The sequence below is a fragment of the Tasmannia lanceolata genome, unplaced genomic scaffold (assembly GCF_043159265.1).
Source record: "Tasmannia lanceolata isolate RefF3 unplaced genomic scaffold, GAP_Taslan_0.1 ptg000008l, whole genome shotgun sequence".
Classification (NCBI taxonomy): Eukaryota; Viridiplantae; Streptophyta; class Magnoliopsida; order Canellales; family Winteraceae; genus Tasmannia; species Tasmannia lanceolata.
In genome coordinates this window covers 25,625,857-25,697,704 of record NW_027518685.1, presented here as the reverse complement: position 1 = coordinate 25,697,704, position 71,848 = coordinate 25,625,857, and the positions used below count along the sequence as shown (strand labels likewise).

At 39.0% G+C, this 71,848-nt stretch overlaps 4 protein-coding genes, 1 long non-coding RNA gene, 3 other non-coding genes and 1 pseudogene across 10 annotated transcripts in view; 4 read left to right on the top strand and 5 right to left on the bottom strand.

Annotated features, from left to right (window-relative positions):
- LOC143884966 (ATP-dependent 6-phosphofructokinase 4, chloroplastic-like) overlaps window positions 1-10,645 on the top strand; it is a 13,656-nt gene extending 3,011 nt beyond the window's left edge. The window contains exons 2-14 of one of the 3 annotated variants that reach the window (XM_077388860.1): window positions 606-652; window positions 770-809; window positions 925-987; window positions 1,075-1,212; window positions 1,793-1,951; window positions 2,030-2,083; window positions 2,173-2,241; window positions 3,143-3,272; window positions 3,474-3,514; window positions 4,117-4,341; window positions 5,212-5,260; window positions 5,624-5,778; window positions 10,261-10,645. In XM_077388860.1, coding sequence (XP_077244975.1) covers window positions 606-652; window positions 770-809; window positions 925-987; window positions 1,075-1,212; window positions 1,793-1,951; window positions 2,030-2,083; window positions 2,173-2,241; window positions 3,143-3,272; window positions 3,474-3,514; window positions 4,117-4,341; window positions 5,212-5,260; window positions 5,624-5,778; window positions 10,261-10,431 — 1,341 coding nt within the window. In that variant the 3' untranslated portion in view covers window positions 10,432-10,645. Of the gene's footprint in view, window positions 1-605; window positions 653-769; window positions 810-924; window positions 988-1,074; window positions 1,213-1,792; window positions 1,952-2,029; window positions 2,084-2,172; window positions 2,242-3,142; window positions 3,278-3,473; window positions 3,515-4,116; window positions 4,342-5,211; window positions 5,261-5,623; window positions 5,779-10,260 lie in introns of all 3 variants that reach the window. The other 2 variants (XM_077388862.1, XM_077388861.1) reach the window with 2 other exon arrangements.
- Window positions 10,646-12,987: 2,342 nt separating this feature from the next.
- LOC143884964 (3-isopropylmalate dehydratase small subunit 1-like) lies at window positions 12,988-14,484 on the top strand. Its single transcript, XM_077388858.1, has 2 exons — window positions 12,988-13,756; window positions 14,041-14,484. Exons 1-2 carry the CDS (start codon window positions 13,164-13,166, stop codon window positions 14,231-14,233), a joined length of 786 nt encoding a protein of 261 aa, XP_077244973.1. The 5' UTR covers window positions 12,988-13,163; the 3' UTR covers window positions 14,234-14,484.
- A 1,505-nt stretch (window positions 14,485-15,989) lies between these two features.
- Window positions 15,990-18,095, bottom strand: LOC143884965 (uncharacterized). Its single transcript, XR_013253102.1, has 2 exons — window positions 17,789-18,095; window positions 15,990-16,322 (listed from the first exon to the last, which is right to left on the bottom strand). It is a non-coding gene; the product is annotated as an uncharacterized LOC143884965 (long non-coding RNA).
- LOC143885697 (small nucleolar RNA snoR99) lies at window positions 16,906-17,009 on the bottom strand. The gene has a single exon (XR_013253561.1). It is a non-coding gene; the product is annotated as a small nucleolar RNA snoR99 (small nucleolar RNA).
- Window positions 17,216-17,337, bottom strand: LOC143885637 (small nucleolar RNA SNORD14). The gene has a single exon (XR_013253518.1). It is a non-coding gene; the product is annotated as a small nucleolar RNA SNORD14 (small nucleolar RNA).
- On the bottom strand, window positions 17,436-17,556 carry LOC143885638 (small nucleolar RNA SNORD14). The gene has a single exon (XR_013253519.1). It is a non-coding gene; the product is annotated as a small nucleolar RNA SNORD14 (small nucleolar RNA).
- A 10,647-nt stretch (window positions 18,096-28,742) lies between the features above and the next one.
- On the bottom strand, window positions 28,743-30,025 carry LOC143883490 (ethylene-responsive transcription factor 5-like). Its single transcript, XM_077386837.1, has one exon. It carries the CDS (start codon window positions 29,871-29,873, stop codon window positions 29,121-29,123), a length of 753 nt encoding a protein of 250 aa, XP_077242952.1. The 5' UTR covers window positions 29,874-30,025; the 3' UTR covers window positions 28,743-29,120.
- A 21,590-nt stretch (window positions 30,026-51,615) lies between these two features.
- Window positions 51,616-52,538, top strand: LOC143883489 (ethylene-responsive transcription factor 1A pseudogene; annotated as a pseudogene).
- A 12,166-nt stretch (window positions 52,539-64,704) lies between these two features.
- LOC143883488 (ethylene-responsive transcription factor 2-like) lies at window positions 64,705-65,822 on the top strand. Its single transcript, XM_077386836.1, has one exon. It carries the CDS (start codon window positions 64,741-64,743, stop codon window positions 65,536-65,538), a length of 798 nt encoding a protein of 265 aa, XP_077242951.1. The 5' UTR covers window positions 64,705-64,740; the 3' UTR covers window positions 65,539-65,822.
- The last annotated feature ends 6,026 nt before the right edge of the window (window positions 65,823-71,848 follow it).

Below are 71,848 nucleotides of genomic sequence, written 5' to 3'. Positions count from 1 at the left end.
GTGACCCCGATAGGTTAGCCAGGGTCGGGGTATCCAAGGAGAGGCTGGAGTTATTTGATTTTCTTCCTCCGTGAGGATGTAGTTGCTTTTTTATATATATATTTTTTTATTTCTTTTTTGTATTTTTTCTTCTCTTCTTCTGTCTGTATTGACCATTTCAATCGCTTGTTTCTCTTTTGTGATCTCTAATAAAAAGGCAACAAGCTCCAAGAGTTTTTGCCTTTTTCCCAACATAATAGGTCAAGTGCAGCATGCACTTCCTTTGAAACAAGGGTGTGCTGATGTCAACTCTCTCTCTCTCTCTCTCTCTCCTTTTTTAACTTTTCCTTCTCATTTTTAGAAGTGATTAACTACTTACTGTTTAACATTACTCGAAACATTCTTTTTGCAAAATTTAAAGTGAGAAAGTGCATTTAGAAAACCCAATTGGGGAGTTAAACAACTATATTAGCGAGTTGCAGTGTTCAACATATCATAAGCCATGGAGCCTTTTTTTCCCTTTACCTTTTTCGGTTTGTGACTTTCTGTTTGGTGTTTCTCCATACCTTTCTGTTTATTATTACAGATGGTTGATGATTCCTTTTGTCTTTTACCCTTCTCTGTAGGTTTACCCAAATCCTCTGGAAAAAAGTCCAGCTTATGCAATTGTCAAGTAAGTCTATACATTTTGGTTCTTTCCAGCGCTTATACCATGCCTGAATGATTGATTGTGGCAACTGAAGAACTGAATTTCTTGGGTTTAAAAATATATAACTGGTATGTTTACCAGGCAGCACTTTGTCAACCCAGAAGATATGGTCGCCGAAGAGGTAGGTGAGCTTATTGGTTTGAGTTTAGAAAAGCGTCGTACATAAAATTTACTTATTAATTTCTAAGTGATCAATTTGGTTTATGTGCTTTTAATTCCTTTTTTTTGTGCTCCAGATTGTTGTTCAGAAGAATAGTCCTAGAGGAGTACACTTTCGACGTGCAGGGCCCCGAGAAAGGGTATGTTTTTCTTCGAGTACCGATTACGTGCGATAGTTTATGAAAATTTGCAAGTTTTGTTAAATGAATCCTTGTGTTGCTCCTCAGGTTTATTTCAAATCAGATGAGGTAAGGGCTTGCATTGTGACATGTGGTGGCCTGTGCCCAGGGATTAATACTGTGATTCGCGAGATTGTTTGTGGTTTGAATTATATGTATGAAGTTGATGACATCCTTGGGATTGTGGTAATTTCCTTTTTCATCTCTATCTTTTAAGTCTTACCTTGGATACTTCTGTTAAAAGGGTTTTGTTTTTTCTTTGAGTTATTCTATAGATTCTAAACTGAAAGGCGGCCTTGCAGAAATGGGGTGAAAGGGCGCCGCCCCCATTGGCTGCAAGGGGCGGTTGGTTGTGCATTTATAATGGCTGAAAGTCAAAGTGTATTAATTGCAGAACCGTCTCTTCCAGCCGGTGTGGGCGCCCTTTCACCCCATTTCTACAAGGGCGCCCCTCAGTTTAGCATTCCTCTATTCTATATACCCCAAATGTGGACTTTTCTGCTCTTTTAGCAAAATTAAATATTTTGGAATATTGGCTTCATCCGAGTAGAACCTAGTTGTTCAGCCATGGTATATAGCGTCTGTTGATGGTAATGAAGTTGCAAACCCAGTTTATGAATTTGGTGTTGAATACTTAGAGATCTAACTGTCATAACCAATCTCTGACTGGCACTGTTAAGGAGCATTGGGTGAATATGGTCTAGTCATGCTTTTACGTGTTATTTAGAAGTCCTTTATCTCACAGTGGATTGCTATATGTTTTCAGGGAGGATATAGAGGGTTTTACTCTAGAAATACCATTGCTTTGACACCGAAGATTGTCAATGATATCCACAAACGCGGTGGCACCTTCCTTCGCACTTCACGAGGAGGTCATGATACTGCCAAGATTGTTGATAGCATTCAGGACCGTGGGATTAATCAGGTATGTTCTTTGCCATCAAGGTTGATAGAAGATTTTTTAGGATTTCAGAGATCAGAATTGATCGTGTTTGGTTTTTAGGTCTACATAATTGGAGGTGATGGAACTCAAAAAGGAGCTTATGTCATTTATGAGGTAACTTTGGTACCTAAAATGACTTTTTATTCTTTAAATTTAACAATCATGAAGCAATATGGATCTCATTTCATTTTACTCATATATAGGAAGTCAAGAGGCGTGGTCTCCAAGTGGCGGTTGCCGGAATCCCTAAGACCATTGATAATGATATTGCGGTATGCTGTATCTATGATTACTTATAATGTCAAATTTTCACTCAAGCCTCAAGCCCTCAACTTATCTATATGCTTATTAAGATGGGTATATTATATCCAATGCACGCATGAGGGAGAGGGAGAGGGAGGCGGGGGGGGAGGGGGGGGGGGGGGAGGGGAGGGGAGGGGAGGGAGGGAGGGAGGGAGGGACTTCAGTCCCAAAAGACGAATTGCAGGAATCTGCAGATTGAAGAACTACCAGTCAAAAAAAAAAAAAAAACTTACCAGAATAGAGAGAAAGGAAGAGATGAATCTGGGTTTTGAAGAAACATATAAAAAGAAGCGAGGAATGATTTTTTGGGGCTAGAGAATAGGGTTGTTGAAAATGGACTCTTTGGTCAGAGAGAAAATCGATGGGAAGCAAGAGAAGGACGGAGGGTGAGGAAGAGGGAACTTCGATCCTGTGTTGGAGAGCGAGAAGAAAATACGAAGAAGTCGACTTTTTTGAGATATTGTAGCCCGACAAGTCTTTTCATCGTGGAAAGGAAAGCTGCATCCTACCTTTTTAGCTGGATTTGGGGATCATATCTATCCAAGATGGAAAAACCTATCCATCTTCTCTTTCCTTTCCTTCTACTACCAAACATTGGCGAGGGGTGAAATCCTGGAAAAGGATTTCCTTTCCATCTCTTTTTTTTGAATGGTACTTTCCTTTCCATTTCTTTCCGTCCCTTTCTTGCAAACCAAACAGGCCCTTAGAGAGAAGCAAACAACTTCTAGAAGACTAAAGATAAATTAACTTGGGGTGGGACTCTATTTGCTTTGGCTTGAATTAGGGATTCTAGCAAAGTCAACATGCCTATTTTTTTTGTATCTTCAGTAAATCTATTAATCTTTTACTATGTATCTGGTTTGATTTTAGGTGATAGACAAATCTTTTGGTTTTGACACTGCGGTAGAAGAAGCTCAGAGGGCCATTAATGCTGCACACGTGGAAGTTGAAAGTGTGGATAATGGTATCGGCATTGTGAAGCTTATGGGCCGTTATAGTGGTACGGTAATGAAGTGATTTGTTACGAATAATCTGTACAACTGTCTAGAGTTTACTTAAGAACCTATACTTAATGCTTCATTTGTATCCTTTATGCTTAGCAGAAATCTTGTTTAACTTTGAAGTAATGAAAGCCCATACATATGATTTGAACTCTCTATCACCTCCTTGACAATGTATCTATTATTTTTGTGTGCTTCAGGGTTCATTGCTATGTATGCTACTTTGGCTAGCCGGGATGTGGTAAGGCCACAGTGCCATGTTATAATACACACACACACACACACACACACACACACACACACACACACACATGTTTCATCTCCGATAAGCTCCCTTATTGTTTTCGTTACACCTTGCACCAAATGACCACCAAAAGCAACTTTCAAATGGTTTTTGGAAAATGATAGGAAGACACGCTTGTTTTACGATTATCCCAAACATCCATATTAATATTGCCACATGCACTAAAGTAGGGGCATGAAGACACGCTTGTTTTACAATTGTCCCAAACATCCCTCTTAATATTGCCCCATGCACCAAAGTAGGGGAATGCTTGTTATTTTATAAAAAATGTAGCGGTATTATTCTCATGAAAACAAAGTCATTATGTGATGTTATACATGTACAATATGGAGGGATGTGAGGGACATCCACATGGGTGTGTCTTCATAGCAGGTATCTATTTTTTATTAGTTTCACTTGTTAGAATAGTTTAAAAGTTCTTTTGTTTTTTAAGTGGTTATGAGTATGTTTCCAGTTATTTAGTCGATTACTTTGTCTCTTTTCATTCATCCATTTTATTTCTATGACAACTTGTCAATGAGATTTAGATTTTGTAACAGGATTGTTGCTTGATTCCGGAGTCTCCATTTTATTTAGAAGGGGAAGGTGGACTTTTTGAATTTGTTGAACAGAGACTTAAAGAAAACGGGCATATTGTCATTGTGTTGGCTGAAGGAGCAGGGCAGGAGCTTGTTGCTCAGACCATGCATGCAATTGACGAAAAAGATGCGTCAGGGAACCGTTTACTCCTTGATGTTGGGCTTTGGCTATCTCAAAAGATCAAGGTTTGGATTTTTTTTTTAATGTTTTCTTATAACTTCATAGCCGAAACTACATCATCGCCCTCATCGCCTTTTGCACCAATTACAGATCACGCTTGTTAAAATGGTCATATCACCTTGAATTGAAAAATGGCGCTAGCCCTCTGCCCAAGAACCATGAATTTTAATCTTGGTATTTGTGTTTTTGAAGATGTACCTTTTGTTTTTTAGAATCCATGGCAGTTTTGGTCCTGTTGCCTAAGTATTTAGTAACTAGGAACTAAGTTTTTGGGAACTTAGCAATGGCCCATCTTCTTCTTGAAATGAAACTTATCACTCTGGGTTTGAAAAGATTGATTATAAACAAAGAGACATCAAGGAATTGAATGAAGCAGATTAAGATATTTGCTTCAAGGGCAGTCATCGTTCTTTGGCGTTGATGGTGTTCTATCTCATTTCCCAGTAGCATAATTTTTTTCTTTTTACTCTCAGTGACAAACCCAGTACATATGGCACTTTGGTACGAGATCTGGAATGTTCATCCAGTGGGCCCCATTGTGGATTAGCAGAGCCCAACAATCAAATTGGTGGGATTGTCTTATGGGACAAATTTTGCTCACTGAATGTGGCCCATTTGTTAAATTTTGGTCACTATTCCTGAGGGGGGGTCGTAATAGTCTGGTGGCTGGAAAACAGTTTAGCTGTTTTATTGAAACACGAAGGGTGAAATTCATGTGCTTCCTGTTAGGTTATTTTAATATAACAATTCAAATATCTGCATCTCTTTAGTTTGATTAGGATGATCTCCAACCACACATCAAGTTGTAAGCAGTTTTTTGGGGACAGCTTCTCAGTTATTTCTTCAATACCGTTTTAACACATTTTTTGTCGCAGGATCATTTCACAAAGGAGCAGAAGATGGCTGTAAATCTCAAGTACATAGGTAATTTATAACCCTCAAAAAATTATAGGCCGTTCTTTACTGTCTAATTGAAGTATCCTACTTTTATTTCCGAGCCTTGGTGAGTTTCTGCCAACTAGATTCTTATCATGTTTGACGGGTTAGAAGTTTATACTTCAGAGTAAAAAAGGCTGTAAATATTTTTCCATGAATTCTGAAGTTATTGTGGTTTCAATAATAGGAAAAACACTTAAATTCACAGTTGACATCTTACAACTACAAGTAGTTGTTTTTGAGATTTTTTTACACAAGTCGCAACTTGTCGGTCAATCTGGGGTCTATGTTGTGAACCATATTATATTTGAATACATAATGATCCCTAAAGGTGGAAAATATTCTCCACAGATCCAACATACATGATTCGAGCTATTCCAAGTAATGCATCAGACAACATTTACTGCACACTTCTTGCCCATAGCGCTGTTCACGGAGCCATGGCAGGATACACAGGCTTCACTGTCGGACCTGTAAACAGCCGACATGCTTATATTCCAATTGCTGTGAGTACTCTCCCCCCTCCTATTTATTGGATTTCATGCAAGGTTTTTGTTAAAGAGTGTGTGAGGGTAGTTTAGTCATTACACTTACTATGAGGGGTATTGTAGTCTTTGTACAAGGTTTTATATATATACTAGTAAAAAACCTTGTGCGATGCACGGGCCGACAAAGAACTGTACGGACCACATCATAGGTTGATCCAAACTGTCCATGTGATGGAACACAACATTAATAGGTTGTGCCCGTAAAATCATTTCCATAGGCTGATCCTAGCCCTCCAATCTATAGAGGTTTCCATAATTAAAAAAGCATAAAGGAGGGAGGGGGGTAGGATTGAAATTATGTGGCTTTAATGGGTGCCTTTGTTAAAAAGCATAAAGGAGGGGGTAGGATTGAAAATATGTGGGTTGAAAGGTTGCCTTTGTTAAAAAAAGTCAAAAAAGTGATTTGTAATTCTATTAGAATTTTGGGAGAAATTCAAATAATTCTCTCATTTTCTCTTCTGCTATATATATATATAAGTGGGAGAATTTTGGATCACCACAGAACAAGTGGGAGAATTTTGGATCACCACAGAACAAGTGGGACCCATGTGATTGGGGAGCTTAAGCGCACCATAAGTTTGGTGAGCTTAAGCGCACCAACAGTTTCCTCATATATATATATATATATATATATACTAGTAAAAACCCCGTGCGATGTACAGGCCGACAAAGAACTGTACGGACCACATCATAGGTTGATCCAAACCGTCCATGTGATGGAACACAACATCAATAGGTTGTGCCCGTAAAATCATTTCCATAGGCTGGTCCTAGCCCTCCAATCTATAGAGGTTTTCATAATATGTTGTTCGTCTGAAGGTGCCCGGAATTTGTCAGTATTTTTACAGGTGTGCGGAATTCGTAATATCCTCAAAAAATTAATAAGGAAAATTAGTTTTTTCGTAATTTTCATATTTTGATACCTCTTCTTTGTAGTTTTTCTCGTAACTGTCATATTCAGGTACCCGCTGTCCATAATTTTCCTCCCAAACTTTACTACGTAATGATTATTATTGCTAGCTACTTTCTCTACGTATTATTGCTAGTAACCTTTCAAGAAATAGTATTTCCCTGCAGTTTTTCATTACATCTAATAAGACAAATCTCTGAATACATACAATTGCAAAGGATGGGCGAGACATAGCGTTTGGAGAAGGTGGCTAGCAAATCAAGATTCGAAATTACGAGCGAGGTGTTAATGCCACAGATTTTGCAAATAATTTTGAACATTCATACCCTTTTTACCCTCACATAGATAGTATGTAAAGATATGTGGGGAGGGCAAAAAACGGTAAAAATCATCTACATTGACGTGTTAAATGGACAAAATTCTCTCCTTTTCTCTTCTGCTATATATATATATATATATATATATATAGAGAGAGAGAGAGAGAGAGAGAGAGAGAGAGAGAGCTGTTGGTGCGCTTAAGTGCACCAAAAAATCGTGCGCTGAAGTTGAAGATAAAGGAAAATTGCATAAGAGACAAAGGGAAATCAAATACGACAAACGTACATGATAGGAATGGCTAGCTAATTAAATTTATGGGTGCAAATATCAACTTGGATACAATAATAACAACAATACGAGAGAGAGGAGGAGAAGGCCAAGTCCCATAAAAGAAGTACAATCCAAAAAAAGTTGAAAAAAAACCTACAAAGTCCACTAAGGAAAGAAGTACATTTCATGCTTTAATATGAATAAGGTACAAGAAAAACATAATCCCTGTTGCTCCTAAGGCTTTAAGCAAGATGTTTTCATTCTTGAGGAAGGCGATCTCATTTTCCAGTGCTTTTATGCGTTCTTCGTTTATCCCCTTCTCGCCACGATCTGCACATCCGTTGTGGGACCTTACCTCCCTGCATGTCTCCGCCTCGTCATCCCAACGAAAAGATTTGCAATTGCGGGCCTGCATGTTATTTAAACATTACATTCTCACAAGTGGTCCAACAACTTTTTCAAAAAAAGAAAAGAAAAGATAACAAGTATGCGAATTGCAAGTTTACTCACAGCACATGTCCAAAACGGCCGGCCTTGGTTATTGTTTACGTTGGTCCGAGTGATTCTTTGAATCAGTGGCTGTTTACAATCACATGAGTTCGAGTCCAATCCATGACATGACGTACCACTTGTGCTGCCTGAGGATGCCATTACGTTTCAATACCTAAGTTAATCCAAACAGGGCATTAACTTATGTCATATTTTTTCTTTCAATCCAAACAGGGCATTACAACCAAACCATAATAAGAAGAAAACCAATTTTCTTCACACAGATGGTGAGTTTCAATCAAGCAACTAATGGTGAGTTTCAATCAAGAAACCCTATAATTTTTTGGTATTTTGGGTTTTTCTTCTTATAGGCATTTGATCAAACATATTGTGGTCCTATGTAAGCAGAAATTAGTCACCAAGACAAAAAAAAAAAAAACACAAAATAAACTAACCTGGAAGATCTGACCTAAATCAGATTACAATCACTTAAATAGATTAGATGTTCACCTAACTGGTGTAAGCTTCGGCATTGGGAAACCTCCTTTTTTTCAAACACCCAAAAGCCCTATTATTTACCCTAGAAAGAATTCAATAAACCCCTACTTTTTTAACATTCAAAAAACCCTATTTTCCCTCAGAAATTAGAAACAACAATAGGGGGTTGTATGAAGGTTGAATGTAAAAACAAGAAAATAATACAAGAAGGGTAGAGAAAACCCTAAACAGAAACCTTCGATTGGATAGGATTGACAGGAAAAACTAAACAGAAAATAATCTAAACCTATTTTCCCTCAGAAATCAGAAACAGAAAATAAACAGAAAATAATCTAACATAAACCGTAACTTCTTATCTCGTTTACGAAAAAAACCCCATCTGATTTCACCAAGAAAATCACATAAAAAAACTCCATCTGATTTCACCATCATCTCCTTCCTCAATTTTTTCATGGATATTTCATAAAAAAAATCAGATTTTCTCCTTCTCTTGTTGTATGGAAGGAAAGAAAACAAAAAAAAAAAGGGTTTGAAGGGAAAAAAAAATAAAAAAAGGTACTGACCTGGACGGAGGAGAAGCAGACCCGCTGTGTAATGGAGGCCGTAGAGGGAGGAGGGGTCATGGAGAAGCAGCAACGAGAGGGGAGAAGCAGACGTGCGTTTTTTTTTCTCCTCAAATACCCTAGAACCAGAAATGTTAGAAGAGAGAGAGGTGTTTTGCGTTTTTTCACATTCGATATAACGTATTTTGTTAGAAGTGGGCCCACCATCAACGCCCCAATGAGGGGATTTATGTTCAACTTCAGCGCACGATTTTTTGGTGCGCCAACAGTTTTCTCATATATATATATATATATATATATATATATATATATATATATCATTTACATGGGAGGACTCCTTAGTGGAGAATCCCTCATCTTCTCCCTCACTCTTCTTCTTCTTCTTTCCTTATCCTTATCTATTCTAACATTTTTAAATGTCGGTTTCCGTTCTGACTGAAACCGAAATCATGTAAAATTTCGGAAAACAATTTCGGTATTTTACAAGATTTCGGTGGAAATTTTGGAAATTCGGTGGAAATCTTGTAAATTTTGACGAAATTTCAGGGAAATTTTGGATGTCGGGGAAATTTCGATTTCGGATTCATGTACTTTCTGTGTCGATTCCGGCTGAAATTCGTCCGAAATTTCAAACCATGATTGCATGATTGTTTTTGTATTTTTGTATCAGTAAACTTCTATAGGAATCGGGTCTGATTACAAGCCCGAGTAATCTGAGAAAATTTGTGTTATTCCAATTTGTAGGAATTGAATAAATATCACATTAAAAATGACTAAAGTGCCTATATCTGGTACATAAGTTGAATACCTCATCATTTCAGAGCAAAATGACAAACCAACGAGTTTCAGAATTTGACATAATGCCCCTATAAATGAACTTTAAATTCAGACCACTAGTCTGCCCCATTATCCAAACACTACTTGTCATTTCAGTTATTGTGTGTTCTTCAAAACTTTCAATGCAGCTTCAAAATTTCTTGATTACAGTCAGCATTTCCCCATGGCCAACATAGCCTCTTCCCTCAACCTATGTGGTGTTTTTTGTTCCTTCTCTCTGTAATCGTATCGAGTGCTTGTGGAGCATAATTTTTCATTTTCTTTCCTATGTTCTCAATTGTTGATATTTGATTCATAGGTAAGATACATAAGTTTCTTCTACATCATAGGGATGCAACTTGGGTTGATTTTTGGGAATTCGGGTTGAGCTTTTACGATAAAATCGGGTCAGGTTCGGGTTGATTCCAATTCATATTCTAGCAAAATTTCAACCCGACCCGACTGAAGTTGCAACCCTAATCATGCGTTTTTCAGTATGAGTTTTTTTTTTTTTTTTTGTGGGGCTATTGAGGCATGAAGGGGACCTAATATTTGCCGATATGTTTGGTTTGACAGCGTGCGACAGAGACCCCGAATACCGTCAAGCTGACAGATCGGATGTGGGCCAGACTTCTTGCCTCGACAAACCAACCAAGCTTCTTAAGATACAATGAAGTTGTGCAAGAAAAAATAGTTGATAAGGAGACAACTGAGATGATTGACAATATGAGAGTTTCTTCTGTGTAGTAGCCATGGACTTGAACAATTAAATTGTCAAACTCACCAACTCTTCTCTCGCCTCGCATAAAGCTCATGTCTATGCATATACAGTTTTAAGCCAGTGAACATGAGGTAAGTACCTCTTACTGTACTTTTAGTAATATTTGTTACCCATTCATGAAAATTAAGCTCTATGTAAGGATACATTTGAGAGATAAATAATACAGCTATGTTTTCAGAAGTACATATGAACTATAAATGTGGGATTCCCTTGTGGGCTGTCCCTAAGCAGGACGAGTTTTGTGAAGCAAAACTCTGGCATGTCTTGTAGCATTATTGATTAAATGGTTTCACTCTTTTCTTTCTTTCTCCTTCTCTTTTGGGAAGTGGATTTCATCCAAATTTTTTTTTCATTGATCCGCAGTTGGATGCAACTTGAAAGGCAACCTGCAGGTTGTTAAATTTGATTTGATCAGTGATGCACAGTTCCCACAAGTTCTGCTGCTTATCTTTTGAAAGCAAAATTGGGAAAAATGAGAACAGGATTTAAAAAGAATCCAAAGGTTCAGTTCAAAAAAAAAGAAAAAAAGACAACAAATAAGCCTAAGCTTCACGAAGTAAATAGTGACCTAATTTAGAAATTTTCTATAATATGAATGCTGTGAAAAACCCTACAATAGCAATATGTAATATCGATGGCAAAGCAAAAAGAAAGAACCAAACATAAGCAAACGCACAAAGACACGAAAATTTACATGGTTCGGCAAAGCCTACATCCACGGCAGAGGCAACGAGAAAATCCATTATAAGAACAGGAGATTACAAGAGAAGATCAATATCTCTCACAAAACACATACCAAACCTTAGCACAACATTCCCCCCCCCCCCCCCTTTTGAGCTCGTAAATTAACTATATTTTTTCTAGAACGGTTGCAGATATTATTTATAAATAATCAGATTCAACTTCAAAACCATTTGAAGTTAAGGATTATATGCAAATTATTTTAAGAGGTATCCAAAGAGGGCCTTAACTTTTTACTGCCAACGCATTGCAAAGAACATTGAGAAAAGTTGTAGCTGTGAAAAAATCTCTCTTGAAGAAAATTTATCTTGGTCTTGGTCTTGTGTAAGTTTATTGTAGATTTACATTTTCAATGCACCAGGGGCACTCGTTAACAAAACCCATTCTAATTTTCATTCGTCCATCCCATTTATTGAGCTGGGGGCACTCGTTAACAAAACCCATTCTAATTTGCAGCTAATTAAGAGAAAGAAAGAAGGGGGTGGCCCAAGGAAGTAATAAGGGGAGAATGTATCATTTCTCGAAGAGTATTATATTGATTTTTTTTTTTATGTTGTAGACGATTTGCCCGTGAGACTTTGATCTGATGTGGGATGGCTGGGTGGAGAGACCCAGTTGATGTTTGTACACTATCTGTGTTAGTGGAGATGGTATTTATTTAAAATTTAACCCAGGGAAATGATATCAACATGACCATGTTTTAATAATCAGATTTGCTAGGGATCATAGCAGAAGGCATTTCACTGATGGTCTGTTGCATGAGAGAGCAGCCACATAGGCTCACTTTTCAACAGATTTTGTCTTTATTCATGAGGTGGCTGCTCTCATGCAACAGATCATCCGCGAAATGACTTCTGCGTGGCTGTAGTAAATTCCTCTAAGAGGGCTAAATTTTAAATAAGGGCAATGATATTTTCACCCCCTGGAGTACGCATTCGCCCCCCTTTTAACATGATTTGACGTCAAAAAGAGTTAAAGTTGCCCACTGTTCACTTTATAAGGAGGCGAATACGTACTGAAAGGGGGGTGAAATTCATCACAGCTTTTTTAATTAGTTAGGATAAGAAAAAAAAGCCTCAACTCAATGGCTACAGGCCCAACCCCTTCTGTGATGATCCAAACCGTCTATGTGATGGAACACAACTTAAATAGGTTATGCACCACCATCATCCTATGATGTTGTCCGTCTATGTGATGGAAAACAACTTAAATAGGTTGTGCACCACCATCATCCTAAGATGTTGTTCACACGGTACTTTTTGAAAAATAAGGGCCTAAACGGTCTCACACCATATAAAAACTCTTAGGGGCCGTTTGGATATGCTGATTTTAGAATCCAGGTTTTTAGTTCACCACACAAGCAATCATTACAAGAGTGGGATTAAAAAATTTCTAGTGCTAAAAAGCAACCAAACATGGGATGAGACCAAAATTTTACTAGACAACCAAATAAAGATGGCAGACAAAGCCCAAAAATAAATGACAAGAGGAGTTAGTGCAATTATTAAAACATGGTTGTGCACTTGTGCGGACATTATTCCCCGATAAATATTGGGTGATGATAAATTCGCACCCCCATAGGCCTATTCGCTCCTCTGTCAATGTGAATTGTCGTCAAATAGACTGTAACCCTTTTTTAACTTCAATTCACCAGAAAAGGGGTGCGAACCATCTTACAGGGGGTGCGAATTTATCATCTTCCTAAATATTTTAGTCATTTTCCCACCTCGTTTTTATTTCAAAACGCCGCCCCTCTTTGAAAGTTTTTTGTTTTTTTTCTTCCCGTTCGAGCAGGGGAAGACTAGAGAGGCTGTGGCGGCTGGAGTCATCACACCACAAAACTTATACAAAGAAGAAACTAAGGAAACGAACTCATCTTTGCACCCACTTGTTTTGGCATTTCCACACCCTCTCACACCCATAAACCAGAGAGAGAGAGAGAGAGAGAGAGAGAGAGATGACTATGATAATGGCAGCAGCTTCTTCAAAATTAACCTACTTCTCTTCTCAAAAACACCTATTCTCCTCTTCACCATCACCTTTCTCTCATCCCCTTCACCCTTCCAACCCCACTTCCCTAAAATTTCCCATAACCACCTCTCCCATCACAACACCCCTCAAACTCTCCCCACCTTCTCCTCTAACCTCCCTCGCCGCAGCCACTGCCTCTCCCACCACCACCACCATCACCACCTTCCATGGCCGCTGCTTCGTCCTCTCTGATAACATCGACACCGATCAAATAATCCCCGCAGAGCACCTCACCCTCATTCCCTCCAACCCCGATGATTACCGGAAACTTGGCTCCCTTGCCCTCATCGGTCTCCCTTCCTCCTACCCAATCCGCTTCGTTGAGCCCGGCCACTCCCAAACCCAATTCTCAATTATCATTGCAGGTGCCAATTTCGGCTGTGGCTCGTCCCGCGAGTGGGCCCCGGTTTGCCTTGGTGCCTCCGGGGTCAGAGCTGTTGTTGCCGAGTCCTATGCACGGATTTTCTTCAGAAATTCCGTCTCAACGGGAGCGGTCTACCCGTTGGAATCAGAGGGAAGGTCATGTGAAACAACCAATTACTCCGAAAGCTTAAGCTGTTAGAGTTGGTGTTATTTAATCATTTATACTTCTAACACTACCGTTTCGCATTTCACATGTGGCCCCCGTTTGGGTTGGTACAATGCGTGGTTTCTTTTAATATTAAGAAGTTTTTGGGTTTTGAACCTAGTACTTGCTGCAAGGCAATAAAACTCTAATACCATGTGAAACAACCAATTATTCCAAAAGCTTAAGCTGTTAGAGTTGTTAGAGTTGTGTTATTTAATCATATATCCTTCAACAGGTTGTGCCAGGAATGCTCCACGGGGGATGTTATCACCATTGAGCTGGCAGAGTGCAGGTTGATCAATCATACCACAGGGAAGGAGTATGGATTGAAGCCCATTGGAGACGCCGGGCCTGTTATTGAGTCTGGTGGGATTTTCGCTTATGCCAGGAAGACTGGCATGATCGCCACTCCATCAGCCTCCGCGTAGTAGGATATATGTCTGGTAAGGGAGATTGAGTGGTAGTTTTTGTGGGGTTTTTATCTTACTGTAGAATTGGGTGCTGTATGTTGGGTTTTACTTCTTCCTAGTTCTGCTTTACAGAATATTAGACTATCTCTGTTTTCCTGTTTTGATTGATGGCAGTGTGGAGTTTGTTGTTCTCCTGTATCTTTTGATGGGCTGTAGGTGGGAATGAATGGGATTAATTAAGGTATTTTGGTTTTAATTGTTCCTGCAAACTGTAGTAGTTTTCTGATTGTTTTATGTTCGGTCATGAATCTCATCAAACCATTGCGCAAATCTTCATGGATGGGGATGACTCCCCTTTAACCACTTGATAATGTTAAGGCAGTCCTCCCCCGCAACAAATAACCTATTAAAGCTGTTACTCTCAATTATCCTTTTTGGATGATCAACATGCGTCGACAGCGCAGGTGGTCTACTACTAAGATCTTATCTAAAAATGTTGATCATCCAAACAAGCAGACTATGGGATGGGGCTGATGTGCTCCACACTCTTGCAAGCAACGAGAGTCCATGGTAAGGGGGCAACTTCTGGTAAAATGACTTGATATTGAAAATGCCAGAGCACCATGCCCGAAAACTTTTATTTTCACCAGTCTTCCAATGTAACATGCCTCCAAATCTTCAATAGTCTTCCTATCTGACCCATTTCCTTGTCTAAAATGTTCCTCCTAAAATTTAACTTCCAAGATTTCTTTCCCTCCATTGACTAAAGGCATTTTTGAACAAGCACCCTCTTCTCTACCACACAGAAAACAAATATGGAAATATATCCTATAGAGACTCTCTTGGCACCATCTATCATACCATAATCTAATTTTGTCTCCCGTATACACTCTGTATCTTATCCCCTCATTAAATTTATGTTTCTGTTTCCGAATTTCCCTCCATTCTATCACCCTGTCATGTCCACAGTTGCCCATTGATAACCGCTGCCCTGGCTCACCCCTGTAATTATGTATTATCACCCTTGCCCACAAGTGTTGCCTTTCCTCCCCAAACCCCCAAACTTTCTGATACCAAACCATCCTAATAGGCTTTCTGTTAACTAGACACATTTTTTTTACAAATCTCTTCCGATCTCACAAAATGCACTTTGCTCTCATCCATCCCCTTGAAATGATGAAATTCTTAGGGGATGGATCTCCCTGAACTACATTTTCTTATGTTTATTCCTTAGTGAATAAGATCTCACATTTTCTTCGTCTTATTTTTTCATTTCCCTGTGCCCAATTGGATCAACATCTATCATCCAATTTCCCTACAAATACAATCAAAACATTCCTCATACGATTTTCAGCTGATCTCAACCACTATTTCGAGCCATCAATTGAAACCAATTTCTACTGCCACTTCAATCATTTGGGGAGTCATTCCATTCAACTGGTTCTGGAGCTCCTTGGTTTATTTCTTAGACTTGTGTGGCATTTCATTTATCTTTCTGAGGTCTTTATATTTTATAATGGTATGCAGAACCCATGGCCTAACCTAAACACTGGTGTCAGGAAAGATTTCTGCCTTTCCAATTTTTTGCTTTGCATTTGCATGAGTAGGAGGATTTTACCGAATGCTATAAAGCACTGAAGCCAAAGGATTTAGTGAAAGATGCAAGTGTCAATAATTTTGAACTAATTGATTAGTTACTTTGTGGGCAAAGAAAACCAGATCAAAGGAAAACTAACTCCAATGTTTTCCTTTTGGATTAGGCTCCAAGTATCAATTCAGGAAATTCTTTAATATTACGGACTAAGAAATACATTGACATATACAATGCAAATTTTTTTCCACTAAAATTATTCAAATATGCATCCCTTGCCAACATAAAGGATCAAACATAAATACAGGAAGAAAGAAGAAACCATCAGATACCAAACTTATTCCCCAGAGCAAGCAATAGAGCCGCTTCACGGTCCGCATCATGGTTGGATCCATACTCATTACAGCATAGATCCCATCATTTGGTCCTTTCTTTCCCCCAAATCAGGCCTTGAAATCCTTAAAAAACATTACTTCCATACAATGTCACAGTTCAAGAATGAAAAGCAAAGCCAAACTGCACACAAGAAAAATGATAAATCAGACAGCACAGCCACCCACAAAAAATTTTCTTTTCCACCCAGCTAATGGATCAAAGCTAAAAATGGATTGAGGAGCTCAGAGGATGGTTATGTCAATTATCAACACATAATTCAGAGTGGTGCATGACAAACTTGCTCATCACAGCCATTCACCATCTAAGAGCAATAACTTAAAGAGAAAATGTCACTTAAACCAGAACAATGAGTGCACAAAACACTAGTAGCTGAGAGAAGAGTTTAAACCCAGTTAAAAAAAACCAAAACCAGAATAACAAGGTAAGAAAATACCTGGCTACAAAAAGCTACAAGAGAATTAAACACAAGCACAAAGCAACACATGAATGACAAGGGGGGCTACTAACAAAAAGATTATTCAAGCGGCCTTCCTTGTATTCTTGGGCAGATCTAACAAAACATATTTTTTTTAAAACGAACCCCAATTTGCTAGTAGGCCTCTCCAATTCATTACCTCCACGATTCCTATGGATAGTAATAGAAGAAAATAATCCATTCAAAGGGTTTTGTTGCTTTAGGAAATCGAAATACAATGGAAGATTAACATGTTCCACCCTATATGATTAGCTAAAACCAGAACAAAGATAGCTAACAAAGTGAATTGGATGGGTTTCATATATAAGGGACCAGTTCATCCCAATAGGCACAAAGACATCAAGCCCATGGGGCAGACGTCCAGTACCCTAAACACACACCCACATTTATGCACAATCTATCATGGATATCAATAAAAGGATACTACTAAAACAGAGTGACTACACTTTACCTAAAGAATTTCTAGTCCAAACTCAAGCAGAAGAGAAAAATTAAAGACATTACATATATAAAAAGGGTGTAGATAGAAAGATAAAAGTGTCTCAGACATCCAAGGAAGGATTAAGCAGCATAAGCTCTCAAGCCCGGCGAGGCGAAAACTCTCAGGCGGAAACTGCGAATGTTTTGAGAAACAAGCCTTTGGATTTATCATCATCGACATACACTTGAGAAATTAAACAGTAAATAAGAAGAAATTACAGAAAACTCCTTTATTTTGTGGAATAAATGAAAAATTAGGAAAAAAAATTGGATTTAGAAATCTCAGACATCCAAGGAAGGATTAACAGCATAAGCTCTCAAGCCTTGGCAAGGCGAAAGCTCTTAGGCGGCTACTGCGAATGTTTTGAGAAACAAGCCTTAGATTTATCATCATCGACATGTAAATTGCAAACAAATTACTCTGAAATACAAGGGCAATCAATAATCACAAGAGAATTCACAGAAGAAGAAAAAACCCTAGTTTGTAACAGATCTACATCCGAAGACGACAATTGGAAAGCAAACCCAGCAATTGATGTGCGAATAAAGATTCTACGCTCAAGATATGAAGCATTTCGGAAAGAAAAAGAAAAGGAATTGGCATACGAAAGACGAATTTACAGAATCATACAGAGGACTTTGGAGCTGCTGGGAAGGCTAGCGTTTTGGATCTAAGGATGGGTTTTAGGGTTTAGGGCTGAGGAGTTTATATAGGGAGGATGAACGGTGAGTTTCCAGAAACTTCTGCCTTTTTAGGGTTTAGGTTCTACACGCGCTCCTAAACCCTAATTTCTTACCCTCCCAACTCATCTCTACCGTAGAAAGGCGAATTTGAACGGTGATCGTCACTGTTGGCTGATGAGCCTTTCTGAGGGTGGCCATTTGCCTTAGATCCACAAACGGACGGCTTAGAAATGTTAAAAGGAAACTAACCCACGTTTAAAGAGTACGATCACTGTTGAGATTGAATCCTAACACTGAATATTGGGTCCTCCATTAGACACGTTTATGTAGTCTGGACCATTGATCTTGAAGCAACTAACCTGGTCTCGATGACAAGAGATAAAGGGCTAGGATCATCGGATCAAGGTGGGGCCAATGTCAATAGGCTAATAGATCATGGGCCAACTTCCATTTACTAGATCAACCGTCCCGCCTAGATACAAAGAGCGTAGTCATGCAGCTCATGCTTGAGCAGGGTTTGCAGCCGCTAGACTATAGTGGGTTCGGTCCCACCTTCAATTGATCTGGACCATCCATCTTATAAGCCTAGCTTTGCATCTCAGATGGTTCAAAAGTCATGAATAATGCAATCCTATAACACTGAGAGCGTCTGAAGTGCTTGTAGATCATTCAATTCAAAGATGAGATAAATCAATGGTGTGGATTGCGTATGTTTGTTCATAACGAAATGGGATATTTTATATGCTGTGTGTGAGCTAAAGTCCAATATTTTTTTTAAAAAAAAAAGTACTATGAGCCCACTTCATAGGATGATCCAAACCGTTCATTTGTTGGGCCACAACATAAATAGGCTGCAACCTGAGAATCATATATATAGGAAGATTACCTTCCAATTTGTGGAATGATCCAAGCCGTTCAATGGTTGGTCCACAGCAAAAATAGGTTGTACCACATAAATCATCTTGACTTGATGATGCTAACCCTCCTATCTGTAGAGGGACTGCACACTATAGAAACTTCTACAGATCTGAGGGTTCAGGTCGTCCTATATATATATATGGAGATGATTTTCAGGGTCCAGCCTATTTAAGTTATGGCCCAACAAATGAACGGTTTCGATCATCCTATGAAGTGGGCCCCCAGTACGCATTTGAGAAATTCATGTGCACAGACCATATAAAATCTCAGGAAATGGAACCTGTGACACTTCAACACCTTAAAACACCCAGAGGATTTCTCACTAACACATTGTAGCAAAAATGCAAGTAGAAACAAGAAAACTGCCACTGTTCAATGACCTAACCAAAACAGAAACTCTCATCAATGAGCAGCAAAAATTCTCCAAGCTCAGTTGAATCTACACAACTAGTAAGCTTGTACTCAGAAGCAGATCAGTTTGTGCCATCTAATTAAAGCCCTACTTGCTGGATGCTGTTTTCTCCTTCCCAAATCCCTTTCGGTTTCATACAGTTCGGAAATGATAGTTGAGGTTGCCGCATTTTCCACATGTCCAACTAGGGTCTGGTGCACCCGAATTCTTGTTCCCAGATGACCCATTTGAACCCTGCAAATCCAAAACCATGTCATGAGTCGGTAAATATATCATACCTGTATTTTACTTGGGCCATGTTTGGCTGCAATGGAAATTTTTTCCTTTGAATCTTTGTTTATCAAGTGATGAGAGAATTCTAGGGAGAGTCTACTTCTTACACTCCTCGAGTCATGATCTCAAATCTCTTCATCTCCCACCCTCCCTAGTCCTCTCTCACCACGTGATAAACTAATATTTTTTGGATAAAGATAAATGTTATAGGATAAAAGATTAAAGGGTTTTGCTAACGAGTGCCCAACAGCATTTACTTGCCCTTGGGATCATGAACTTACACATATTCTGAGGAAAAATTCTCAGAACATGTGTAATAGTTTTAAAGGATGTGTAAATTCATAATCCCAAGGGCAATTAAATGCTGCTTAACCTAAGATGAAATAACGCCTACTCCAACAACTAAAGCTTTTGGAGTACCTGGTTGTTTCACATAGTAATAGAGCCAAAGGTCCAAAGTTCAAATCTCTCGGATAGCAAAAATCCACATGCAATGGCCAAACCCAAAAGATGGGTCACATGTGCCACGTGTAGGCCAACCCTAGAAAGAGGGGCCACACATGAGGATGAGTGTTAAAGAATTGCCCGAATGATTAACTAGAAGCACTTGATAAGCTAATATCCCATGGAAAAAAAAATCATGTTTGCCAAATATGGTCCATCTTCATGCAAATTAGTGGGCTAATAGCATGCATTATGAAGTTTGAACTCAGTCAGATAATAAAAATTTTGAATAAAAAATAAAAATAAATAAAAAAGATTCCCCTCGAATTTCTTTTGAATCTAAGCATTGTGCCTCACCTAGAATTACATTATCACGAACCCAAAAAGGAATGAAGCAAAGCAAAATTGATATCTCCACAGGAAATGCCTACAGTTGAGGAACTATATTTGGGTTTGTTTTCATTTTAACATGATTATTCTTCAGCCAATTGATGCAATAAGCTTGTCATCTAATCGAATACTGAAGTTATACAAGAATAGCAGTGTATGATGAAATCAAAGTATACTTATCTACAGTTTTGTTTCGAATATTGTTAAATTTCATTAGAACACTTAAGTTTCGTCTATGGTGTGATTCAGAATATCCAACCTCTAATTTGCAGAGATGAGGGAGGTCAAGTGAGAGATTTCGTTAGATATATAGCATAATAGCAAGGGTAAGGAAATATGAGACTGAAGAAAAGAACTGTACAATTGTACTTGCTTGATTGTTATCTTCTATCAACACTAAGTTAAAAATAAAATAAACAGTGAAAGATAATTGCCGGTTCTCCACCATGATAGCACTTATTAGAAAATTTACATCAATACTACAAAAAAGTAGGACAAATATGAACTTAATCTAAAAAAAAAGAAAAAGGAACACTCCTATGATCCATGCATTGAGAAAGTTTCTTTTAGTCTATCCATCCATGATAAGATTTTAAAATGTAATTATCCAATGCCATTAGGGCAGTTAAGACTAAATTATTATTAACAACCAGATGAAGATGGAATGTCCCAAGTAATTGCAGCAAGAAAAAGTTGGGAGTCGACCATGGATGCAGACGAGAAATTAAAAGAGAATAATAATTTAGAAGCTACAAGTCACAAATTTAGGTGTAGTGTAACTTGCCAGGACAGTATTACATAAGCTAGATCTTGCCACCAATAACATATCTCCATGAACAAGTAAAAAAAACAGTTAAAAGAAAACCATAGATTTACAAACCAATAGTAACACATTTCAAAAAAAAAAAAAAAAAAAAAACCAATAGTAACTGATATAATAAAACATATGAACTCAAAACTAAATTTTAACTCGTTAAATTGAAATCCTAAACTTGACCAGAAAGCTTAAACTGAATAACCATTTGTTTGAATTAAAAACCATTTGTCCCTACTAAATACTAACTGGTGCCGTGCCAAGATATTGAGGATCATAGATTGCCTAATCTAATACCACATGGCTGGCTCATCGATATATCGTGCCAGAGAAAGTACGAAAGATTGGTGTTCAAACTAAAGTATCATCTAATGAAAAATTAAAAAACTGAACAACCATTAAGGCAAGACTATCAAATTACCACCACGACGCTTTCAACATGCATTATTATTAGGTAGGCTGATGTGGATCACGGCCCCACCTAGACAGCCAACATTGACAATGAAAGACAAGAAGGAATGAGGCACCAGAGTAGCAGATTGGAAAGAATCAATGGTGAAGACTTGATTCGATTGTAAGAGAATCAAGGCTTGAAGAGTGATAGTGGAGAAATGGTAAATAGGCTGAATGGCACACATGTAATTAAATTGAATATAGATGAAGGGTTTTGTAGTGAGGTACAAATGTAAGTAAGGAGGAGATGGAGGCCATTATGTGGAAGTTGTTAAGAGTCATGCCATGTGCCAACTAGCCATGTGCTTTGATGGTGCGACATGTGTCCAAGTGGGGGACCACATTGGTGGACGCTTGACAAAACCATAGACGAGCACTAATAAGGAGGTGACAACTGTCCTTATGAGGGGACCACTTTTAGAAGCTTCTAGGCTTCCTTCACTACCTATAAATAAGGGTGAGAGGCTCCCATTTAGGGAATTCATTTTTGGATTGTTAGAGTGAGTTTTGTTTCAGCTAAGGCTGCCCTTTGGGGTTTTTGTTGGAAATTGGATAGAAGAGGGTGGAAAAGAGTAAGGAGAGCTCCCGGATTTGTATGGGCTCTACTCTCCTTCTATTTCTTTGCATTGAAGACAATGCAAGGCCATTTTTCTTTCCTTTTCTTCCAATATTAAACCTTGGATCTATCTTAGCATGTTAGTTTCTTTTAAATTTAAATTTCAAATGCAAAGACTATCATTTTTCCTCGTGTTCGCGAATAAAATCCGATCGGAAGTGAAATTCCAACCTTCCGCTCGTCAATCCTTCGTGGATCATTCGACATCACTTACCTTGCCCATTTCGCATTTTGATTTCTTAATTTCTTCTACTTTTATCCAACCGTCATCTTGTATGTCGTACTTTATCATCCGTCTTTTCATCATTTGATCATTCATCATACCCCACAGCCAGAAGATGGGAAAGGAATCTTGTTTTTGGTAAGCTGGGGTTAGGCAGACCCCTACCATAAATATATTAGGAAAAAAGGAGAATCACAGATACGGGGGCTAAAAGCACCAACCAGGCTACGGGAGCCAAGAGAAAACAAAGCTACATGGGCCTCCAAACAGATGGAGAAGAAACAAAAGAGAACAGATATACAATGGGGCCCAACATTCAGTGTCTTTCTCCCAATGAGTCAGCCATTACAAGTTGGAGAAGATCAGGGGGGATGTGGTTCGGATGCATGACGACGCCTTTGTAAGGGCAGCTAGGCTTAAGAGATCAGCTGGACCATTGCCTTCTCTTAGAATATGAGTAATCTTCCAGTAGGTGAAGTTGCTGAGAGCAAGCTTGATGTTGCTGAGTGTGTTGAGAGAGACCGCCAGGGGCATTTGAATTCACCTTTAATCACTCCAACGGCATTTTCCGAATCTGATTCGATTTAGTCATATTGAACTTCGAGAAGGCTTCTCATTTTAGTTAAGTGAGGTCATGCCATACTGCCAACTGTTTGCAATTGGTGAATTGATCCATTCTTGTCGAAGATTTACATATTTCTCCCAACTTATCCTCCTTTTTACAATTCATCGTTTCCTTAAGCCATATTTGTTTTGGATTTTGAGAATCGATTATGAGTAAAACACTGATTATTGGACACAATATTGCTTTTAATTTTGAGTCCAACAATAAGTTTTGGACTCAAAATCCCAAACTAACAGGACTTTAATTTTAAGACCTCTCACTTGCTTGGTTGCTTTGCAGTATAATAGCTAAAATGATCAACCAAATGTTAAGGTCGTGCTCAAAGCATTTTAGTAGCATGCTTTTGGTCGATATCATATCAATTTCTACCCAAATATCTGGGTTTCTGTCGTGAGCAAAACAATATTCCACAAAAGTTTAATCAGTAGAAATTTCTATCTGAAATCTTAGTCACGTCAATCGAAATGCTTACCAATATAAAACATAATTACAGAATTTTGTTGGACAGGTCCATATTTTGATTAAAGTGACTAAATTTTGACTCCAAACATAAGTTTAGAAGCATTGGACGCCGGTATTAAGCAACTATTTAAACAAGGAAATCAAAATATAACAATTACGAGAAGAAAATCAAACCCCTCATCATTTAGTCCACTCTAGAATAGGAAAAAAAAAAAAAAAAAACTTTGATGAAGAAACATTGAAGAACATGCCCTAGGCAGTGTGTTCATAGGGTTGGGGCGCAAAGTTTGTGCATAATGGTTGAGCTATTAACTTCGTCTCTTAAATTGGTCGAACCACGAAGTTGCCTGTCTTTTAAGAAACTTAAGACAGAGAGTATAGTGTGTGCAGTATAGTCTGTGCACGAGAGTGTTCATATATTTTATGCCCTGTTCGTTTGGGATTATGACAACCGATTGTCACCCCCCAATCCGATTATTGGACCCAAAATTACATTTAATTTTAGGTCGGGGACTGACAATCAGTTGCCACAATCTCAAACAAACAAGGCCTTAAAGGAAACTATATATACGTAGCAGAGGGTTATGATCATCCCATGGAGATGATTTTTAAGGCATCGCCTACACCCAACAATTGAATGGTTTGGATCATCAAATAATATGTACCCTGTCGTAATTTTTTCGGTGATGTACTTGCATGATGTGGATGATTCTCGCAGTTATCTTAATTATTTAGGATGATAAAAGGCGATTTTTGGGTTCTACAAGGAATCGGGATCCGGGGACATGAATGTAAAATCAAGATACAACATCATGGAGTGACCCGGCCACATGGTCTTGGCCCCATCCTGAACGGACATCCCTGGTGTATCAGCGGCTTGGTTCTTCTGTGTAGAACACTAATAAAGCGTGAGGATCGACGGCCTAGGTTCATTCGATGAAGGTGTTCGTAACAACATTTTCAGGACTTATAGTTGTCATTCAGATCAATGGATCCGATCACATAAATGAACAGAAGTGGGGTAGAACTAACTTTTTTTTGGCACTTCCCTTGTCAGTACGACAAATAATATTTTCAAGCATATTGGACGAGCTGCACGTGTAAGGTGATAGTGGTTATTGAAATATTGAGCCACCACCACTAGATAGTACTAGAAAGCTCAAAGTCCGGCATGTAGGTTAAGTGCTAAACATACTTGGCATGTGGGGTCTATGTCTTATCACTATCATAAGGTAAGTGATATAGTCGCCCCTTCTCTTTCTTGGCCGCCCCCTCTAGTGTATTTATGGCTACTCTTTTTTACACTACAATGGAGTGGCTCGGGGAAGAAAACGGGGCAAATGTACCATTTCCTTGTCATATTAAGCAACGAGCTTCACAAACAAATAGTGGTGCTCGTGTTTTCTGCTTGAGCTAACGTGAGAGGGGCGCTAATAGCAGCCCATCACCTATGGGGGCGGGCTATTATGGAGTTTTTCTGCACCTTTCCAAGTGGAGAAGAACTTAAACGAGAGTTGTTGACCACAGAAAGCATGGGAGAAAGATGAAAACATAACAAAGTTTAATTTTTTTTGTTGTTGACTCTGCTTCTTTTGAGAGAAAAAATGGGTGAAAAACAAATTTTGCACTCATGTTTTAGTGGAAAATTGAGCGTAAATTTTTCGTCTATTTTACAAGGAAAGAAAAAGAGAATAAGATCAAGTAGGGAATGTATCTGCAGTAAGGTTTATTGCGATTGGGTCCATGAATCATCTTCTTCATCAATCTCAAGGACTAAGTAGTAATGAATTAAGACTGAAGTAGTCAGCGAGTGTATTAGCAGTGAAGTAGTCTCCATGTAAAGCAGTGGTAAGTAGGGTTTGGTTGTGAACTGAAGTAGATTGCTATTGTGAAGTGTCGTTAAAAAAATAAGAAGGCAATAAGGGTCTCATTACTAATATGAGAGAGAGAGAGAGAGAGGTCCTAAATCCCAACTCTACCGACTACCAGTAAAAATGGTCCTAAATCCCAACTCTACCAGTAAAAATGACTTATAGGATTGTAAAATTTAGGTTTTAGCTTATAAAATCCAAGTCTTAACTTGTAAAATAATTTTTTTTACAATCCTGAAATCCATCTATCCGAATTGTCCAACCAAAACCTACCCAACAGAGACAAACGGTGACTTGTGAGTCAATGATTTAATAACTCGAGACTTAAAAGGAGCTTTTTTAAAGTCGACTTGTGATTCCATAGGTCCAAAAGAGGAAGCTTTTGACTGCATTCCCTAGGTTGAGGCCCACCAAAACTTATTCCTGAGTAAATGGTACCTGATTTAATGGGAAAGGAAAAATTGCAAATGGGGGACACCAAAATATGAGAATTGCCGATGGGGGACAAAATCTTGAAAAATTGTTAGAGAGGGACGAAATGGGGGTTATCAAATCTCTAAAAGGGGGTTATCAACTCAAACTCTCAAAAGGGGGTTATCAACGCTCTTTAACAATATTTCAAAATGGTGTCCCCGTTGGCAATTCTCGTATTTTGGTGTCCCCCATTTGCAATTTCTCCTATGGGGAACTACCTTTCTTCTAAGAGGTGCTTATTTGAGTTATTTCTATGCACATGGTACCTGGTTTATGTCCTTTGGCAGAAGACTCAGATCATGTGAGTAGCATCGTGACAGTTTACAACATCAATGGTCTGGATTACACATAAATGTCAACATATGGTACTTAATAGCCCTGCCAACAATAGGTCAATAGTAGTCTCAGGAGAACACTTTCAAAGTCTTCGGCAAGATTTTCATAAAAAACATTATCGAGAAAAATGTTCGCACCATTTGCCAAGTTGCGGACCCCTCATAAATGTGGCACACATGTACACTGATAGGGTTGTGCATCTGGTGGGCCCACCTACAAGCAAGAGGAATTATACGTCAACGCATTTTTCCAATTAAAAAAAGAGGGACGGGAAACGATATGCTCACACCCCTTTCTTCCCAAAAATTTGAGTCATAAAAATTAAGGAGGTTGGTAGAACAAAAATTGCTTACCGGGATAGTAATTAATATTTGGCTAATGAGTACTATTAATATTGGCTTCATGTTTTAATAACTGCACTAACTCATCTTGTCTTTTTATTGTTTAAACAGCTGTTAAAGATTATTACAGTTCCTGAAGCAAATTATAATAGAAAAGACAGACTGAGTTAGTGCAATTATTAAAACATGGTAGTGCCGATATCATTTTCATATATTTAAATGGTTTCCAAGTTAAATATGATTATCTGCAAATCATGGTTTTCATAGTTCTAGAGATAATATAAATAATGGCCTAAAGTCACCTAATGTCCCTTTTGGAACTTAAATTAAATTAAAATAATGAGGACTAATTTTGAGACATACGTAAGAGGATACGCAAGAGGGTCTTACTTACGCAGACTAATAATACTGATGCTGCACTTGAGTCAGATGCATTGCACCTGAGTCAGATGTATTGATCGCGGTGAATCTTATCAAAGAAAATTGGGACTGTCCGTGGAAAGCAATCTCTAGCTTGATGGAAATCAAAGCTACATTAGCTCTAATCAAGGAATGGAAGATCTCACACATTTGGAGAGAAGGCAATTCCGCAGCGGATTACCTCTCCAAACCTGCTTGCTGCTGTTTCGGGGAGGATATCCGTACTAATCTAATGCCCCAGGAGCTTGCAAATGTTGTAGCTCCTGATGCTGCAGGTCATAGCTACTTGAGATTGTAGCTCCCCTCTGTCCAGTCCTCTTCGTCGCTAGTATTTAGCTATGAGGATTTGTAATTTTTGTCTGTGTTTTTCAATCTGTATGCCTTTTAGGCCCCCCCATGTGCTTTGGCTTTTGTCTTGTTGGGTGTATGTGCCCTTTTAGCTCTCTTTTAAGCCCCCTGATGTATCTCTTTTTTATATTTTTTAATGAATCTGGTAGGGGTCTTGTCTAACCCCAGCTTACCCATCGAAAAAAAGAGAGAGGGTCTTAATATTTAATATAAGAGCAGTTACAACCTGTAGGATCTTGATAAATGAGTTGTTAGATGTGAGGACAACTATGGGAAGTGATGTATTCGCCCCTATTCTTCCCTAGGCCAAACCCTCTAGTATATTCATGACTATTCTTTTTATACTTGAAGGAGGTGGCCTGGGAATAAAAGAGGGCGAATATATCATTTCCCCTATAACTTTTTGCAATGTTGGTGGATGAGTGGATCCACGGGAGAGATTCCCCTTCGTCATTTCTTCTACCAACTTACTGAAACATATCTATAAAACTGCTAGCGTCACCAACAATAGAGATCATAAGATCCCAACCATTGACTCAACGGGCCCCATATGTGAACGGCTAAGATCAGTTACGAGCATCCTTCAACTATTCGGATAGGTTCATTTCTATTTGATCTAGAGAAGAAGGAAGATGATATTGGCATTCCACTAAACTCTTTTGATGGATTGGTACATTTTTTAAAGTAAAATAAACAGAAGAGTGTCGTTATCAAAAATAAATAAAATTTCTTCTTCTTCCCTCATTTGTTGAGAGACAATCCGGAATTCAATTTAATAAAAAGAAATAAAATAAGGATACTGATATTGACAATATCATTTTTTTATATTTACACAAACTAAGCCTGTTTTTTCATTTTAAATTGGCTTCTGAGTTTCTTATTAATACATTTCTCGTAGGGGTCCTTGCCTAACCCAAACTTACCGACCCAAAAATTAAAAAAAAAATTGGCTTCTGAGGGCATTTTCTGAAATTATCAAAAGACAAGATGATTAAATAATAATAACCATTGAAATTTTTTTGAATAATAAAAGATTTAGTGCAATTGTCAAAACATGATTGTGGGAATATCAGTAGCCTAAAAAAAAATTTAAAAAGAAAATATTTAGAGGGGCCTTTTAAAAAGGATGTTGATATTGGCACTATGAAAACATGTTTCAATAATTGCACAAAGTCAGCTTGTCTTTTCCATTTAAATTGGCTTCTTCTAGCTTTTGGTAACTGTAATAACTTTTCACAACTGTGTAAATAATAAAAGAAATAGGAGTCAGTTGAAATATGAAAACTTGGTAGTGCCAGTATCAGAACAGGGAAAAAAGATCCATGGCATTTTTTTTGAGATTTCCCAATCAGGGAAGAATAAACAAAGGCTAATGATATCTCAAGTTCTCAACCACCATGTTTTGATAACCACACTAACTCTTGCTGTCCTTTACTACTTAAGCAGGTATCAAAATTTCCTAAAAAGCTCTCACAAGAAAATTAAGAAGAAAAGACAATACGAGTTAGTGCAAACATCCAAACATGCGAGTGCCAATATCAGTAACCTAAACAAAAGGGCACAAAATCCGATACACGGACAAAAAAAAAAAAAAAAACTTATTTCCACTGTCTTACACAAACAACCGTTTTGTTTACGGCGTCTCGACGTCATCCAGAGATTTCTCAGATCACACTATTAGCTGTGGATATCCCAAGGAGGAATGCGAAGATAACGGCGATAGAGGACGGACGTTAATGACTCCGGCCAGATCGAGGCAAGTCCCAAGTTAACGGCGTCATGGTAGAACCGGACGGAATACTCGCCGGAGATTCAGATTCTCCGGTGTCACATCTTTTTTTAAAACTGCTTCTTCTCTGTTACTCCCGTAGTCTTTTCCGGCAAGATTTTAGTGTTTCCTCTGATTGATTTCCGGCCTCTAAGGGGAAATTAAGGATCGCTTTACTCCCTCGCATCTTAAAAGCCGCTCGATCGTAAGCTTTTGCCGCTTCGATCGAGGTATCAAAGGTTCCTAACCAGATCCGAGATCCTCTCCGGCTCGGATCTCGGATCTCCGCAGCGAATTTCCCCCACGGTCTCCGGCGTACTCCTCTGTAATGCTTCTTATAGCCAGAAAACGATGGATTCTTGCCGGAAAAAGATGAATTCTCGCCGGAAATCGCCGGAGTTGGAATCTCCGTAGCGTCAGCGAAATCGAGTTCCTGGACTGGAGGAACAGAGATCTGAAGATTTGTGTTAGGAATCGATTCGGAAGCTTTTACGTTAAAGTTAGGGAAATCTTTTGTTTCATAGAGGAAGAAATCAGTTTGATTCTCATTACATGGAAGAAATTTGAAAAGATCGCTCTCTTCATCTTCGTTGAGCTTCAAAATGTCGGGGATCTCCATTTCCGTTACGGAAACAGGAGATTCCGATATGGATCTTTGCAAATAGTTTTCGGTCTGGTTCTCATAAATTTTAGATTCCGAGCTCGCTGTATAGGAGTAGAAGGAATCAGATTCCGAGTCCAAAAGCTCTGATGTTTCGGAGATGAAACTTTCTAAAGAGGCGAAGTCTCCGAGCAGATGTTTTCTGATTTGATCCAGAGCAGAAACTTCATCTACAAAATCCATGAGAGAGAGAGAACGAGAGAAAATCTAAGAAAAATCTATGGATGCCGAAGAAAAGAAAAGAAGAGAAGATTCGAAGAGGAGAGAAAAAGAGAGTCTAACGAGTAACGAGATTTGATGAGGGAGAGGGGTATAAATGGAGGAGGAATTTGTGGTAAAAAACAGGGGCTTTCGAACGTGTTGTAACTTCTAAGATAGAGAGAGGAAGGATCCTTTCTTGTCTTTTACCACCTTTGCTTTGGAAATCAAAACAACTTCAAAATGACGAAAATACCCTTTGCTAAGGGTTGGATTTTCAATCAAAATTCATACACCCTAGTGACTAATACAACGGTTTAGAAAATCTGCTTCTCCTAGATGGGTATTCTGGTCATTCTAATGGAAGCCAATGACAAGTACAAGCATCTTGCGTTTGTGTACACGTGTATCTAACAATATGATATCATCCTCCGTACCCAAAAAATTAAAATTTTACAAAGGCTATTATTGTTTCGCCCCCACTGTAGGATAATTGGCTCCCCTTAACATGATTTGACGTCAAAAAGCGTTAAAGTCTGCCCGTTCCAGCGGGTGCATTCTCCTACAGGGGGACGAAAATATCATCTCCCTTCAACAAAAGTACAACAGATGAGGAATTTTTCTGGGAAAATTTGAAAAGGAAAAGTCTTTCCAAAAGTCCCTACCTGTTTTTTACTCACTGAAGAGGATATTTTATTTGACGTGTGCTGTGTGCACATGAATGAAGAGTATGAAGTCCATTATGTTTTCTTAAAGAAGAGTGGGGGCCACTTCTTAGGATGATCCAAACCGTTCATTTGAGGCCACAAACATAAATAGGCGGTACCCTGTAGATCATCATCATCATAGGATGATCCTAACCCTCAAACCAGAAAGACTAGAGCCGTTGGATGTTTCAGAGTAGAGGGGTTGGATGTGTCTCAGTGCTGCAATAACTTAAAAAAAAACACAGTAGGATTATCCAGCCTATTTATGTTGTGGCCTATCAAATGAACGGTTTGGATCATACTAAGAAGTGAGTTCCATCCTACAAACTCTTGTTTCCCTCCTCATAGTCAAATCATTTTCATTTAAATTGTGGAAAGAAAGAAAGAAAGAAAACTTATGGAAATAATTTTCTTGCAATCGAAATAGGACTTAATAGAAAATGATGTCCAGCACTCCTTTGCCTCAATATTTACACCCAACTCTTCATTTTTTAACGTGTTTCATGTGCTATTGATAAGCTAAATGAAATCGAAACATTGGATTGCGGAAATTGTTTCGTGCTCCTTATTATAAAATTGGATTTGTTTAAAAGAATGAGAGATAATAAATGAAGGGAAATGTATCAGCACTACCGTATTTTGACGAGGGCACTCCTTACTTTATTAAAAGTACGGTATGGCCCGCACCATAAGATGATCCAAACAGTCCATTAGATGGGCCACAGCCTAAATAGGTTGTGCCCCAAAAATTATTTCCATAGGTTGATCCTAACCCTCTAATTTTAATGTTAGAGGGTTGATCTTAACCCTCTATAGATCGGAGAGTTAGGATCAACCTATGGAAATGATTTTTGGGGCACAACCTATTTAGGCTGTGGTTCATCTAATGGACGGTTTGGATCATCTTATGGTGCAGGTCATACCGTACTTTTAATAATGTGAGGAGTGCCCTCATCAAAATACAGTAGTGCTGATAACATTTCACTAAATGAAACCTAGATTCCATATTTGGCTCGTGAAAATCATGGCCTAATATTTTGAATATTTTAGAGAAAATTATATTTCCGCCCACTTTCCTTACATATTCCGTCTCTCACCCCCTTTTTCAGCTTCTTCATTTTCAAGAAAAGATAATCGACACATGTGGAAATGCAGTCATTTTTAAGGAAAGGAAATGGTAGTGGAAGTATCATTTTTAAATTTTAAATTGGGAAAGTTATATATTCGCCCCCTCTATTCCCAAGTAAGAAAAGGCGGGGAGCGAATATATAACTTCAAATTATTGATTTTTGTACTTGAAAGAAAGGATGCGTGATTGAAATTCAAGAGGGGGCGAATATATAACTGCCCACGTAATTTAGCTCCAAGATTAATTTATACAAATACAGAGGGGCTTCCCATTGGAACAACCATGGTTTAAAGTTTCGGTTTCAGTAACCGTTTCGGACCCCACCAAAAACCGAAATTTTGGATTTCGCCAAAATTTCTGTCAGAAATTTGGTAATTTGGTTCCAAATTGAGGACCGAAATTTTGTAACACCTTTTTTTTAATAAATAATTTCATTAAATTGAAATTTCGGACTGAAATCCAAAATTTCGGTCCCAAATTTGGTAAATGGCGAAAAATTGAATTTCGGAAAATTTCGGTTTCGGTCCCCACCGAAATTTCGGATTTCGGTAGAAATTTTAAACCATGGGCAGATTTCGGTAGAAATTTTAAACCATGGGAACAACATCATATAATTGCATTGTCCTTGCAATAAATTATATGATGTGTTGCCATATAAATCCATATTTTTCTAAATGTACGGTACGGCCCGCTCTGTAGGATGATCCAAACCATCCATTTCTCGGGCCAAAATTGTAAACATGTGCTCCAAAAATCATTTCCATCGGATGATTCTAACCTCTCATCTGTAGAAGTCTCCCTAATATGCAATCCCTCTTTAGATCGGAGGGTTAGGATCATCCTATGTAAATGATTTTTGGGGCACAACCTATTTACATTTTGGCCCAACAAATGTACAGTTCGGATCATCCTATGACACGGGGCGTACCATACTTTTTTTTTTTAAATTATGGGTTTATATGGCCACACACCACACACCATATAATTTCCCTACAAAGTTATTATAAATGCACTTTGATGGTGTGGGGTCCAATGAGGGTGCTCTTGGAGCTGGTTTTTGCAAGGGCACCCTTTAGTTTAGCATTCCACAAATATTTATATATTTTTTTTAATAAATGAACTTTAAAAACCTTAAAAAAAAAAAATTCATTTTTAAAATTAGGACAATGATCACCTCCCCAGGATCATTCAATCAAAGGTTTTTAGAAAAGGAATAAATTGGCTGGACTAGTGGTGGCCCACAAGATTAACAAAGCCTATATCACCGTAAAGTACCATGTGTACGATAATAAAAAAATATTAGTCCAAGGTATACCTAAGCTACTCCTTTATTTTCTTCTTCAAAAATCATCGAATCTATTAGTCCACTGTCCACGTATCCCTAGGGGGCCAATGAATCCACTTCTAATCAGACACATCTATCCCTTCCCTTGCTCCTGGTTGGATTCTTTTCGGACTGATTTTTTAAATCATACCTTCTTAGTATGGGTCATTGAATCGGACTGTCCTTCACCTTGCTAGCTCCTCCTTATGTCCTACATGATATCTTCTCAGTTGATTCCTCTAAAGAACAAATTTTTTAATCCCTAACCCGGCCCTCATAAGTTGTTGCCATGTGAAAAAGAAAGACCCTCCGATGGTTCTGTTTTGATAAACGCACTCCCCTTAATTTAAGCTCCTCTCTCAATTTAAACTTCTCTAATTGATCTGCCATTAGGTGTCTAAAGGGTTTGGGTTCGTGTCCTGGTGGTTCTGGTTGAGATTTCCCAACCCGGGTTGAGTTCGGCACATTTTTAATCATTGTTTTTACTAAGCTTAAAGAGTCAAGTTTGGTCGGGTCGGAACTTGGGTCAGGTTTGGGTTCGGGTTGAGTAAAATGGCTTCTCGGCCTATATAGCTTATCTACATATAAGAGAAGTATAATAAAATAAAAAGAGGAGTGCCAATGTCAAATGAGGGAGTGCCTTTATCAATATTTGGCGAGCGACAGGACTCTTTATTCTGTTTGCCCTTTTCTCATACATAGAAAAAAGACAAGCTTCCTTCTTTCCAATACTTTTCCACATCAACTTGCACACTACGTATTATCAACCTATCCGGCAAAAATGCGCCTGACGATTGGCGTCCCTAGTGGCCTCCAAGTGATATAAGTAATGGGGTCCGCTGACTCCACCAAAGTGGGTAAGATTTTATATGTAAAATGGCCGTAAAACAAATTTTACGCCTGCGCCCACGTCCATTTTTATGTGGAAAAATGGGCATAAGATTTGTTTTACGCACATTTTACGTCACGATGTGGTCACTCCCTCCTTTTTTTCTCTAGATTGGAGGAAAAATATTTCATTTGGATTTATTTTACGATGAGAAGTATAGGCAAAGAGATGAGAAAAAAAAAAAACTCTTTTGACAGGAAAAGGTAGGGAAAACTGATGAGAAAGGTCACTGCATCTTTGTATAAAGTAATTATTCAGACTTCTTCAATGACAAAAATATAAGGGAAATGATATCCGCAAAGCGGTGTTTTAATAATTACACAGCCGTGTTTTACTAATTGCACTGAAGCTCTTACGAGCCGATTGGAAAGAGAAAGACAAGCGGAGTTTGAGCAATTATTAACGCATGGTTGTGCTGATATCATTTCCCAAATATAAATAGGGACAGAAAATAGCTACTAAGCAAAACCAAGTAGTTTATTTGAACCTATAATGCACTGACATGTCACTTAGAAATTGTCTAGTTCCCAAACTCCCATTGTACATTATCATGAATATGTCCGACTTTTTCAAAATGTCGTGATCCCTACAGTTTAATATAATGACAAAACCCAAAAAAATCTCGAGATTTAAAAAATATTACAATATTTTCAATTTTGTCATTTACTGGACGAAATATCTCGATAAATTTACGATAAATTTTTTTTCTCTTAAATTATACATTTTCATATATTTTTAAATGACCCGGGCGTCAAGTCCCGTGTGGGTTTTTTTTTTTTTTTTTTATTTCTTAAATTATACATTTTCATATATTTTTAAATGATCCGAGCGTCAAGTCCCGTGTGGGCGGTACCGCCCCTGATATTTGATCCAACAGCAGCCCACTTTTAGGGCGTTGAGGCACCATACAATTTCTCTATTTAAATATCCTATTTTCGCTGCGTTTTTTAGCCTATAAACCAGAAAGTAACAAAATATTTGTGACTATGGGTTGAACCAGTTCAAACCATAATGCCAGGTCTTGTTTTCTAATACAATCTTAGATTTTTAATGGGAAAATAATACATCCTTGTTCGAATCCTATAAATAAAATGGTGTTAAGCCAGCGATATAGCGAGAGGCATTCAAGATTCTAATGGACTCAAAACTCAAAAGTACTCCGAGTCAAGTAGGTGCACATCCAAATTAAATGATATAGACTCAGCAAAATTGCAGAGATGAATTCAAGATTCAGGTGGGCTCAAAAGCCTTCCAAATTAAATAGGTGTAAACCAGATACAGATAGATATTAGGTAAACAAACAATCTTACTGAACATGGTAAGAAAAAGCATTATCCCAGTTTTATGAAGGGGTCTACTTCAATAGCTCTATCTAATGGTGTGTTGACATTGGACAAGGTCAGAAATCTTGGGTGAATTAAAAAAAACAGAGACCAGTGAGCAGAAAAAGTCAGTCCAGACTCAATCAAGGTGTAAACGTCTAAGCATAAGTTATGGCGTCAGTAACTTGGACGTAGACAGTTTGGTAGTAATTAAGGCCCTGCTTATTTTGGTAGTAACTCGAGTCGAAATTAAAAATAAATTTAAGCCCTTTTGGACTCACAACAGGTTCGCAAAATCCAAAACAAACAGGGCATAAATGAAATTTTGAGTCCAATAATCAGTATTGACACACAATGGGTTCTCAAAATCCAAATGCCATGTTTGTTGGCATCTAAAATCAATTATTAGACTCAAAATTACGTTTTATTTTGAGTCCAATAATCAGTTTGGGACTCGAAATCGGTCGTCACAATCTAAAACGAACAAGGATATACCCACATAAGACATAACTAGGAGACCCACAGACAAGGTTATAAATGTTTGAAAGAGTCCAAAGGGGCTCATTAAACCTCCATAATCTCCAAGTCATCTATGGTGACATGGAATGCAGACAGTTGGGAAGTCATTAAGGAAATATGGACTTCACTGCCGAACAACATGGGGTTTTATCTTGGGATATTTTTAAATTTTTTTGTTATTTTTGAGTTTATATCGAGGAAAAAAAATGGAAAAAAGTTACAAAAATATAAATTTAAGAACATGATATCACGCATTTATCATGATTTTTCGCGAAAAAAAATAAAGTATGAAGATATCTAGCTAATTAATCTTGGAATTTCGTCGTTTGGTAAAAAAAAATTCGGAAGAATATCAAGATATTTGTTGAAATATTGGATATATTTGTGAGTATGAAGTCAAGTAGGATATCCATTGACAAGTTCATGAATGTTTGAAAGAGTCACGGGGCTTATCTAGGCATAAAACTACTTGACCTCTGAGTCAACTGTGGGGACATTAGTCTTGAATGCCAACACCTTCATATAACTGATCACAAGTCACAACTGCCATTTGGGCTAAGCTGTATACAGTGTACGCTGGCCATTAATTTCCTCTTTCTTTACAACCTAGATCAACCATTCAGGGTAAAAATGAATGCATTTTGTTCTGTCAAACAGGAAATAAGACTAAATAGTTGATTTTCCCTAAATTTTATTTTGATGCATATGGTTCCATAAATGATTTCAATGTAATGTTAATCTTCATGGGTTTTGACATGCTTTTTTCTAATAAATGTGTTTGCTAGTTTTAATATAATCTATACATGAATGCTAGAATGAAGGGAGCCCTTGCAAAAATGAGATGAAAGGGCTCCCTCATTGCCTGCACGTCACTCTAAAACGTAAACGAGGCAAGGGCTCCCTTCATTCTAGCATTCCTCTAATTTATATTAGAGGAATGATAAACTGAAGGGCGCCCTTGCAAAAACCAGTTACGAGGGCGCCCCCTCTGGTCTTGTTTCTTTCATTATAATATCTTTCTTTAATTAATATACTGGTAGGGGTCCGCCTAACCCCAGCTTACCGATCAAAAAAAAAAAAAAAACAAGAGAAAAAAGGGTACATATAACCACGTATACTGAATCAAGCACAAAGAATGATGGCTTTTACTGATAATTCACGACTCATGCAGATAAAATCATCAAAACCATCATTCAATGAGAATCACAACAACTGCATCAAACAATGATGCATTCTTGTTATTGATAATTTACAACTAATTAAACCCCACGTCATGCAGATAAAATCATCAAATCCATCATTTCTCCTTCAATTTCTTGATTTGATCTTCGATTATTGTTTTTTATGCTTCACTTAAGTAAAGATTAGTAAGAAATGGTCGTGCTATCCTTATTCCTAGAGAAATGAGCTTAAAGAATCGAAAATGGTCGAAAAATGTGAAAACAATGGGCTTTGGGTTGTGTTTCCACACAGCCAAAAACCATGTGAACTCAACACAAATATGATGCCATTCGGACAACCAACCTAAGTTGTTAAGAATTAGATGGTTTATATTTGATTTACATTGAAGTTGAGTGCAGTTCTTTTCAACTTCAAGGCTCCTTTAATTGAAAATTACACCACTAGATATTGCATTTCATGTAAGCAAGCCAGTTTTGCATAATCCTAGTTGACCATTGGGAGACAGTTCGGTGTACTGTGAGGTATCAAAAGGGTGTACTAGGGCTGACTTATCTTCAAGAAAAACAACCAATTAAGAGTGGGAAGCTTTTCGGATGCAGATTAGGCAAGATTAGCTTCAGACATACATTCAACCTAATGGATATAATGCATGTACTGGAGATAATTTCGTCACTTGGAGAAACAATAGATAGGGTTGCACAATCAACTAAAGAGGTAAAGTCTGTATGGAAGTAGTGGGATTTAAAGTTGGCAGGACTATGAAAATGTTTTGCTATGATCAGACAGCTACTTGCATTGCTAGTAAGCAGTGTTCCATGAGAGGGCAAAACATAACAAATTGATTACTAGTCCTTCTGTAAGATCACAAGATCATTTGGCCTATATATTTACGAAGGCACTAGTTCGCAATTAATTTTGTAACATTTGTTCCAAGTGGGGCATAGACACTATCTACTCCAGATTGAGGGGAAGTGTCAAATAGTTAGTTTATATTTGAATTTTATTGAAGTTCAGTATAATTCTTATATGTTTAAGTGGGCTTCTTAAGATATGGCCCATCGAAGATGACCCTAATGGCATTAGCTGTGCATACTTCATTGAAGCATTAAGTCGTGGGGGTTGGGATCTCAACTTCCATGAAAATTCACATTTTCTTCCTTTTCTGCTCTCTTATTCCTTTCATCGTCCTCTTTCTCCGTACAACCATGTTGTGCAGACGGACTAATGTGCGCGACGCACATGCGGGTCGAGTGAGTTTGTAACATGTTTCGGTTACGGGATGAGAGTTTTTTCTTTTTGTGTTTCTTGGAAAAAAGAAGAGAGTTTGTAACCCTAGATCAAATTAGTGAAAATCTTCCCCTATGGACGTAGGCATTGTCGAACCACGTAAATCATGTGTTTCTTGTGTGAATATTTCTTGACGTTTTTGCTTCACATCGTGTTCGATCCATATTCGAGAAGGTATTTCTCGGTTTTTTTTTTTTACAAACCTGGCCATTATAGTATTGGATCCCCCAAAACTCAATATGAATCTGCAGCTACATATCGTGTCAACCTGTATTTGAAACCATGTGTTAGAGGAAGAGATGGCCTGTCACTCTTCCTTAAGTACAACTAACACACTTAATTTCCCCTTCAATTTGTTGCCATTGAGAATGTTACGAACTGCCTTCAAACAAAAAGCCTCCACCTGAAAAGTTAGAAGAGCATCCCATGCCCTTTGACCAGGTAACAAATTGCCAAAAATTGATGAAAACATCATGAAGAATGAATCTACTAGATAAATACCTCGAGGATTCTATAGCCAAACCATACTATCTTCCATAAACCCAGACACACAAAACTCTTTGAAACTCTTCTAACTCTTTTAAGTTTGTACCACAAACTAAGTTATAGGCCTCTCTCTCTCTCTCAACCCAGAGATGAACCTCTTTCAAAGTCTTAATTTAACTTTGTAGTACATACTAAATTTTAGACCCGTCTTTCTAACTTATCCAGCACCCAAGTTTTACAAAAGATATAAATGGGATAATGAGGACTTTATGTGAGTTATCTTAACGCTAAATGATATACAAATTCTCTCCCATAACGCATGTTTCAGTTTGGAGTTTCAGCAAAATGGTTAGTCTTAAGTGACAGTATCCAAATCATTGGTCATCTTAAACCAACTACGTTGTGGCCGTTGTTGATCGACTTCCTCCTCTAATCATTTCCACTAAACAACAGCTTCTAGTCATGATAGAAGTTTCCTTTCATGACCACTAAACAAAAAATCTCAAATCCTCTTAACATCATATTCAAGTATTTCTCCCATGGCAAGACACCCAATCCCAAAAAAGATAATCCACATGGATAAATGGTCTCATTACATAGCAATAGGTGGCTTAACAAGCCCAGATTCAACCAAAATAAAAAGAAAAATACAGAGATGCATCTACTTTAGGGCCCAACATAGATTGACATGTTAGTTCTGAGTTGGAGGCATCCCTAAATGCAAGTATGATTGTTTTGAGGTGACACAGGTATGATGTGGATGAAGTGAAATGCATGGTCGCTGGAGACGCTTCTTGCTGCCCGCCAATTATCAAATTTTTTGCCTCCAAAAAGAAAATCAAGCTCATAAAGTAAGACATTAATTTACCTGCACATAGTTTCAAAATTTTTAATGGAAAAACCATATAACGTATGGCAATTATTTGTTGCAAACTAGCATCTTCCTACTAAAACTAATTACTGTTGGATCTTATCCGTGTAGTGATTGAGAAGAAGATGATAAGAAGATGCTTCAAGGCACGTAAACGCTCTCCTTAAGACGATATTCGCCCCCACCAGTAGTGTGCAAAGGGGACCACGAACTCACCTCCAAGATACAATGAAGCCCGGTTCCAAACCGATTGCTTGACGACGTTCTACACTGAACGGAATCAAGCCTGAATCACCTTTGAATTTTGCAAGTATTTGAGACCCAAGAGTTCTGTTTCTGCAGAAAACAGAATACTGGAAATGATTTCTAAAAAAAACAGTAAAACAGTAACTTTGTAGGGGTTTAGAGAGAGAGAATTGTGCTGGAAATAGTGATTTTGGATATGCCAAAGTAGCAATCTGAATTCTGTATAGTTTTTATAGAGCTTCTGGTGGCTTTTCCTGTTAGAATACACCATTTCTGGACATTCTTTCAGCGGGTTTGAATTCTGATCATTAGATCGTGTCTAATCGCGACTCTATGGATCAGATCAATCATTCAGTGACCGTTGGCTTATGTAAAAAACCCTTTCAACTCCGAGCCGCTAGATTGCCCATCCATGGTGCAGATCGCACCCTTTGGGCCTTTGACAATTGAGTAGATGGGACAACATCCAACTGTCATCTTCCACTAGCCGTTATACTACGATCCGATGCTTCGGATCGCACCCGCTCACGCACTATCCATTGGAGCCTTTAGGCCTGCTGGGCCAACCGTTGGGCCCGAACTCAGGCCCAACCTGACCGAACCATTCGGTCGCAAAGTGCATGTAAAAAAGCGCCGCTCTATTGCCCACGCCGCGTGCGCGTGTGCGAACGGTGCGTTGCACCGTCCCGCTGTTCAACCCAAGGCTAAGACCCATTGCCAACCAAAGAGAAAAGAGTAAGGCTTTATAAGCTCAAATTTTTCTTTCTTATGAGTCGGTATAGGACTATTTTTTCCACACTACTTTTGCACTCTTCTATTGCAAAAAACAACTTTTTCCAAAGAAAAATTTTTCCTTTTCCAAAACACACTTAGAAAATATTTTCCGAACACTATCTTTTGACTAAAAAATAAGATTTTGAAAATCAAAATCTAACAATTACTCAGTGCCTATCTGTGCCTATCTGATCACGGTTGGTTACTAGAAAGAAATTGTTTAATCTTACTTGAAATCAAATGCAGATTGCAAATGTAAACAAAATTAAATACCCTTTTTCTGACTTTCTTTTCTAGCTGACAAGCTAGCAGTAAGCTTGGGAACAGCGACGCGAATGCCAAGAGCAATCCAAAGGGCCTTCGCCACCGGCAATAGAAATATAGAATACAGGTCAGTATATTATTAATGGTCTGGAGAATAGTTTAAATTTATCTTAAAATTTGTTAATTATGAAAATTACCACAAATTTCCATATTGTTGTTACTCTAGCCAAAGATCACTTTAGATTTCAATGACATCTACAGTAAACAACCAGAATACATCTGATTTCAATAAAAAGGAAACCAAAATAGAAGTTTCATTTGTACTGGCGTCCTGATAAAGCTAGTTTCATTTGAATCGTCCTTTTGATAAGAGTATGTAGCTAAAAGGTACAAAATAATAATGTCTGTGACAATAAACAAAATTTTGGTACTTATATAGTTATATCCTTCTGAAACTAGAATTAAATGATAATCAGAACCAATTGGCTACTACATTTGTCCTCTGCTTGCTTCGATAAATATACGAAATTTGATACTTGAGAATGAAGCAAGAAGAGACACAGTACCCGCCAAACCCCACTAAAGATGCTTATAGGTTATAACCTCACAGGGCAAACTGGCCAAATCACTTCATTTCATGATGATAGGAAAAGTATCATTGATAAATCTTCTATGAACATCGTCTGTATTACCAACGATAAATGACCCAGTTCAATTTGGTTGGGCTGTTTGTGCCAACATTAGATGATCCGTACAAACTAATCACAGACTTGGCTGCAGCCAACAACCCGGGATAACATTCCCAATTCCCTCCGAGTGACTTCAATCTTTGATAAGATGACCATATTCAACAATTTTTTTTTCAATTCCCCATCGATCGGTGGTCGGAAACAATCTAACAGTGTATATTGATGGGCGAGAAAAGAAAAGTCACTGTCATCTGGCTCTACAACTTTGCAATGCCAAGCGTACTATATCTCAAAAATTCCTAGAGAAAGCATGGGGAAGCAAAATCAACATAACCCCTTCACGCAACAAGCAAGGATTGTTGTGCTTTAGAGAGTCATCTACTAATGAGTCAAACGTTGTGTGCGCGTCTTCTTTGGTCTCCTATTTTAACTAGCAGAGGTGTTGTGAATTTAGTGTTTTCATAGAGAAACGTTATAGAGAAGGTATCTTCTAAAACCATAAAGGTTATGCACATAATAGACTCACAAGAGAATGAATGTGTTACGTGTCTAATTGGGCCGTAACACAAATAAACAAGAAGAAAATAGAAAAGAGGGGGTATGGTGTTTTAGTGTAATGGCCATTACACTAAAACACACACCCACTACTATGCACTAACTAATCCCACATACAAAATAAGAAAATACACATAACATAATGAAAGAAGACAAGAGCTTTTATCAATGTGCTAAAAGGGGTTCAAAGAGGGAGTGATCTTTTCATTGTGTGTGTGTGTGCGTGTGTGTGTGTGTGTGTGTGTGTGTGTGAGAGAGAGAGAGAGAGAGAGAGAGAGAGAGAGAGAGGGAGAGAGATAAAAGGAGACATTTGTGTGAGAATTTATTTTGTTATCTCAGTTTTTATCTTTGTAATCTTCGCTTTCTCATATACTGGCAGGTTGGTTCTAACCCATGGACATAGGCATCTTTGCCGAAACACGTATATCTCTGTTCTTATGTCGGTGTTGCATTTTCTCTTCCATCTTTAGTTTTATTTATTGTATCTGTACTAGTGGATTTCGTTGTAAAATCACAACAAATGGTATCAGAGTCAAGTTTGGAAGTGAAGTGGGACGAGGTACTAAAAGATTTGGTGAAAGGAGGATTTTCCAGATCAAGAGTGTCATGAGTGGGATAAGGAGTTGATAGAGCTTTCCCTCTGGTTGACAATACTTCTTATCCACAGACTGTTCCGATCTAGTCACCATTCTACTCTTGGAATCCCTGATCGACAACCAGGCTCATTTCAATCGACAATCAGCATCGGGTTCTGCAGGCTTTAGTATTTTATGTTTTTTATTCTTGATAACGAAGTCTTACGGAGTCGAAGGTTTTCAACATGATTCGACTATGTCTATCAAATAATGTCATGTTCCACATTCCAAAGGAACATTCAACGCTGAAATTATGAGAGAGATATTATAAGGCTTGTATGGCAAAGAGCTTGAGTAAAAAGTTGTAGTGAAGCGTCAGTTGTGTGGGCTGGAGATATAAGAATTTGGGAATCTACTTGAACAAATGAATGTGTTCAATGGGATCATTGATCGACGCTACAAAATTTATCTCAAGATGGAGGAAGAATACAAGGCCGCAATGATTCATACCCCACTTCATGATTCATATGACAATCTAGTGATTGTGTTGTTGTTTGGAAAAGAGACAGTGAAGTTGGAAAAGATAACGACATTGCTCCTATCTAACAATATGGTTAGAAAGCCCAAGGCCCCAATCTTGAGGGCAATCAATATTATGGGATGATTGTTCAAGAGGAGAATCAATTAGGAAGATCATCTGATAGGAGATTTGGGAAAAGGCAGGTCAAGATCCATGATCAACGAGAACAGCGTGGAATGCCTTTGTTGCAAAGGCCATGTGAAGCAAGAGTATCTAGAGCATGCTGATAAATACAAGGGTGGCGATTCTAGTAGTACTGTAGTAGCGGTAGCAGATGAACAAAATGAGTTTGATGAAGATGTTCTTATACTCTCCACAGGTAATAGAACTTCTCATTGTGAGTGGATTTTGGATTTCGATTATATGTTCGTCGATGTTGTATGAAGGAATATTTTGATACGTTCTAAGAGAGGGTGCCAGGCATAATGTCCTTTGATAATGGGTTTACATGTGATGTTATGAGTATTGTGATCGTAAATATTAAGATGTTTGAAGGAGTGATTTGCACTTTGAGTAGTTGTGTATATGTCCCCAAGATGCAAAGGATTCTGTAATTGCTTGGTTGGTTGGACTCCATGGGTGCAGGTACGTAGTTGTGATTTGCACTTTGAGTAGTTATGTATATGTCCCCAAGATGCAAAGGATTTTGTAATTGCTTGGTTGGTTGGACTCCATGGGTGCAGGTACGTAGTTGTGGTTTGCAGGTGGAGCCATAAAAATTAGATGAGGGTGAATGCTCCTGAAGAAGGGAGAGAAATGCGGTATATAATGTATAATATCACTCCTATGATCTCGATGGATGGGTGAAAATGAGGTGCAAGGGGTAATAAGCGCTTGTGTAGCATCTCTTTCGCAGTTGAGGTTGAGACAGGTATGGCAGATTTTTAGGTTGTAGAAGAATGTGATGCGGTGGTTCCTATTTTTTTTTATGGGTAAGCTGGGGTGAGTTGACTTGGAGCAGCTACGCGCGCTTGCATCGACCATGTTGATCGAGTAAATTGAAATCAGGACAGATTGATTTGATGGTGCATGTTGCTTGTGCTTCTAAAGTCAATGTGGACATAAAAAAAATAAATGTCCATTTTAAGTTACAAAATTGCCCTACAAATCCCTAAGTGGGCCCTACCCGTAAAAAGGGGGTTTTACATGTATACGGTCCCACTTGAGCCCAAATGGGAGGGTCACCAATTCAAGTACAACTTATTTCCACTAAACCCAAAAAATAGAGGTAGTGGGACCCACAACCACTTACACCACTATCCAAAGTGGTTTTGGGTAGTTGTGGCTTAAATATGGAGTATATAAACACATTTCCTCTCTTTTTCAAGGGATAGCAAAAAAAGATAACCAAGGAGAGAAAACAACAGAAAGAAAAGCAAAGGAAGAAAGCAAGAAGCAAAAAGGAAAAAAAGAAAAAAGAAAGGAGATCCAGAAAGAACATAAATCAAGAGAAGAAAAAAACTCTCCTCCCAACTAAGCAATCAAGTACTTGAAGAAATTCTCCGCGAAGATCAAGCCACCACAGAGGCCCTTCATTGGGGTAAAATTGCACGCCTTCACAATCGATAAAGTGCGAAGCCCAGAGTGAAGTCTACACATCATCAAACACCGAAGAACAAGATTTACGCTGCGAAAGCCCTTGTCTTCACCAAATTCAACTTTGTATTCAACACTTTGATCGTTAAATAGAGGATTGTAGAAAGTTTTACCATTTTATTTTAATTACAATTTTCCTTTGTAATTTGTCCTCGAATTTTCGTGTAAGTGAATTTACGCGAAATTTGTTGTCAACAGTCAAATTCAATGATTGTTTGCGATGATACACGATAAGTGGAGATGCCAACGGAAAACTTTTGAGCTGGCTACAAATTAAGCTGGGTGGAGACTGGGTACGTGTATTTTTTGGTCTCCTAATGGCGCAGCCTAAATACCTAGATCAAACAAAACTAAGAAAGAACAAGTAACAAGAAGAACTCGTACGAAATCTCACATATGCCGTGAAGATAAAATTTTATTCAATCTCGAAAACTCCCCCAACTCCAATCGGTCCATCTCTTTTATTACATTTTGAAAAGATTTCCAAGATCTAAAATGTAGCTAACATTATATTGGTATATCTACCTAAAATACTGAAGTTTTCCTGGGCTAAAAACTAGCTACAAATAAGAAAAGCAACTATAGCCTATCAAATCTAGGAAACAAACTAAATTAGAAAATGATAACCAAACTTTAGGAATCAAAATATTATGAGAATAGGAAATTGCATTTTCCAAATCTTCAAGTTTGCATGATCTTGAAAGTTCCCATAACACACGTTTCCACTATCTCAGTCATGTAAACTTGCAAGTTTTCGCCAAGATTAGGTCCTTATTCATGGAAACTTTCCGTATTTTCCACTTGTGAAACTTCCCAAAATAGCCATCCTCAAAATTTCCTGCTAATTTTGGATTGCATCACCTAATTTAATTACAAAAGGTATCGCGAGTTTAGTGTTTTAGAAGAGAACCTTTATTTATATAAAAGGTCTCTTCTGAAACTGTAAAGGTGATACACACAAAGAAACTCAAGTGGGAATCGGTGAGAGAAAAGGAGGGTTTTTCTGAACATGAGAAAAGTGGGTAGAGAGCAATTAATATTTCAATTATGAGAGAGTTAAAGTGTTACAGTTGTTGTTTCGAGATATTGCTTTTTATCTTAATCTTCTCCTTGTAATCTTTGTTTTCTCATATAGTGGGAGATCGATTCTAACTCATAGACGGAGGCATCTTTACCGAACCACGTATATTTCTGTGTTCTTGTGTGTGGTGCATTTTCTCTTGCATCTTTCATTTTATTAATTGAAATTGTAAATGTGTATTTTATCATAAAATCACGATTATATCACATCATTAGTTCCAAATCATACCCCCATGGTGCCTAAGCAGGCACCCAACAATCAAACAATAAAAAAATGATTATATAAATATAAACTAAATTGCTAGTAGATAAAGTTCATTTGCATCAACAGAAATACCAAAAATATATCTAACAAACGCAACAAATAGAATATAAAAACTAGAATTGAGAAAAGAGTTCCTACTCCCTAGAGTAGATAACTTATCTACTCCCTAGAGTAGATAACTTAATTGAAGAGTGAAGAAATTAAAGAGAGGGAGAGCTTTGAATCGTCATCGAAGAAAATTAAATGTTATTTGTGCCCTTAAGTTGGGTTTTTGAATGTTAAGCTGAGCCAAGATAGAAGAAGCTAGCCCAAAGATCAACCCCTCCTCATTGTGTCTTCTAACCTTCTAGACATTGTACATAAGGAAAATACCAAGATAAGCTATGTATAATACTGAGAGTAGCTATGTAAGGCTGTAATTTTGGTATTATATGCTGATAGGGTCCGCCAAAACCCAGCTTCGCTGCCAAAAAATTTGATTCATGAATGAACAAAAATACATCTGGTATTTTTTATACCATTGGGACATAGGACGCTCCATTGGATTTTGTGGCTACACCTGGATTACAGTCCGAAATAATTTTGAACCTTATGGTATGGATCCAATGGACACAGTTTGGGTCTAGCTGTTGTGCCCAAAAATATTGGTTCGTTAATGTTTGGAATTTTTGGATCCATTTGGACTATCTGGGTCCATTGGCACCCCTACTCAATAGTCTATCCATGCACCGAAACCCCCAAAAAAAACCCCTCTGAGTTTGAAAATTCATTTTTAATATGGCCATGCAACCCACTGAAACTCCAAAAAAAAGCCCCTCTCAGTTTGAAAATGCATTTTAAATATGGCCATGCATGCACACCAGGAGTAACTTGTTGGAGAAGTAGAGGACAATTCTTAAGACTGTTGGAACTGATAATAAAGAGGGACTAGTTTATGGCATAATCAAACTCAAAAATAAGGTCGTCGGATCCAACTTGGTTACTCGACCCAAAACTAGTTACTTAAACCCAAGTTGGTTACTCGGCCCCAAATTGGTGCAATGGGCCAAAAATTTATGTACGGTTAGAAATTCCAGAATTGAAATGAACTTGGAAAAACATATTGCACTCATTATTTTGATGAAAACCCTTTATGAAAATTAGATTTTTTATGATTGAGGAAGGAAGGCTGAGTCGTGCCACACGGTCTCCTTAAGAATCGTTTATGAATGAGGAGAAATAAAGCACATTAAGAGACAAAAGCGTTTCTATTCTAACAGTAACGTTTTGTGACAGTTGGAGATATGAAATGGTTCATGTTTAATGGGTGCCATTACCAAAAAGATTCTAATATGTTTTTTCCAAAAAAATACTCTTTATTTACCCAAACTTGGACCCGGCCCGGCGCGCACGCTCGTGCAGGTGTCTGTGAACTTGTTTTCATATAAAATCGGGTCACCCAACAAATACCAATGCCTCCCGGAAGGCTGAAGCTTTTCTGTTGGGGTTCCACGCAAAAGCAAATAGTCTCACATCGGACATGTGAAATTGATGTGGATTATAAGGGAATGGGCACCCTCCCTCTAACGGCTAGCTTTTAAGGGTGAGTTCTACCTGGTTAAATTCACAACAAATGGTATCAGAGCTCAGGGCGTGGTAACCTGGGGGAGATTGTTGGGGTTCCACGCAAAAGCAAATAGTCCCACATCGGTAAAAACCGGTGGATGTGGGTGGGTTATAAGAGAATGGACACCCTCCCTCTAATGGCTAGCTTTTAGGGGTGAGTTCTACCCGGTTAAATTCCCAACACTTTCCTTCCACTCCTCCTCTTATATGGAGGTGAAACTCTCAAAAGTTTCAATATGGGACTAAAGTTTTTGCATTTGAATTGAGAAGCCTCTCCACACACTCTAAGGTCGTATTCTTCGATTCAGATCGAAAATAGAAGAGTGGAGGGAATCCAAAATCCAAAGGAGGTTCATGGCCAAGGGTAAGGATGTCAGAATAAGAGTTATTTTGGAATGTACCAGTTGTGTCCGAAATGATTTAAATAAGAGGCAGCCCTTCCCTTTGAGTTTGAGTCCATTTTTTTTTTTTTTCGGTATGCCGCTCCGCGAGGAAATGGCGATCCACAAAAAAACACCTATACTGAGATCGGCTAGAACAAGGCGATAGCCAAAAGGAATTACTGAATAACTTAGTAGAATTGATATGACCGCTATGGATGGCCCGATACTGAATAAACGAATATCTCCTCTAGATAGGAAAGAGGGTATCCTGAGCAATTGCAATAATTGGGTTCATTGATATTCCTGGTATAGTAGATGCTATCACACATACAATCATACTCAATTCGATGGAATTGTTTGATCTTATAGGACCTATTCATTTTAGATTTTGAAAACCAATTTTGAGTCCAGCACGGGCTATTGGACTCAAATTTGCATTTAATTTTGAGTCTATTGATAAGTTCTGGTCTCCAAAATAAATTGATTCTAAAAACTTTAGATTGGATGCTCAGGCCCTGTTCGTTTTGGATTCTGAGATTAAATTTTGCTAACAAAACTGATTGTTAGACTCCAAACACGACGATGATCGATCTACTTCTAGGATCTAGACCAGTAGATGAACCCCGCCACGGGTGACCCTGCAATAAAAAATTATCACCCATCACTCCATCAGTGGCATCCTAACCATCCGATCAATCGATAACAATTATCAACCATTGATTTTCAATGAAATTCTTGGACAATTAGGAGTTTATCGGTTCGTCGACATTAAGGTGGGGCCCCATCTAGTGATGTCGATTCAGCATGCCAAACATGTGCCAAAAATACAACAGAAGAACCATAGTTGCCGAATTAAAATATTACAAAAGCTTTATATGCATTTCAAAGTATAGCTTCCGAGCCAATATCTTCTTTAAATATTCTATTTTTATGCCATGACCAGGAACTTACAACGACTGGATCATGATTATTAGGCTTTGAAAATTTGAAATCTAATAATTAGGCAGATGAAATTTCTGTCCATTGGTGTTGGCCCCACCTTGATCGGATAATTCTAGGCCCTTCGATCGTCACCGAATTAACGGTCCCATTGATCGTCGAATCAGAGCACTATTCAAGGGTCAAGATTGTTGATTACATTTGCATCCGAATGTTTCTCTCAAATTAATTATTCGGGCTGCCTCTACTACAAGTCAAGATTTTTGACCAATAATTCATCTTTTAATAATTGAATTTCTCCCGAGTCGGTTAAAGGAAAGCCCCGCGAAGGTGTTTCATCTTTTAATAATTCTTCTACTCTGTGAGTCTTCTACTTGCTACAGATAGTACACAAATATGAAAGTCAATTCCGACCGAACTGTTGAATTTTCATTTTGGTTTTGACCGTTGAAATTCTCTCCCAACGGTCTCCTGTATTGATTGCTGCTTTGTTGTCTTATGCCCGTGGGCCCACAGAGGGTTATCCCGAGTGGGCCCACATGCACAAAATGAAAAGTGGGGCATAACTGTTGATGGAATCTAAACCATTCATTTGGCAGTCCCAATCAGAGATAGGTGTTGCCACAAAAATCATGCACATGGGATGATCCTATCATTTGTAGAGGTCTTTACACCATCGATATTTAAAGATTTCTAAGTAAAAGGCGTAGGGGCAGACCGAAAACAATTTGGATAGAAACATTGAGGTAAGACTCGATGGCTAAGAACATAACAGAGAATATGACCTTTGATATGAAAGAATGGAAGGAAATGATCTATGTAGACGAACCCAACTAGTGTGTCATGTTTAAACTTGGTCAATTTGAGCCAGGTCGATACTTTCACCTTCTCTATTTGAATTTTCTAATGGATTCATCAGCCGACCTCAGCTGGTTTGGGACAAAGGCTTAGTTGAGTTGAATCGGGAGATTTTATATGATCACACGTTACATATACCACTTCGGATTGGAGTGTTAGATTCATGAGATGGAAATGACTTTTGGAGCAGAGGCTATTAGAGAAAGGGTCCAACAAATGAATAGCTTGGATCTTATAACTATGTGGACCCCACTGTACATGGAAATCCAAACATTACATTATTGTTTACCATTTTAAACTAATTTAGCTTAGGTTTGGACCACCGTCTCAAACTTTACAGCTGGATATTAGATACGTCAGAAATGACACGTGTGCTACGCGCACGAGAGAGAGAGAGAGAAGGGTTAATGTGAAAATGGATATAATATTTTATTGGTGTAGAGAAGCATGACACATTGACACCCCACGTAAGCTTGTCTTATACGTAGAAAAGTAAAAGCAAATCAAATAAGACGACGTCTCTTTAATTTATCAATTGGTTTCCAAGGTCGATCCTTCTAATTTGGGACAAATCCATAGAATACGACCTATTTAAGCTATGGCGTTGCGCCAGCGCTGCTAATCAAGTGGGTCCCACTTTTTTTTTTTTCCTAAAAAAACTACTTCACCCTACGCGCGGACGTCAAAGTGACAGCAGGAACGAGCTAAGCACGGAACGAGTTATGAGAGTGGATGGCGAGTGAATGAATGCTCCCATGTAGGGGTGCAAGTTTGGCCCTGACCCGCCCTGAGCCCCGAACAGGGTTAGGGCTAGTTTTCCAACCCTGAGGGCGGGTCAGCGTTCATTTTTTTATACTTGACTCAGGTCCGGTCGGGTTCTGGGTTAATGCCTCGGGGACCTTGACCCGACCCGATCCTAAGTTTTCTACTATAGAATTGAACCATCTATGCATGTTTCTTTTGCTACTGTTTTCTATTATCTTGGATTGGTGTTTCTGTATATTGTTATTATTAATTCTCTCTGTTGCCCGTCATGCTGTTGAATTCATATTGCCTTATTTTGTTCCCTTTCTCTGTTTATTGATCATTTTGTTCTATATGATAAGTGGGTGCTTTATTTTTGGCACTCTTAACATGTATTTGCACTAGGGTTAATTAGGGCAGGCCCGGCCGGCCCAATCATGGCCAATCAGGGCGGGTCAGGGCCAGCACTGAGCCCTGTAGGGCGGGCCATGGGTTGAGGTTTTTCGGCCCTGACTCAGGATCAGGGTGGGTCAGAGCCGAGATAATGGGATCCAGGGTTGGGCTAGGACTTTGAAAAACCCGACCCAATCCGTCCCTGTTGCGGCCCTACTCCCATGACTGCTCACAATACGGAACGTGACGTGTAAAAGATTTCTCACACGTGCTTTCAACCATGCAAGTTATTTCTTCGAAACTTCAAGCACCCTCTCCTAGAAAAAAAATTTTTGAAAAAAAAACGTTCACGAACCTTTTCATCATATATAAATAATACACCGCCTCATCCCATAACCAGACTGCGACCCCCCCGCTCTCTCTCTCTCTCTCTCTCTCTCTCTCTCATACAGGAAAAAAGAACAAAGAAAAAAAAAACCCTTGCTCTCCAATCTAAACGCTCATTAAGAATGTGGGGGGAATCGGATCTTGCCTTGCTGGAATCTATACGAAGGCACCTGCTAGATGATTCCGACAATCTCGCAAGCTTTACCGCCGTTGATCCGACCTATTCCGAGAGCTCCGACTTTGAAAACAGCTTACTTACTAACCAAACAGAAAACTGGGCCGAGTATCCATCAAAAGAGGATAATTCCCCTAAGTCTCCTCCATTGGCTAAGCCGCAGAAGCGTTCAGGGACGGCTCGGGTGGAGAATTCGGCGGCTTCTGTGTTGGAGAAAGCAAAGCACTATAGGGGCGTCAGGAGAAGGCCGTGGGGGAAATTCGCGGCGGAGATTCGTGATCCTGTGAAGAACAGTAAGCGGGTTTGGCTTGGGACTTTTGATTCGGCTGAGGGCGCCGCTCTCGCTTACGACCGAGCCGCTTTCAAAATGCGTGGCTCGCGCGCCTTGCTTAATTTCCCTCTCCGGATTGGATCCACGGCCAGGGAGCCCCCGGTCATTGGATCCTCTTCCAAATGTCGGAGGGTCGAGGGTGGGACCAAAGTGCATCAAATGGACAATGGAACCGTTGATCAAGGGTATTGAGAGCAATGAGATGATCCAACGTTGCAAAACACTAAAGCATTCTTAGATAGGAAAGAGATGATTGAGTTTAACATGTGTAAACATGAATGGGAGTCACAGCCTTGTGACTAATCTAAATCTGTGATCAAAAGCAACACATCTAATTTAGTCGCTGCTACGATCATCAAAACACTTTCTGCCAAATATGGCCTGTTGGTATGATCAGTTTCTTATTAAAATGGTCTTATGGGCCCTAATTTCTTATGGACCCTTATACATCCTTCTATCATCCATATTTTAGTTACTTTTTAATTTATCTGTTCTTCTCCAATTCTCTTCTTCATCTTCTCTCTTTCTCAGTTTATCTTTTGTGTCTCACTTGTGCGGTGTGGGTCTGATTAGAGATAGATTTTCGGTTTAAAGGACTACGATATGAAATCAGTTTTGTAAAAGGAAAAAAGATTGTCGTCTCTTGTGACAAGTGCAGAAGAAGACAAAAGTGTTTTACTTTGGTTTATTCATGTTCCCACATTTGGTATCGAACCCGGATAGATAAGGATGGGAAATAATGAACCTTTTCAAACAAAGACTCTCAAGGTTTGAAGAGAAGACCTTTGAGTACTGGAGGATTTAAATGCAAGTTTGTATTTCACACTAGAAGATATAGAAAGTTGTTGAGCAAGGATACATGAAAACTAAAATGATCATGTTGGAAAGTTGACTTGTTTCCTGTTGCGGTGGGAAACCGAAATAGGAAAGTGGGTTTTTTGGTTTTAAACGTAAGAAATAGTAATGAAGAGAGGGTTCTTCTTCGGGGTGTGACGGAAAGAGAAGAAGCTTGGGGTGTATGTCGGCTACCTCAAGCGGTGAGAGAGAGAGAAGGGAAGAGAAAGAGAGGAGGAGAGAGAGGAGAGTGATTTAATAAATTCCAAGCTTTTCCCAAAAATTCTTGCTATCCAAATAGGGCCTTGGCTCTTATCCGGAAACTTTAGTGTGTGTGTGTGTGAGAGAGAGAGAGACACCCTCAGTCACATTAAGGATGATCCCAACCGTCTGGTCAATGTCAACTTTCTAGGCTTAAGCGTAAAATCGAGGTTTTACCTTTGTAATATTCAGGATTTTAAGGTCCTAGATTATAAAATCTAGGATTTTACAAACCTGGATAACAAAATCCATGTGTCCAAACATCCCTTTTGTACTTGGTGAAAATTTTTGTGTGTGTGTGTGAGAGAGAGAGAGAGAAGATGTTACATGTGCATGTCCCATTAGCATAAAAGGAAAGAAACAAAAAAAAAAATTTGGCTTGTCCCATTAGCAAAAAAGGAAAGAAAGAAATAAAACTTGATAGAGATGTTGCTGAAGATGATGTGTAGATGATGTTGAATTTCATGTACATGTCCCATGGCATAAATGGAAATAAAGAAAGAAAAAATCTTGGTGCATTAATTACTTACTGACATATGCAGGGAGGGGGACATTGAAGAAATGAGAAATTATACGGTGGCCGCCCTTTATATGTAAAGGGCGGAGAGAGAAAAAATCATCCACCTTGATTTTGGATCAAGGTAAAACTAAAAAAAGGAAGTTTGACCTAGATCAAAAATCAAGGAAGAGAGTTCTTTCTCTCTGCCCTTGTTGTTGGACGGTCGGCCACCATATATAAACTCTGAAGAAATAGTGGGGGGATTAACCAATGGCATGTCAAGTGAGAGAGGGGGCATCACTTGCAGACATAGGGGACATTAATTAGTAGCTTTTACATATAAGATTTTTACAAATTTAAGGGGCCAATTGCCCCCCCTCGGCCCCTCTTGCTTCCACCACTGGTTAAATCCATTGTAATCTTCGCATATTGTTTTCTAATAGTGGAAGATCATGTTCTTACCCGTAGATGTAGGCATCTTACTGAATCATGTAAATCTTGGTGTTCATCTTGTGGCTTGCTTTTGGTTTTACTTTTCTATTAATTTGTGTACGATCGGATAGAATTTGCCCTGTTAGATTTTCTCAACTGATCAAGAGAGGAATACTATTGTTGAAAGATAGATGCTGAAGAACTCTACTGAACAGTGTTCTTATTTTGGGCCACGTGCACAAAAAAGACAAATAACATGCAAATTTTCTGTTATACGAAATTGAGCAAAACACCCTTATTTTAGGGATAAATTTTAGAAGTAAACCCAGCGAAAATATATATATCTCAAATCAAATGTAGACTTCGTTCGGTGTTTTCCGTGTGTGGTGATCAGTTCAGGTTTAATTAAAGGGATTGAACCTTTCGACTTCCTTCCCCCGTGAGAAGTGTGTGATGTATTTTCCTTTGTTTTTTTGTTGTTATTTATGTTTTCTCTCTCTCTGTATCTCTGGTGGACCACCTCGGCTCCCTTTTCAATATATTGCCATTTCAAAAAAGAAAAGAAAAGGGATTGAACCTTAAATGTAAAATTTCTTTTGGTTATTTACTATCAGTCTTCATTTCCAAAACGTAGTCCAGTTTTAGAAGTGTACAGCAGTTATCATTTCTCAATCAAAAATATAAATTGAAGCCCATGAAGAACCATTAATAAATGAAGCTTGGCACGTGGTTTTAGTGACTTTGGGTTGTTGCTTCTCGTTGGGTTCGGATATGTTATAAAAAAACAGAAGAAATGGAATTAACCCATACGCTACAGTATAAATTGCTAAACTTTTCAAATTTCAGACAAAACCTTATATTGTATTCTCCAATGCCATTAAAAACAAGTAGAAAAAACGAGAAAAATGTGTGGCAACATCTGTTGCGTAACCTTTTTTCAGGAAATGATATATTAACATGAAGATTCTCGTTGCTTTTTATGTAAATTAAGTAAAGGGCGCCCCTAAATCGGATTTGACCCATGGAGGAGCCCTGTTTTTGCAAGGGCGCCTGTGAGTCTAGATTCCCTTGAAGAGTAGTAAGATAATGGGCTCCGTTTTGCTAGGGACTTTCACAGAAACGCATTTCGCAGATGACTTTCACAGAGCAGTCAAATTACTAATTTGAGTTTTGACCGTAGGATATCTTAGCAACCGTCGGATGGACTCGCATCTCATCTCATGGCTGCATGTTGTTTATTGTTATTACTTCTACTTTGTTTCATAAGCTGTTCAAGGCTGATTAGACCATAAAAGACAGGTTGAGTTCGGACCATTATCAAAACATGGCAGTGTCAATATCAGAAGAAAGATAATGGCAACGGGACTCACTACGAGAAATGTTGGAAATTTATTGAACGTACTTGTTATACAATAAAAAAAAAACACGACCATTATGCATGGAAAAAAATATTACTGGGCTCCGTTTCTTTCGACGTAAAATGGGCATGAAAACAAATTTTATGCCCAATTTTACACTAAAAATGAATATAAAAATTGGTTTACGTCCATTTTACGTCGAAAGAAACAGAGCTTAAAACCGAGCTAGAAAAAATTTTCATCTATAATGTATATAATAGCTATAAAGAAATTTACATTTATAAGATATGTAATTACTATAAAGAAATTTCCATTTACAAGCTATTTATTAGAGCGAGGTTAAAAATGTAAGGTATTCAATATCAAGAAAGAAAGTCACATCTAAAAGATATTTAATATTACATGTATGAGACGTTTAATTAACAATCATATATTGATTTTCATTTATAAAGTATTTAGTAGTTAAGAAAACTTTAAATTTGTAATGTTTTAAATATGTACCCTGGAGAGCCTCCAAGTTTTCGCATTATACATAGTATATTATTGCATACTAGGTTTTAAATAACCTCAGAGATACCTGCGTTTCTCCATCACATATTACATATTTCATTCATGTGAAAAATATAGGCTTTAATAATAAGTTTTGGGAGATGATATCCCGCCTCCCCCAACTAACGGTTTTCGTGAGAATGGTTCAGTGCTTGAGGATATATTCACCCTCTTAAACATTTTTCTTTGCCTTTAAAACTTAACGAAAAGCATTCTGGGGGTATCATTTCCCTAAGTTTTTAGTAGGTAAAAATCGAGTCAGATGTGTTCTTATTCGTTGTAAGTTTTCCTCTTTAGGTACTTTTTCGTGCCACAGTTAATATACGAACACCCTTGTTTTGATAATCATACAGGAGAATATGGAGATAAATAATCAAAGATATGTTTGGATTTTAAAAAGGGAAGTGATATACTCGCCCCCTTTTCTTCTCTGCGACAGCCCCCTCTAGTGTGTAAGTGTAATTAACTATTTATAATTAATTACACTACAAGGAGGTGGCACAAGGAAGAAAACGAGTGTCATTGACAGTTTCCATAGAAGTTCATGGAAGTCAACAAAAGCCTACATGTAGGCACACCCAAAGTCCAAGTTTTTAAGTGTCACTGATAATCTGTGAGAGTTCACACAACATTTAAAAACCCCCGTGCGAGCTCAGACCCCTAAGACGACCATGTGGCACGACATTTACCGGGTGTCATCATGTATTGAGTTTTTAATAATCACACTCCCTTATTTCACCTGTTTTGACGTCCAAGTGAGGTCTGCCATTATCAAAGAATGGGAGTGATCCGCATACATGCTCTCTAACATACAGTCACAATCCATCGAGCAATGATAGAATGAAGGGCGCCCCTGCAAAAACCGACTTCAAGGGCGCCCTCATTGATGCAAAAACCAACTTCAAGGGCACCCTCATTGAGGCTATGAGTGCGCCCTTGAAGTTGGTTTTTGCAAGAGCATCCTTCATTCTATCATTCCTCTCATCAAGATCATTTAAAATTATCAATTTTTCGGGTCCCACATGTGCACATGCATTCTTAGTAAGAATGACCCACATGTTTCTGGTCTGATTTTTGGTCTCTGATGACACCCACGTGACAAACGTGCGGCCGAAAATGTGGCTTTCAAGAAAAGAGTATAAAATCCAGCCTCCGTGCCAAATAGCAGACGTTATCATTGGCAAGTGGGAAAAAAATAATCATTTACAAGATGCTTTCTGTCACAACCTTAGGCCCACTTCATTTCCAAAAATGGAAAATAATTTCAACAAAATCATTCCTTTCCTATCTACCTTCCTATCTAAGGAAACTGCCCCAATAATTTAATTCGGGGTTTTGTATGATGTGTGAGCGTGAAGTACAGTATTTTTCAGAAAGTTATACAGTGGGGCCCATTTCTTAGGAAGAACCAAACAGTTCATTTTATGGCTGTACCCGTAAATCATCTCCTTATATGGGGTTGCACTTCATAAAAACTCCCACTCAGATGATTTACAGGGTGCAACATATTTTCACTGTGGCCCATCAAATGAATTGCTTAGATTTCCCTAAGAAGTGGGACCCACTGTACTTTCTGAAAAATACGGGACTTCTCGCGCACACATCATATAAATTAAAATCTCATTACAATAAACTAATATGAACCCCACCAAACTCCAACTTACCTACCAAAAAATATGAAAAAGAATTTGGTGGGTTACAATCAGTGCTCATCTTTCTACCATAAAAAAGGTGCATTATGGGAAACAAAGAAAGGATTTTGAGAAGGAAAATGATATGGACACCACCACCTAAAACGGGACCTGTAATGAGAATATGCCACGTGTTAAAGACAATTTTACTTTTTGGTGATTTCCCTCAACTTTAGGGATTGCTCATGTCATTAGTGATGTTGTGGCATGAAGCAATTTGTTCAGTCCCCTTTTAGGTCCTACTCTCGGTTTCCCTAGCATTACTCTTTTAAGAATTATTGAAAAACAAAGTATTGGTGATATATCAATTATATGAATATGACAAAATCTGCTAAAAAGTAAGCCTATGTGGCTGTTCTCTCATGGAAAAGTCCTACAATTCCCATATTACTTACATGAATATTTATGGGACCAATATCTCCACCACCATATTTTGATAGTGTCACTACTCACTTCATTTACACTTTTTTAATTATCTTTTCTCAACTGTTACAGTACTCAAGATGTCCTCAACATCCAAATATAACAGAAGTGTAAAATAAATTGAATAGTGCCATCTTTGCCGGTGCAACATCCTTACTGTTGACCATTATGTCCTATGTGTGGGAGCGGGAAAGTCAGTGGCCCACATGCTTATCCATTGCAGGTATGCTCGAGAGATATGGAGTAGGATTCTAACCATGTTTGGGGTTTCCTGGGTCTTTCCAAATCACATGCCTTATATTTTGGATAGTTGGTCTTTTGCCCTAGGCCAAAAAGGGGCAGACCTTATGGAACTTGTCATTTTTAGCTTCTATATGGGTCATTTGGAAAGAACAAATGCTCGTACTTTTAAGAATGTCGTCAGAAGTGCGCCCTATTCCCTCAGGATCATCTGTTTAGTGGTCTATTTAGCAAAAAGCCTCCTTGAATTTACATTCCACTCGGTGTTGAAAAGAGATTTGTAATAGTAGGGAGATGAGAGGTTGTTTCTCCTAGATGGATCCCTCTGACACTGAGTAATTGAAGTTAAACTTTGATGGATCTAGTCTGAAAAATCCGGAGCCCTCAGTTATTGGAGGTCTCTTAAGAGACAAGAATAGTATTACTAAGAGGTCTCTTAACACACCTTGCTCGTATAGGTGTGTCTCGAGCAAAAATAGAGTTTTTTTCTTCTTTTTTTCCTCCTCCGTGAGCAGACCCGATGTATGTTCTTTTGACTGTTTTGTTCTCGTTATGGCATTGCGGATGTGATCGCCTAAAATCTATTCATAGCAAAACTAATAGTGTTCCAAGTGGAGGAGAACAAGATAGTGCATAGACGAAAAGGGAAAGGCATAAATGAAAGAGACGGGTCGCGGAGGTATTGCCCCCTCAAAGTGGAAATTGCTAAATGTGATGAAAGGTATGTGACCTGCTTCGTTGACGTTAAAACCCAATAGCTCGTCTCCAAAATCTATCAACCCTTATCCACAGTGTCTCGTGGGAGCCACTGTATCCATCATTCAAGCCATTTCCCTCTATAGGAATCTCTTAACCATAGCCGTAATAATTTTACTAGTAGTAATAATTTTCTCCAAGAACAATCTCTTGAATTCAGTGAGGCAGGCAGACTAGGCGTTGTGGGTCCTACGTTTAAGTGATCTGAATCATCCATTTGATAGTTGATATGCCTTGCTTTGGATATCCTATGGCTCAAAATCACGCATCCAATAATTTACTTTTCCTTTTGTCAAAAAACTGTGTGGGCAACTGTTCGAATTATATAACATCAAATACACATTTAGATGTTATGATTGCATGATCCTCGTCGTTTTTGCCTTGTAGGAGATCCAAATCAAGGGCCTGCGAAATGAATGGTTCAGATCAAACAAAGGTGGGACCCACTATTTCGAATTTTGTCTCTCTCAATATATTACAATTAGGGGTGGCAACGGTTCGGTTTCGGTTCGGTTTGGTTTGACCCCCAAACTGAACCAACACCGAAATTTGAATCGGTTTCATTCTACCGAACAGAAATTTGAATTTTCGATTTGGTTCGGCCAATTTCGCCATCCCTAACTCATAATCATTAGAAATTGGGGGCAACGGTTCTGTTTGAAATTTGAACCAAACCGAAATTTGAATCGGTTTGGTTCTACCAAATCGAAACTGAATTTTCGGTTCGGTTTCGATTTGGTATCTGTTCGGTTTCGGTTGGATTGCCACCCCTAATTACAATGGACTGAATGGAGGAATGCTTTTCTTCTTCGGTTTGACAACGACAAGTCAAATGTTTGAAGGTTGAGAAAGTGAAACGGTCCAATCTATATCGTTGAACTTGATTTTTAATCAGCCTACATATCTTTGTTTTCAATTCAGATTGGCCCGTAAAAATAGAGACATCATATATTCGCCCCTTTTTGTATTTGGTACAACCCTCTCTGGTGTAAAAGAATAATAATAAATACCGTAGAGGGGCTGTCCCAAGTAGGACTGGGAGATAATATATCACTTCCCTAAAAATAGAGAAAAGTACGGAATGTGGTACAAGTTAGAAATTACGGATTTAGGGTATTTTTTAAAACAAGCATCAAACAAGGGTGATTTTTCAAAATTGGGTGGGAAAAAGACCCCAGTGCCCTTCTGATATCAACAGATTCCTCGTATGTTACCCTTCATGACAAATTCACAACCCAACGTCAATCATTATCTTTAAATTAATATTTTGTTATTTCTCACTTATCTTTTGGGTGAAAACAGCTACATTATTGAATACTAGTGGACAACCCGTGCGATGCACGGGGCAAAATATAACTAATTCGCCAAAATTTTGCTAATATACGTAGGATATTGAGAGATAGAAACAATTTTGCTAAAATCATGGGACATAGTGGAGATTTTTTTCTCCAATAAATAGAAACAATTTTGCAAAAAACGTGGGATGTGGTGAGATTTTTTCTACAATCCAAATATATCACCTTATGGAGAGAGTTTTACGTTTTGAGGAGGGGTGCCACGGGCGCACCCACATCCTCGAGAATTATGTTTTACACATCTCTTTTGGTTAAGAAAGGCGACATTATTAAATATTTTATTATTTCTCACGTCTCTTTTGGCTTAGAACGACGACATTATTATTAGTATTTTATTATTTCTCACATCTCTTTTGGCTAAGTATGCTGCCGGATTCTAGAGTACGCAGTCGGATTCAAGGAACACCTATCATTCAAAGATATCAAGTACGCCGCCAGATTATAGAGTACGTCGCCGGAATATCGAGTACGCTGCCGGATTTTCTGGGTTCAAACATGTGTTCCAAAATAACCAAGTACGCCGGTGGATTCTAGAATACGTCGGCGAAAATAAGGTGTACGCAGGCTGAATTCAGGGGTACGTCGACGGAAATAATGGGTACATCGGCGGAATCTCATACAGAGAGATGGCGGTATTGTTAGAAGACGCCACCATTCCATATTGATGTCCACGTGTCGTGGATCCGACCATCTATGCATATTGGAGACGGCCAAGATTTAAACGAACCCGATGGACTCTAGGTTCAAAGGAAAATTTCAAATCCAAACCAAACCAGCTGTGTACATAAGTGCCAATGTTCTAAAAAAAAATTTAACACATGTAAAGCATCCATCCGTCTCTGGTTATTTCCGACGGCCAAGATAGAAACGAGCCCAAGATTTTGTCGGTTCAAATACACATTCAGACAAACCAAAAAAAACCTTGTGAAACATGCCAATTTAATGGGCAGTAATGAAAAATGAAGCTGAAGGATGTTTCTGTTGATGCCAGAAGAGTATTGAGGTCTTTTTGCCACCAATTTTGAAGAATCACCCGTGTTTGATGCTTGTTTTAGAAAGTACCTGAAATCCGTAATTTCTTGAAACTATACACACATTCCGTACTTTTCTCCTTAAAAATAAGGCAAAGGACGTGCCCTAATGCAATCAGGTGCGGACACTACGGATCAATGGGTCCCACATTTAACAAGTCTGATTTATAAAAGGGCGATGATATTTTCACCCCCATTGCATTAAGCATGCACCCCCTTATAACGTGATTTGACTTCAAAAAGCATTAAAGTTAAAGTTGCCTGCTTTGCACGTCAAATCACGTTATAAGGGGAGGTGCACGTAATGCAGGGGAAGTAAAAATATCATCTCCCTCTATCAAATTGATATTCTTGGCTCTGTTCTTCTTTGGCCAAAATAAATCAAGCCAATCATGCAGCCCTAACCATCTAAGTATTTAATGAAATACACTTTTTGTCTATGTGAAATGATGCGAGTTTGATACATACACTCTTTGGGCCCATGCATTTATGTCATCCTATCCGTTGGTCCGACGGAAAACCACAAGTCAGGCCAAATGCCGTTGAAAAAACCTTGATCGGATGATCTATGGTTCTCGATCAATCAATCTTCTCATGTGGTCCCATGTTATTAAGATGATCCAAAGCATTCATTTGAAATGCCCTTACATAGATAGGGTGTGTACAAAAAATCAGCTGCATAGGATCATCCTAACCCATCCAAAAGTGGAGGGCAAAATGGAAAGACAACCGTTTGTCACAAATCTGCCCATTTGTGCCCTCCACTTTTGGTGGGGTTAGGATGATCCAATGGACCTAATTTTTGGTACACACCCTATCTGTGATAGGTCCTTGCAAATGAACGGTTTGGTTCACCACAAAAAAAAATTGGGACCCATGTGTTTGGGCCTCGAGCGCATATAAGCTTATATGTGCTCGAGCGCACAATCATTTTCCTCATATATATATATATATATATATATATATATAGAGAGAGAGAGAGAGAGAGAGAGAGAGAGAGAGAGAGAGAGAGAGAGAGAGAGAGAGAGAGAGAGAGAGGGTTTCATCAAAGAATCTTGGGGCACTGTTAGAATATTTATTTGGTCACGGACAACACATTGGAAGAAGATTTGGTATGGAAGTTAGCCTTTAAACAATGCTTTTGAATTATTTAATTGATTATTGTATCTAAGCAAGTAGTAATTTTGCAGTTATAATTAAAAGATTAAGGTACAAATTGGCGAAATAGATGGGGGAGATGGTTCCCTGCATGTGATCAAAATACACATGCTAAAAATAGAAAATTCAGGGGCTATAGAAATGATGACCTATTTTTCTTAAGATAAGCTTTGGTCGGTGACCAAGTTGGCCACTATCTCAAATATTGCAGGAGAGATTAGATATATAAATAAAGAATTAGATAAGTAAATCTGAAAGATTCACTAATCCCACATGAGCGATGAATTGGCAGCAATTTTTGGGTGAGGATGGAGAAAATATGTAATTGATGAGAATATTTGCTAAGTAATCAAAAGGTTTGTCATTTCCGGCTACATAGAATTTCGAAGGTCGAACCTTGCTCTCAGGCTGGAGATGTCCCTATAACCGAATGAATGGTTATGTGACTGTTTGACTGAAATGGTGTGAAGGGAATGAGAAAAGCCATAGTGAAAGGCCATGAAGGCCAAAGGCATGTAGAGTTCTTCTATAAGAACAGCCCATCTCTCCCCCTGTTATTTATTCAATCAGTATATTTGTTCCTGCCAGTGTCACACAATTGATCTCTTACTGGCTCGACCCCTCACCATTTCACATTCCTTCATTGCATTTTCTAACTTCTGTTTATTGTAAAACTCTCTCTGTAATTCATTAGTCCCACGGTGAGGTCAGCTCCGATGCTTAAGTTAGCACATGCACCAACAAAAGAACTGAGCAATGATATTATGGAACGATGCTGGAGAGTGGTGAATGCAGTCATTAGATGCGTACCTTAGAGTTACGTCTCCTTTTATAGACTCAGAGTCCTCGACAATTTAGAAAACTTGCCATTCTTGGAGTCATTGTAATTGACCAACTTCCCTAAGGAATCGGTTTCCATGTTTATCTTCATAGCAAGGGAAGTTACCTATTGGGGCTAGGTTTCTAGAAGAGGTGTGAAATGACTTCCCAACCCTCAGTTGCGCCTTGTTTCCCACGTGTCGGCCTTCTATTGGTGGTCCAATTTTTTAACCCAACAATCATAAACCAAAATAATAAAGAAAATAATCAGAAAAGACGATTATAAAAGCCTGTGATTGAATCAAGGTGCCCCCCAAAATTGCCTTCTCCTTAGAGACTACCCATCCCATATAAGGGTGTCAATTTTGGCTCGGGCTCGGAGGCTCGCTCGAGCTCGGCTCGAATCCTTAACGAGCCGAGCCGAGCCGGCTCACAGGCTCGTTAAGCTTAACGAGCCGAGCCTAATTTAGGCCAGGCTCGGCTCGGCTCGTTAAGAATTTAATATATTTAAATATATATATTATATATTAATTTATACATTAAAAGGGTTGTCCAGGGAGTGAAAGGGGGGGGGGGGGCAAAATATGTCACTTCATTATTGGAACCCCATTTCTTACTAGGACCACCCCCCATAGTGTAAAAAAAGTAGTCAAATTACACTAGTAGGGCTGTCCAGGGAAGATGAGGGGTGTGAACATAATATAACCCGAGCTCGGTAAGGCTTGCGAGCCCGAGCCTGGTTCGAGCCCGAGCCCGAGCCTGGTTCGAGCCCGAGCCGAGCCGAGCCGAGCTTTTGAGCTTAACGAGCCGAGCCTAATCCCATAAGAGACTCCACTATGCACTCTACTTGATAAAATCTCATTCGAGTCCGTTTAAGTAGCCCATCTATATGAACCAAGCAATGGCAGAAAGACCTATGGATTTGTGGCCGTTGATTTTAGATGTAAAATTAACATGGGGTGTTCGACCATTGATTTTAGATGTAAAAACACTAGAAAAATAAAAAAGATTTTAGCCATCCATGTTTACACGGCTCAGATCGATCGGACAAGATCTCTTGTCCCTACGGACAATCATCATATAGTAGAGCGATCCGAGAACCGAGTTAATCGAGTGAATCGGCGAGTTAAAGAAGGATTCCCATGACAACTTTGCTGACGATTCCAAACGTGAGCTCATACGGTCGACCGTCTATTCGCCGATCTAAAGATTTAAGCACATGGTTTAAAACCCCCGTGCAACTTGCATCCCTGAACTTTCACAGAAACACCCCAAAAAAAATACCAAGTTCATGAACCTTAAACTCCTATATAAACCCTCCAACCCCACTTTTTCCCAAATTCGACCCTTTCAAGCACTCTCTTTTTTCAAACATCTATCGATGATGTACGAACAGAGTTTTGAATCTGATCTTTCCTTATTAGAATCCATAAGCCGGCACCTAATGGAAGATTCCGATCATCTCACGAGCTTCACCACTAGAGATCCGACTTATTACCGGAGCTGCGGCATCGGAAACAGCCTATTCCCCTGCCTAACAGAGGGTTGGGGCGAATTACCATTAAAAGAGGATGATTCTGATGACATGGTGGTGTACGGTTTCCTCCGTGACGCTGTCAGCGTCGGATGGATTCCGTCTCCGACAACGCCCGATTCACCGGTTTCGAAAACTTTCCCGCTAACTGCGGCTGTCAAAGCCGAGCTGTTGGAGCCGTCGCCGGCTCCATTGGCTAAGTCGCCGGAGAATTCAATGCCGGCGGTGGTGCCGGAGAAGGGGAAGCACTATAGAGGCGTTCGGAGAAGACCGTGGGGGAAATTCGCGTCGGAGATTCGAGATCCGGCGAAGAACGGGGCTAGGGTTTGGCTCGGGACTTTCGAGACGGCTGAGGAAGCCGCTCTGGCTTATGATCGAGCCGCGTACCGGATGCGCGGCTCGCGCGCCTTACTCAATTTCCCCCTCCTGATCGGATCTCCGGCTGCTGAGCCACCGGCTCCGGCCTCTTCCAAGCGCGCCTCGCCGGAGCCTTACTCCTCTTCCTCTTCCTCTTCCTCCTCTAACGGCCCATCAAAGAGGAAGAAAGAGAAGTAAATCGGTAGCCCCGGCTCAAGCCACTGTGGGACATAGAGTGGCACATCTAACACGTGGCGAGCAACGAGTGCTCAGCTAGTGCCACGTGGCAAGATCTAAAGAGCTGGATCTAGCTCTCTCTCTCTCTCCCCCAATTTTTTCAGTAAATACGAAAAGAGTTTTTAACTTTGGGGGAGTCGGTAGGGCTGTTTGTTTGGTAGAGTGAGAGATTGTGTGTTGATGATAATGTTGTGTACAGAAGTTTGTTTATTATTTCATTCCACCTTCACGTGGGTTTCTCTTAATTTAATCATTTCTCTCTACATTTTGAATTAATTAAGCATAAATGATCAATCTAAATTAGGATTACAGTGGGTCCTACTTCACAGGACGGGATGATCTGAGCCGTTCATTTGTTGGGCCATATTGTAAATAGGTTGTACCCACAAATCGATGGTAGAGACATAGTAGAAAATGATCAATAATTTCATCCACAAAATCAAGGTCATGGTATAGCAGAGGTGCCACACACCATTTTACACCTCATTTTTTTTATATTGTATGGCCCACCATCTCGACTAATCCCATGCATATCGTGGGGCCCACTATTTTACACCCACCTAGACCTGGCAAACGGGCCGGGCCGGGTCAACCCGCAGGTGATGCGGGTCACACGGGTCGGGTCAGGAAATGACCCGCATTTTTGCGGGTCAGAATTTACGTGACCCACGCGGCCCGCGGGTCACCCGCAAATTCAAACATTAGATGGCCCACAGCCTCTCTCTGTATTAGGTGTCTTCCGTGAGAGATTTTTTTTTTTTTGAGATATTTTAGATCCTGCTCGCCTTAGCTGAACACGTGTCCCCTTAGCTGACATATCTATGCTTGCCTATACAGTTAGCTTTCCAAGAATCTGTACTCCCTCCTCCCCGCCACGACCCTATCCTTAGAAACGGATTTTTGGGGGCTCTCTCTCTCTCTCTTCCACGTTGCAAAATCTCTCCTTAGAGAGCTACCTCTCTCTCTCTCTCACTCTAAGAGACACACCGCTACCCTTGCCTCTCTACCTCAAACAACTGCAGGCCCATTTCTCTCCGAAACACTCCATCTATCTGGATCTTTCTCTCGCCGGAAACAACAGAGAAAAGGCGCTCCGCCGAGCTCTTTGCATATAAAACCCCAACTTCTTCTAATTTCTATTCCTTTAGGTTGGCTTTTGCTTCTAAAATATGAAGATACCGCGGACCCAGATCTGAGATCTCTACGTAATCCATTTGGGGCCCACACACAATAGAAGATTGGATTTTATTGAAGGATTGAGATTGTTTGATTGGAGCAATTTGTGGGATGGTAGGACCCACAGTATGAACGGTTGTGATGACCCCCCTGTCTTTTTCGCAGGTGCCCGCGGGTTGACCCGACCCGACCCGTGTTTTTGCGGGTTGGGTCACCCGCGGGCTAGCTTTGACGGGTCACTAAAACTCAGACCCGTGCCCGCAAATTTGGGTCGAGTTTGCCAGGTCTACCCAACCCACCAACTCCATCTCCATCCAAATCTAAGCATAGGGTGGGGCTCACCATTCTCCACCGAAATCACAGTGCCGCCCTTTATATTCCATCTCAACCGCCAATTTTATAATAGACTCATTGGATTAAACATCAGGAGCCCCTCTATGTTGTACCCCCATCAAGCTACGTATAATTTCCTACCTCCTAAGTTGAAGAACAGAGGCTTGACCATTGAGCTATATGCTAATATCAGATATCAAATAAGAGTTGTATACCTCTTGAAGAATACATGGGCCGACAGAAGTTCTTCTCTCTGAAACCAGAGAAAAATAAATATTTGAATTTTAGTGCAAGACCAGAAAAATTAACTGTAGACCCTCCATTGAATTTCCTCTAAAAAAAATTGACCATCCATCTGCCGTTCAAACTTAATGACGAGATTTCATTCGACTGCACGCCTTATATTGGGGGAAAAGGTCTCCCAGCCGTCAAATGTTAAAGGTCTCATTCACACACGGGTAGGGAACGGTTGAGATTTCAGAAATCGGACCCACAACCAATCCATTCCATTCCCATTCCCATTCCCAAACCCACGACCAGGATGATTCAAGCCTCCTTGATGAAGGGTGATTGAAAGTGTTCACTTCAGTATCACGAATCAACCTCAGGACTCACATTGGATCTTTCAATTTTCAAGGTGATTCCTTGGATAATTTTATTATATTGAGTAAAACCTTGAGATTAGTTACCCTGTTTGTATAACAAACCCTATCCATTGGTGCTGTTCTCAAGGTGATCAAGGGATTGCAATGTTCAAGGATGCAATAAGCCCCAAAAAAATTCAAGTCATACCTAGCACATATATCGAAATACAGCAAATGCATTTTCCTTCATTCCCTTGAAATAATAACTGGACTTCTGCCTTAGGCCCTGTTTGTTTTGGATTTTGAGAACCCAATGTGAGTCCAAAACTGAATAATGGACTCAACATTATGGCTTGTTTGTTTTGGATTTTGAAAACCGATTATGAGTCCAATAATCAGTTTTTGGCTAACAATCGGTTCTCAAAATCCAAAACAAATAGAGCGTAAACATGACTTTGAGTTCAATATTCAGTTTTGGATTCACTATCGGTTCTTAAAATCCAAAACAAATCTGAGCTTAATCTTTCCTAACTACAGCCATTAAAAAAAAGTGTATCATGGTTTATTTTTTTGAAAGTGAGCATCATTATCAAAACATGTGAACAGAGATCATTTCCCCATGAATGAAGAGACAAACCAGAAACATGAAAATGGTGCACCCCACCTCACATTGTAATGGGCAAACCCATAAATGGCAAGCCTTGCAGCTTTTGGCATATTGGTAAGGTACCTAACATTTAGTATTAGAGCCAACTCGAACCACATAAGAGACGACCTTTAAAAAAAAGGCTACATGGAGCCACCAAAGTGAAAGCCATTACAAAGTAGGCAGCTAGACAGAGGGGCAACTTATGAAAAGGGCTACCTGAAAAAACCAAAGTGCAAGCTGCCAAGGACTAAGCCACCGACGAAAGGGGCAACCTATGAAAAGGGCTACCTAGAGAACAATCAGAGTGAAACCTGTCACAGAATGGGCAATCGATGTCTATAGAGTGGGCAGCCGAGGATATCGACCGTAGAACATGGTGGAATATTAATATTACGATTCTAAGTGGTTTAAGGGTCTAACGTTATGCAGACTTTTGGCCTATTGATTAGGTGCCTAACAAGGCATTTGCCAGCTTTTTATACACAAGACTCCCATGCTTCACACAATACCTTATTTCAATCCAGACCCAACCCCAAAACGGATGAACAAGGTAATGTAGTGACAAAATGGCATTGTGGCATGCCTAATTTCAGGATTGTCAATACTATTTCCCTCTTCTCAATTCTAATACTACCAAAGATTAGATAAGAGATTACCCAAATCATCTGCACATAAGAGAAGGGTGAAGTATTATGCACTTTTTCAGATGAGAAGTTTAAAGGGTGAGCTGAGCATAATGTAGATATGCATTGTGGATTAGAAAAATGGAACCTTGGGTTTAGCTGCTGAGATAATCCTACAGAGAAGATTTTTCTGCTATGAATGATTGTCTGTTGGTCATCAAATTATTCAAGGCCTAACAGCAGCGAGAATCATGTCCAAAATCTCAAATGACAATCTTTTAAAATTCTCTAAGTGTCAATATAGCATGGGAGATCAGTGATTAGTTAAGAAAGAAAAAGCACAGAAGCAAGAATATATTATGTTTCCCTCATTCAAGGGGGAAGCCCTCTGCATAACTCTCAGAGAAGAAATCAACTTACTAATCATACCACACGACTCCAACAGATAGAGTTTGACTCCTACAATTAAGCATAACTCTCAAAATAGACTCCTACCTATGAAGGGATCTTCAAGACAACAAATACAAATAAATAACTAGATAGTCATACGATGGAAAATAACTGAAAACACAAAGCAAATACGTATCATTCCACCCTCAATGGAAAGAACCTTGTCCTCGAGGTTCAAAATGTGGAAAGCGCGCCTTCAATTGCTGCCAATTTTCCCAAGCAGTATCCTTGGATGCCATATATCACCATTGCACTAGGACCTATGAAATTGCTCTGCTGTGTTTCTTCACCATCCTGTGCCGAAGGACAGCTACATGTTCAATAAGAAATTGACCTACATCATTAACATCAGGCAAGGCTGTTTGTGGTATAATCGGCTGTCCCAATTTCTTTTTTAAACATAAGACATGAAAAACAGGGTAGACCTTTGAGCCCTCAGGGAGTTCTAGATTATAAGCCACACTGCCGATGTGCTGTAATACCCTATACAAACCATAGAATTTTGATGCCAACTTCAGATTTACCCTCACTGCTATAGTAACTTGTCGATATGACTTCAATTGTAGGAAAACCATATCCCCAACCTGAAATTCCCGCTCAATCCAGTGCTGCTCAGCTTGTTGCTTCATTTTGTGAATTGCTCGTTGCAAGTTTCTCTAACCAAACGATTGAAACTATCCCTTTCTCTTACTTGATGTTCTACAACAGTCATCGCTGTTCCTCTCGAAGTACATTAGTGTGAGTGAATGTCGTGGTTGTCCATAAACAACCTCGTATGGGGTGGCAAGGGTAGCAGAATGAAATGACGTGTCATGCCACCACTCTGCTAGAGATAGCCATCGAGCCCACTGCTTAAGCATGTCCCCTGTAGTGCTTCTACCGTAGGTCTCCAGGCAACAACCTCTGTTTGCACATCCCTTTGAGCGTGGCAAGACGAGCTTATTTGCAGTTTGTTTCCTCGGAGCTTAAAAAGCTCTTGCCAGAAGTGACTCATGAAAATCAGATCTCGATCACTAACTATTGATGTGGGCATACTGTGTAACTTGAAAACATGGTCACGGAATGCTTGGGCAACAGTTGATGCAGAATATGAATGGCTTAAGGCTGTGAAATGGACATACTTACTAAGGTGAACGACCACGAAGAAGATAACATTTTTCCCATAAGAGAGTGGCAGGTCCTTCAATGAAGTCTAAAGAAATCTCTTTCCAAACTCAAGTGGGAATTAGTAGTGGCTGCATGAGGCCTGGTATGGCTATATTCTCCTCTTTATTTCTTTGCTACTGCTCACATTATTTCAGCAGCATATCTTTGTGTCCTATTGCATACCCTTCCAATAGAGAGACCGACAAAGCCTCTTTTAACATCTAACGGTACCTATGCACATCTTCACGTAGCCGATCTATGCATCTCATGTAACATCAGCTATCGCAATGGTGAAGTGCTACTGATGACTAACACAGTCCTTTGTGCAGCTAATTAGTAGTTGTAGACTTGTAGCTCTGGGTCAATTTCCCACTTAGCTCTAGCTTGATGAAACCATTCTGTGAGGGGAAGTTTGATGACTTGGAATTCCTCGCCTACCTCAGATTGTAGGGAAAGAGAATCAGCGGCTTTATTCTCCAATCCCTTGTAAGAAATTTCATAATCATATCCAAGCAACTTAACTAGTTTTGTTGGGCTGGAGTAGTGACCCGCTGCTCTAAAAAAAAGGGTGGCCCAGTGCACGACGCTCCCGCCATTGCGGGGTCTAGGGAGGGCTAGATGTATGCAGCCTTACGCCTACTTTGCAGAGAGGCTGTTTCTGTGACTCGAATCCGTGACCACCAGGTGACAATGGAGCAACCTTACCGTTGCGCCAAGGCTCACCCTCTTGACCCGCTGCTCTAACAAGAACTTTAAACTATTATGATTAGTCTTGATCTTGAATTGTCTCCCAATTAAGTATGGTCACCACTTTTGCACAGCATACACAATGGCCAACATCTCTTTCTCCATATAGGAGTCTCACACATATAATGTTACTCGGTGAGTGAGGCACATGTTATGGCCAAAGCAAATCCTAGTCAACTCAGCACGACACGGTCGAGTACACGGTTGACGCAGCTGAGTACTCAGTTGATGCGGTCATAACTTGGGAGAGGGAAAGGAGTTATGATTGACTTTGTAGGGCAAAATGCAGATTCGGACAAGAACGCAACCAAGCTAAAAGCGAGTCAACTCGAAGGAGTTTATGATGAAGCGTGAGAGTTTTGAAACTATGCATGTTATAACAAGATTTGTTCTTATGAATTTGACTGTCATGCACGTATGTGCCTAGCACTTGGTTCCAGTTGCCAGTAGTGTAAAGACAACACAACCGCAACAGTGCTTACCCACAGAAACAACTCAGAAATCCCACCCAACCCCAGTGCAAAACTGACCCTTCCCTCGCAGTGTCATGCCAAAATTGTGCG

Coding starts and splice junctions, on each gene's coding strand:
- LOC143883488 (XM_077386836.1), top strand. CDS start 64,741: ATGAACCTTAAACTCCTATATAAACCCTCCAACCCCACTTTTTCCCAA.
- LOC143883490 (XM_077386837.1), bottom strand. CDS start 29,873: ATGGATTTTGTAGATGAAGTTTCTGCTCTGGATCAAATCAGAAAACAT.
- LOC143884964 (XM_077388858.1), top strand. CDS start 13,164: ATGACTATGATAATGGCAGCAGCTTCTTCAAAATTAACCTACTTCTCT. Junction 13,757..14,040: donor CCGTTGGAATCAGAGGGAAG/GTCATGTGAAAC, acceptor ATCCTTCAACAG/GTTGTGCCAGGAATGCTCCA.